Here is a 72,089-nt window from a genome sequence, read left to right as displayed (position 1 = left end):
CTGAAAAAAAACTGCCAAGTGAATCTTGACTGATCTTTTCAATTCTAGCTGCTAGTTTAGGATGGTGGAAAGAGAAGAGTGGACAGGAGGAACATGTTGACGGGTACACCAGAGATGATATCCCCTCCATTTCTGAAGGCAAGTGTGACGCATGAACTGCTACAAAAATGCAAGAAGTGTTTCTAAACAGTAGAAAGAACAGGAAGATTCTGTCCCAGAGAACCAATAAGGCACAGTGCCTGATGCCACAGAATCTCCAGGTATCTGGAGTATCCAGGATGAAGTATCTGATCTGCTCCTGAGACAACAGACAGGCTGAGTGGAAGTTGCAGCAGAGGGCCGGAAGCAAGTGGAATGAGGTTATGATACCAAGCTTGTCTCAGGCAAGCTGATGCAATCAACACTACCTTGACTTGTCCTTCTTGATTTTTTTAATTTTTTTTTTAGAACTTTCAAGAGCAACAGTGTTGGTAGATAAGGATAAAGAAGATCCTTTGTCCATAAAAAAAAGGAAGATATCTCCCAGTGACTGAGGATCAAGCGTCCCTCTCAAATGGAACTTTTTGCTACCACAACCAATGGAAGATGCAAGAAGTTCCATTTTTGGAAGTCTCCAGATTAGAAATATGCTGTTGAAGACTCATGAATCCAGCTGCAACTTGTAACTCTGGGAGAAGTGTCTGCTGAGGTCATCAGCTGTGGTGTTCTGTGTACCCAGGGGATAAGAAGCTGAGATGACTATGGGTTGTCTATGCACCCCAACTCCAGAGTTTTATCATTTTGGCACAAAGTGAGGGGGAGTGCAATATGCCCTGACAATTGATGTAGAACATGGAGGCCATGTTTTCTGCCATGGTCTTGATGGACTTGGATGTCATCAGTGGGAGGAAATGGACGTATGCATTCCAGAGCCCTCAACTCCATAATGTTGATGTGCAGAAGACTTACGTGGAGAGACCATTTGACCCGGATGGTCTGAGGACCGAGACGCATCTGAAGTGATAATGGCGATTGAAGGAGTTTGAAAGAAGGGGACTCCTGTACAGACTTTGGAGGGTTTCTTCCACCGATTGAATGAGACCAGAACCTGATAGGGAATAGAGATCTGTTTGTCAAGATTGGGCTTGCTTGGTATGTAGACTCTGTGGTGGAAAAATTAACCACGCGTTGTTTGGATCAGAACAAAGCTTGAGGTCCTCTTTATTTAAGCATGTGCATACAGAGAGTCAGCAGGAGCTGCTCTGCCGTGAACAGAAAATACAGGAGCTTATATAGCCGAAAACAATGATCTGTTAAGCACACTTCCTTCAACAGCATTTTTCCTTATTTGGCATATAGAGGAAGCTTCAGTGGTAGCTTTGCCTTATTTGGAATATAGCAAAACAAGTTTTACCTGTTATTGACAGCTGCTTCCTTTGTGGTTAACAGTCTTTTCTAACTTCTAGCAGTTGTGGTTACATTTTTAAGCTGAGCTGTTGCTATTTGCCTCTTCGTGGAATTTTCCTCACCCTCTTCTTATGCTTTATACACACAGTTAGCTTGACCAAAGTTTTAGGCCTATTAGTTTAGGTCTACTAGATTTTTCTTTCACATGCCGCCTCTTTGGTGCCTTTTTTTGGCACCACTATTTGGGCCTAAACTTCCATAGCCATGAGCCTGTTAATTTCCTCCTTTTCGTTTTCCTGTTCTTTTGCCCAAACTGTGTCATACATCTCATTTACAATCATTAGTGCCCCCTGCTTCCTTGCACTGACTACAAGGCTGGCAGGTTTAGGGCTGGATAGGCAATAGTAAATACATCTTTTATAGCAACAATAACACAATCCTACGCTAAACAGCAATAAAAGCATCAACATTCCCATGGCAATAATATGATGTGGTTGGGATTGTCGAATAGCTTTAGTCACAAAACACAATACATCAGTTTTGGTACACAAAGTAGATATTCTATAGGCAGTATAAAAGGCTTTTGGGGGGGGCTTGACATATATTTTGGAGCATGGTAATTTGTCCCTGTAATTTGGAAATTTTCTGAACCTCAGGTAGGATTGAAAGCAAATTTTGGAATCGGTCAGATACTAAAGCAGTCCAGTTAAAAGGTATCTGGAACCTGAGGGCTAATTGTAGAGTTTTATCTGCAGGCCAATAAATGATATGGTTGCCTGCGGCTGTGGTGAGATTAAAATGTACATCATTCAAGGTAGTGGTTTCAACATGCACACAGCTATTATTAGCTTGGAAAAGTAAGCGTCCTGTCAGGGTAGTCCCGTGTCCCATAACCTCCCAACAAATGTTGTCAGGAACAGTGACAACCTCTTCTGATTTTAGTTTACGTACACACTGAAGTTGAGGGGGTTCTAACAGCCAAAGTGTCCATTGGCTTCCAACACCTAGCCAAATGTTGGGCGTTACTCCAGGAGCTCTGACTACGAATTGGTTGGGCAGACCAGGTAGTTTAAGTTTCCAAATATCTCAGTGAATTATCCAATCCCACAAGCATCCTCCCCATGGACCCGGCAGGATTTGGTAGGTGGGAGACCATACCCCTCTTACCGGCCCATATGCTTGGAAGGAGCACTGTGAATGTCTGCATCTCCACTCAGAAAATCTCCAAGTATGTCTCCACGGCCACAGATTAGATGGAACTCCTGAGGTATTTGTAAGGGCAGTAGGCCATGCCTGATGTTCAAGATCCCTTTGAATGGCCATAAGCTGGTCATTCAGAAAATCCTCAACCTCCGAACAAGCCAGATTCCACTGCAATACCTTTCCAGCGTTGGTGATACCCAGTACCATTTCTGTTAACAGCTTTTGGGTCATTGAACTAAGGGTGGAGATAAGGTGTAATTTACCAACACCAGCCTGAACCGGGCTAGCTGTGCTCCAGTAATAAGGCCCGTGGCTTTTTCCAACTATCCCAATTTTTCCTCATGTTGCTGACCTTTATAGATATACCAGATTGAAGCTATGCTATTTGCCCCATCTCACAGGTGTCCAGTTAAGTCCCTCTTCTTTTTAGCGGAAATTCAGGTTTGTTGCTGTGCCAACCGAATGGCAGCTCCTTTGAACAATTAGGATATATAGAGGTAATCTGAAAACTAAATAAGGGTACTGTAAATTTTACAGTCCCTAGTGTAGCATTAATTACAGTCCATTGAAACTCCAACCCATCTGTTTTTGATGAAGTATTATACCGCATTTGATGGCTGAACACCCTTATATACTTTTGAGAGGCCTCAGCATCAATATCATAGGATGGGGTGTACTGCAATATGGTGCAATTTAAATTATTAGTTATTGGGACATTTTCAGTACAGGAAATTTTTTCAGCAGCAGAGCAAACTTTTTGGGTATTTGTTTGGCTATTTACTAGTTGGGTAACCAAATAACAATAAGGGCCTTTTTGATTTATCATGCTACAAACTTCAGGAACGGCCATCATATCTGTCCCGCCATGGGACCCACCAATTTCAATTTCCAACTTTGGGGGCTCAGTGGCAGTGGTATTATATATTTCTATTTTCACCACCCCATTTGCTCTCCACTTAATCATTCGCTCATATGAACGGTTCTGAACCTTAAAAAATAATTTATCTGAGCAAAATTTCCATAATTTACTTAAATGTGAAGGTTTTGGCCATTGGGCTTCATTTGAATATACGGTATCGTCTACATTTGGGTAGGTTGAGGGGGCGGTGGTGAGGTTAATGGAGGAAGGGATGGTGGATTTGGTGATTGTGGTAGCAAGGCGTTTTTGATATTCATTGTCTGGAAGCCAATTAGGGAGGGCAGTGCAAGGTGAAGGCACTTGTCCAAAAACACAGGGCGCAGCCTGTGAAATAAACCCTGATACCCAATCAATACCACATTCCCAAGAATGGGACCCACAAGTTCCTTCTTGCCAGTTTACAACATCCCGTCTTTTCCACCAGGGCCAGTTCTTAATGTCTTTTGTGGTCAGAAATTCTTGTACCTTGGCTTCAGCAGAGCGGATGTTCCTTTTCCTTTCTGGGAACGTCCCTGGTTTAACATTAGACAAGGGAGAGGTTAGTGGCACTGCATCCAGTTCCTCAAAGGGGTTTTTTATTGGCGAACTGCTGGTGGCTTTGTGCATCCAAAAGAACATAACAGTATCATGAAAATTCAGCAATAGTAGCAAGAACATAGTTACTCATACGAACCAAATAGAAGGTATCAGCCATTTTTGCACCATGGCTGACTCCTTTATTCTGACTGCAGGGTTGGTCACGGCAGTCGGGTGCCAGTGGATGCTAGGCTTTCCACTGGACTTCTAAAGGCTTTATTCTGGCCTTTGATCTTTGGTGTCCCCTTTACCAGCAGGCCTGAAGCCTTAGCTGCCTATAAGGGCAAATCACTGGAGGTATCACTGTCTCTTCCTGAGGTTGTACCTAGGTTCCCTTTTGGGGCCTGAAGCGGGGTTGTCGTTATGACCACTTTGGTTACTTTCGGGAACTGGATGTGGCGGTTGGAAATCGTCAGCGTCTGGGTTCAAGGGTGGTGTTGTTTTCTTGCAGTGGGAGGCATGGATCCAGCTGATGAGTCCCTTGCACTTGACTGCTGTATGGGTGGTCAGTAAGATCTGGTAGGGGCCTTTTCCGTGCGGTTCCAAAGAAGTCTTTCTTTGGTATACCTTAATATAAACCCAATCTCCAGGCTGAAGTGGGTGGCACAGTGTGTTAGCTGGTTCCACCAGGGCACTTTGGACCTGTGAATGGATAGACCTAATGCAACAAATTAGCATCTGACAGTATGTCATAACAGTATCATCATTTAGTTGCAGGTCCAATTGGCAAGGGAGTGGGGGAGGGGATGCTGGCATACACATGGGTGTGGCCATAAGGATTTCATATGGGGACAGGCCATGTTTGCGTGCAGGTGTGCTTCTCATACACATGAGAGCAAGGGGTAGGGCATCAGGCCATTTAAGGTTGGTTTCGGCACAGATCTTAGAGATTTTGTTCTTTAGTTCCCCATTTTTGCGCTCAACTGCCCCTGCACTCTGGGGGTGAGGAGCACAATACACGTGTTGTGAGATGTTAAGAGCCTTGCAAATCTGTTGCATGATTTGGCCTGTGAAATGGTACCTCAGTCACTGTTAATAGAGAGAGGTAGACCAAACCGAGGAATAAAATCCCTTAACAATTTTTTTGCTACGGTGAGGGAATTGGCCTTGGCGCAAGGGTAGGCTTCTATCCAACCAGAATACATACAGACACAAACAAGAATATATTCATAAGAACAACATTGCGATATTTTGATAAAATCAATTTGGATATTTACAAAAGGTCCCCACGGAGTGGGGTGCGCAGCGGGTTTTTGTCCGAACTGGTCTGCCGCTATTGTGGGCTAGGCAGATTGGACAAGAATTGCAGTACTGCTGTGCTATAATGGAGAAATTTGGGGCATACCAATGACGCAATACTGAAGCAATCATCCCCCCTTTGCTCACATGCGCCAATCCATGGGACACCCGAGCAAGATAGGGGAGCACAGCCTTGGGCGCCATCAAGCGGCCGTCTGGGGAGCACCACAAGGCATCCGCGTACAAAGTACATCCATCCTGCCTCCATCTGTCCTTCTCTGGTTCTGGGGACGAATCTTGCAAAATCATGGACAGAGGCAGGCATGGGGGGAACTGTGAACTGAGGAAAATAAAACCAAATGGAGCAGGAGACCCGGAAAGGGCCGTCCGTCTGGCAGTAGCATCTGCCAGTGCATTTCCTCTGGTAACATCATCATAAGGTTTCCGGTGAGCAGTACATTTTACAATGGCAGTGGCAGAAGGGAGTTGAAGGGCAGAGAGAAGGGCATCAACAAAGGCCCCATTACTAATTTTTGCCCCCCCCCCAAGTGAGAAATCCTCGGTGTTTCCATAGTTGCCCATAATCATGAACCACCCCGAAGGCATATCGAGAGTCTGTGTAGATGGTAACAGACTTGTCCCTGGCTAAAGTACAAGCACGGGTAAGGGCAACAAGTTCTGCGACTTGGGCTGAGTGTGCTCCTGGAAGGGAGTGGGCCTCCACAGGCTCGTGTTGGGAACAAACAGCATTGCCAGCCAAGAACAGGCCCTCAGGATTTCTGAGGCAGGACCATCTACATAGAATAGTAGATCAGGATTATGAAGTGGAGTATCCTTCAAATCAATTCTAGGAATGGAAAGTTCTGCTGTCTTGGCTAAACAGTCATGAGGTTCTCCCTCAGCTGCTGTGGGAAGTAGGGAAGCAGGGTTAAGAACAGGGCAGCGAGTAAGAGTTACATTTCAGGCATTTAAAAGCAGCATTTATACTTAGCTAGACTGGAGTTAGAGAGATGCTGGGTTTTGCTTTTTAGAAGCAGGGTGGTCACAGCATGTGTGATGACAACACATAAGGGGGAACCCAAAACGAGAGTAGCAGAAGCCTCCACAAGGGAAGCGGCTGCAGCTACTGCCCGAAGACAAGGAGGGATTTCAGCTGCTACAGGGTCCAAAGGTGAGCTATAATACTCTACAGGGCGTCGTTTGTCACCATGAGTTTGAGTAATGAACCCCAAGGCTATTCCCTCCTTCTCATGGCAGTAGAGGGTGAAGGGATTCTGGTAGTCAGGTAAACCCAAAGCGGGGGACCAGGTAAGAGCCTCCTTAATTTCAGTAAATGCTTCCTTGGCTTTTGGGGTCCATGGAAGGGGTTCAAGGACCTTTTCAAGGGTTAATTCTTGCAGGGGCCTAACAATAGCTGTATACCCAAGAATCCACTGTCAGTAATACCCAGCCATACCTAGGAAGCCGCGCATTTGTTTCTTAGTGGTTGGTTTAGGGACCTGGAGGATGGCTTGTATTCGCGCAGAGGATAAGTGTCTCTCTCCAGCTGAAATATCATGTCCCATATAATGGGCCTTGGGCAGACAGAGCTGCAGTTTAGACTTGGAGGCTTTATGACCCTTCTCGGAGAAAGCTTGCAATAGTGTAAGGAAATCAGTTTTAGAGGCCTCTAAAGATGGCGATACCAACAGCAGGTCATCTACGTACTGGACTAGAGTGACCCCATTTTCAATTCAATATCATCCAGATTCCTTTTGAGGATCTGTGAGAACAAGGTGGTCGATTCGGTGTAACCCTAGGGTAACCTGGTCCAAGTGTACTGACACCCTTGGTAGGTGAAAGCGAACAGATATTGACTATCTTTTTGGAGAGGGATAGAGAAGAAAGAAGAGCAGAGGTCAACAACCTTGAAATAAACAGCAGAGGGAGGAATATAGGAGAGAATAATAGCAGGGTTTGGGACGACTGGGTAGGTAGGGAGAACAGCAGTGTTGAAAGCATGGAGATCCTGGACAAAGCACCAAGTCTGCTTGCCGGGTTTCCTTACAGGTAGAATGGGGGTGTTACATTCACTGACTATAGGAATAATAACTCCTTGTTGAATTAGGGAGGTAATTACTGGGCGGATTCCCTCCTCGGCATCTCTTGATAGAGGGTATTGCTGAACTCTAAGAAGGGGCTTTGTCGGGTCTAGGTGAATTTGAACTGGTCGGGCAGTCCTGATGCACCCTACCTGGTTGGTGTGCTTGGCCCACAAACAGGGAGGAACCTTGGCCAGCAATTCCTGTTGCAACAAGGAAGGGCTGGGGTCAGTCTCCTCTTCTGGAGCGCCCAATTGCAGGACTTCTAGGACCTCATTTTGACTGGGGTCAGGGACATCCAAATACACACCATCTGGGGTGCAATAAATTGTACAATTTAATTTGCACAGCAAGTATCTTCCCAAAAGGTTAACAGGTGAGCAGGGGCTGACGAGGAAAGTGTGGTGCTCAGACAGAGGACCGATAGAGACAGTCAGAGGTGAGGAGATGGGATGGGGAATAGGAGTGTTGCTCACTCCTACTGCATTTACTATTTCTGAGGTTACTGGAAGGGAAGTCGCCCATGCGGAGGGTGGACTGCGAGGCACCGGTACCTAGCAGGCAAGAGGTAGGGATATCATTAATTATACAAAAAGAAAAGGAGTATTTGTGGCACCTTAGAGACTAACAAATTTATTTGAGCATAAGCTTTCGTGAGCTACAGCTCACTTCATCGGATGCATTCATCCGTTGAAGTGAGCTGTAGCTCACGAAACCTTATGCTCAAATAAATTTGTTAGTCTCTAAGGTGCCACAAATACTCCTTTTCTTTTTGCGAATACAGGCTAACATGGCTGCTACTCTGAAACCTGTCATTAATTATACAGTTTACATATGGTCCTGTTTGGTTTAAAGGGACACGTGGAGCAATGAAGTTACCCATCTCCTGGCTATCCTAACGGTTTTGGGGGCACAAAGGAACAGGGGAAGAATATTGCGGTGCAAGGGCAGGCTCGATTGGTCGGTTAAAGCGATTGGGACAATTACTTTTCCAATGGCCCACCTGTCCACAACAGTAACAGGCATCATTGCCTTGCCCCTGAGTAGGGAAATGGTGGGGACCTCTGTTGGGTCTCCCTCCTCTTCCCCTTAATGGTTGGTTACTGTGGGGTTTCTGTATATTCTGGATCTGGAGGGTCATTAATTTAGTTTCGATGTCATCCTTTTTCTTTTCTAACTGACGGTAGTAATGCTGGGTGACTGCCAGAATTTCGTCTGGGTTTTTTTCTTCCCAATCCACGGTACCAATTTTTAATTGGTCCCCCAATCGTGGATTGAGTCCTTGGACAAAGGCGGCCACTATGGCTTGTTTAGCATCTTCCTCTGCATTATTTATGCCAGCATATGTCTTGAAAACCTGCTTAATGTGCTGCACATAATCAGCAGGGTTTTCTCCTTTATTTTGTTTACAAGCACTAATTTTAGTCTTCTATCAGGACCCAGTCAGAGGTGATGGACCTGGACCCCAGGCCAATGTCTGCAACAGCAGTAGTGGATCCAGTCCCAGAGACCCAGATGGAATCAGTCCCAGAACCGGAACCAGCGGAACAACCAGCACCAGACCATTTGCCAGCACTGAATCCAGTACTTGCAACCTCAACTCCAGAGGGCCCCACCGAACCTGAACCGGCAGCAGCCCATAACCCTACACAAGAGGCTCAGCCAGAGCCTGAATCCCAACATAGTGCACCAGCGGAAAGCGGTTCACAGTCAACGGAAACAGCCCCATCCCCTACATCGCTTCCAGAGGGACCAAGCATAGGTCTACAATCCAATGAGGAACTGATGTCTCCAGCATCAAGGGAACAATTCCAGACCGAACAGGAAGCAGATGAAAGCCTCCAGAGAGCTTGGATGGCGGCACAGAGCAAGCTACCGCCTCTCAGATCTTCTAATCGATCCAGGTTTGTTGTAGAAAGAGGACTTTTATACAAGGAAACTCTTTCTGGTGGACACCAGGAAGACTGGCATCCTCAGAGACAGTTGGTAGTTCCAACTAAATACCGGGCCAAGCTCTTGAGCTTAGCCCATGATCACCCTAGTGGCCATGCTGGGGTGAACAGGACCAAAGACCGTTTGGGGGGGTCATTCCACTGGGAGGGAATGGGCAAGGATGTTTCTACCTATGTCCGGTCTTGTGAAGTATGCCAAAGAGTGGGAAAACCCCAAGACCAGGTCAAAGCCTCTCTCCAGCCACTCCCCATCATTGAAGTTCCATTTCAGTGAGTAGCTGTGGATATTCTGGGTCCTTTTCCGAAAAAGACACCCAGAGGAAAGCAGTACATACTGACTTCCATGGATTTTGCCACCCGATGGCCGGAAGCAGTAGCTCTAAGCAACACCAGGGCTAAAAGTGTGTGCCAGGCACTAGCAGACATTTTTGCCACGGTAGGTTGGCCCTCCGACATCCTCACAGATTCAGGAACTAATTTTCTGGCAGGAACTATGGAAAACCTTTGGGAAGCTCATGGGGTAAATCACTTGGTTGCCACTCCTTACCACCATCAGACAAATGGCATGGTGGAGAAGTTTAATGGAACTTTGGGGGCCATGATACGTAAATTCGTAAATGAGCACTCCAATGATTGGGACCTAGTGTTGCAGCAGTTGCTCTTTGCCTACAGAGCTGTACCACACCTCAGTTTAGGGTTTTCCCCATTTGAACTTGTATATGGCCATGAGGTTAAGGGGCCATTACAGTTGGTGAAGCAGCAGTGGGAGGGATTTACACCTTCTCCAGGAACTAACATTCTGGACTTTGTAACCAACCTACAAAACACCCTCCGAACTTCTTTAGCCCTTGCTAAAGAAAACTTACAGGATGCTCAAAAAGAGCAAAAAGCCTGGTATGATAAACATGCCAGAGAGCATTCCTTCAAAGTAGGGGACCAGGTCATGGTCTTAAAGGCGCTCCAGGCCCATAAAATGGAAGCACCGTGGGAAGGGCCATTCACGGTCCAGGAGCGCCTGGGAGCTGTTAATTATCTCATAGCATTCCCCACCTCCAACCGAAAGCCTAAGGTGTACCATATTAATTCTCTAAAGCCCTTTTATTCCAGAGAATTAAAGGTTTGTCAGTTTACAGCCCAGGGAGGAGACGACGCTGAGTGGCCTGAAGGTGTCTACTACGAAGGGAAAAGTGCTGGTGGTGTGGAAGAGGTGAACCTCTCCATGACCCTTGGGCGTATGCAGCGACAGCAGATCCAGGAGCTGTGCACTAGCTACGCGCCAACGTTCTCAGCCACCCCAGGGCTGACTGAACGGGCATACCACTCCATTGACACAGGTAATGCTCGCCCAATTAAAGTCCAACCTTACCGGGTGTCTCCTCAAGCTAAAACTGCTATAGAACGGGAGATCCAGGATATGTTACAGATGGGTGTAATCTGCCCCTCTGGAAATGCATGGGCATCTCCAGTGGTTCTAGTTCCCAAACCAGATGGGGAAATATGTTTTTGCGTGGACTACCGTAAGCTAAATGCTGTAACTCGCCCAGACAACTATCCAATGCCACGCACAGATGAACTATTAGAGAAACTGGGACGGGCCCAGTTCATCTCTACCTTGGACTTAACCAAGGGGTACTAGCAGGTACCGCTAGATGAATCTGCCAAGGAAAGGTCAGCCTTCACCACACATCTCGGGCTGTATGAATTTAATGTACTCCCTTTCAGGCTGCGAAATGCACCCGCCACCTTCCAAAGACTTGTAGATGGTCTCCTAGCGGGATTAGGAGAATATGCAGTCGCCTACCTTGACGATGTGGCCATATTTTCGGATTCCTGGGCAGAACACCTGGAACATCTACAAAAAGTCCTTGAGAGCATAAGGGAGGCAGGACTAACTGTTAAGGCTAAGAAGTGTCAAATAGGCCTAAACAGAGCGACTTACCTTGGACACCAGGTGGGTCAAGGAACTATCAGCCCCCTACAGGCCAAAGTGGATGCTATCCAAAAGTGGCCTGTCCCAAAGTCAAAGAAACAGGTTCAATCCTTCTTAGGCTTGGCCGGTTATTATAGATGATTTGTACCGCAATACAGCCAAATTGCCGCCCCACTGACAGACCTAACCAAAAAGAAACAGCCAAATGCAGTTCAATGGACCGAAAAGTGTCAGAAGGCCTTTAACAAGCTTAAAGCGACACTCATGTCTGACCCTGTACTAAGGGCCCCAGACTTTGACAAACCGTTCCTAGAAACCACAGATGTGTCTGAGCGTGGTGTGGGAGCAGTTTCAATGCAAGAATCAAGAATTCCACCCTGTAGTGTTTCTCAGCAAAAAACTGTCTGAGAGGGAAAGCAACTGGTCAGTCAGTGAAAAAGAATGTTACGCCATTGTCTACGCTCTGGAAAAGCTACGCCCATATGTTTGGGGACGGCGTTTCCACCTGCAAACCGACCATGCTGCACTGAAGTGGCTTCACACCGTCAAAGAAAATAACAAAAAACTTCTTCGGTGGAGTTTAGCTCTCCAAGATTATGATTTTGACATCCAACACATCTCAGGAGCTTCTAACAAAGTGGCTGATGCACTCTCCCGTGAAAGTTTCCCAGAATCAACTGGTTAAAATCGTCCTTGAGATGTGGAAAATATTGTTAGTCTTTATGTACTTGGTAGTATATTTAGAGATGCATGTGTCTTATTAACTCTGTTTTTCCTAGAGCTCCAGGAAGAAATCCCAGCCAGTGTGTCACCCTAGCTGAGATTTGGGGGGCGTGTCATAAATATAAAGGGAAGGGTAAACCCCTTTAAAATCCCTCCTGGCCAGAGGAAAAATCCTCTCACCTGTAAAGGGTTAAGAAGCTAAAGGTAACCTCGCTGGCACCTGACCAAAATGACCAATGAGGAGACAAGATATTTTCAAAAGCTGGGAGGAGGGAGAGAAACAGGGGGTCTGTGTCTGTCGGTATGCTGCTTTTGCCAGGGATAGACCAGGAATGGAGTCTTAGAACTTTTAGTAATTAATCTAGCTAGGTATGTGTTAGATTATGATTTCTTTAAATGGCTGAGAAAAGAACTGTGCTGAATAGAATGACTATTTCTGTCTGTGTGTCTTTTTAGTAACTTAAGGTTTTGCCTAGAGGGATTCTCTATGTTTTGAATCTAATTACCCTGTAAGGTATCTACCATCCTGATTTTACAGAGGTGATTCCTTTACTTCTATTTACTTCTATTTCTATTAAAAAAGTCTTCTTGTAAGAAAACTGAATGCTTTTTCATTGTTCTCAGGGTTTGGGTCTGTGGTCACCTATGCAACTTGGTGAGGATTTTTACCAAACCTTTCCCAGGAAGTGGGGTGCAAGGATTGGGAGGATTTTGGGGGGAAAGACGTGTCCAAACTACGTTTCCCAGTAAACCCAGTTAGAGTTTGGTGGTGGCAGTGGATATTCCAAGGGCAAAGGATAAAATTAATTTGTACCTTGGGGAAGTTTTAACCTAAGCTGGTAAAAGTAAGCTTAGGAGGTTTTCATGCAGGTCCCCACATCTGTACCCTAGCATTCAGAGTGGGGGAGGAACCTTGACAGGAGTTGATTTAAATCTGCCCAGTTAGGGTTGTAACAGCTTATGACTGTTCTTAATTCTTTAAATTTGACAGGGTCTTCCCTTATTTTACAACATTTTTCAATCAAATTATACAAATCCGTGGGAGACCAAGGGGCGTGTACAGTCACCAGGGTCGCCTGACCTGGATCATCAACACTTGGGCCTGGAGTTGGTGCAAGGGGAACATTGTTTCATGATGGGGAGACAGGGGCTAAGGGCTGAATGTGAGGGGCCCCTGGGATCGTAACTTCTGTTGTCTAGTATTCCATGCCGGTGGTCCAGATGAATTTTCCGGCAGTCCATCTAATCAGTCATATAGGTATTGGACCAAGTCTGCTAGGGTAGCGATTGGTCTTTTGGGGGGATTTGAGCATGACTTAGGGGAAGAGGGTGAAGTAGATGCTGACATTGGTGTTACTGCTTGGAGCGGGGGTCCCTGGATAGTGGAGTCAGCCTCCAGACTCTAGCCTGGTGGAGGCGTGTAGTCTGGTGGAGATGGGTGGGGTCCACTGCCCTCTCTATTTGTTCCGCCCTATGTGGACGGACCTGCACTCACCTGTCTAGGTGATGTAGGAGCAGTTAGCTGTCTGCATTCCAAGTATAAAACTATAAGATCTGCGGATGGGGCCAAGGGGGTTTTTTGAAGAGGCCTTGAAGGGTAAAGGAGTATTTGCTGGCCAGCCGGCGTTTAGGGAAGAGTTAATTTCGCCTTTGCCTCTTTTAATTGTGTTTTAAGTTTCTCCTGGGAGTCCTTGAGACTCCTCATTTGAGATTCATGGTGCCATTTTTCTGTTTCCCCATACCAATCGAAATATGCATCAAACTGACCTGGTCCAACATTACTGGCAAGAAGTGCGCCTCTGAGGTGCACAATCTTGTCAAGGTCGAAACTTCCCTCTAAGGGAAACTGTAATTTCAGATCATCCCTGGTATACCAATTCCATTTGTCTAAAAACTCGCAAGTGAAAGGACTATAATTTGCGTACATGTAGTACGCCGGTGTGTCTTTTGTCGGGACGGTGATCCTTTTTGACTCACCGACCCCCATCTGTACCTAGCAAGAGGGGAATCCTCTTGGATCCTCCGGCCCCCAGTACTTCATCTGGCAAGAGGGGAATCCTTTTTGGATTTCCCGGCCCCCAGTACTTAACCTGGCGAGAGGGGAATCCTTTTTGGATTCCCCGGCCCCCAGTACTTAACTCAATTCACTCGTCACACTAACACAGGGAAGGTTTAGTTTAGGATCTCCACGACTGTCTTACAGCCTCCCTTCAGCAAAGAGCGTCAGCTGGCGCCGCATACTCTGTCACTTCAGGCGAGGTGATCAGACCGGTCAGTAGCTCATAACCAGAGGTAGGGGAGGAAAGAGGGTACGGAAACAAACCATCCGAGGACACAAGGGATGGGATCACACACTCCTAGACCAAGAGAGGCCCCTCGCTGGTCATGTCATGCAGAGGGAAACTGCCAAGGTCAGGGCATTTATCACGATGCCTGCTAGATGGAGTAACAGGGCTTGCTTTAGAGACAGCTCTGACTTTGCAAGGCGCTCTGGGCGTCTTCCTGTGACTTACACTCACACTGGTCTACCGACCTTCACTTTCACACAGGCACACGGACCCAGGTCTATCCACAACCTGCCCAGCCACACCCAGTGGCTCCTCTCGGGGAAACCAAACCTGGATGGGACTCTAACCCACCCCAAGGGCATCAGGCATGTCTGGCAGCAAAAAGTCCAGATAGAGCGTACAACTCACCCAAGCCCAGAGCCTACGGGCAGTCCTCCACCAGAAACCCAATATAGAGATTTCGAAAGGTCTCTTACCTTTCTGATGGGCCCGGAGTCTGGTGGGGAACAGCTCGCGGTCCTCCGGCTCTCGGGGGTCGCCGTCTATCCGAGTCACCGGCACCAAGAAATTGTGGTAGAAAAATTAACCACACGTATTTGGATCAGAACAAAGCTTGAGGTCCTCTTTATTTAAGCATGCGCATACAGAGAGTCAGCAAGAGCTACTCTGCCATGAACAGAAAATACAGGAGCTTATATAGCTGAAAACAACAATCTGTTAAGCACACTTCCTTCAACAGCATTTTTCCTTATTTGGCATATAGTGCAAGCTTCAATGATAGCTTTGCCTTATTTGGAATATAGCAAAACAAGTTGTACCTGTTATTGACAGGGGCTTCCTTTGTGATTAACGGTCTTTTCTAACTTCTAGCGGTTGTGGTTACATTTTTAAGCTAAACTGTTGCTATTTGCTTCTTAATGGAATTTTCCTCCCCCTCTTCTTATGCTTTATACACACAGTTAGCTTGACCAAAGTTTTAGGCCTATTAGTTTAGGCCTACTAGATTTTTTCTTTCACAACTCCCTAAGCCATCTGTGGAAACACCATTGATGCAATCTGACTGCTGGATCACGAAGATGCACACCACCATATAGCCGAACAGCTTAAGACCATTCATTTCCAAGTCTGAAGGCTTACCTGAATCTTTGCAATAAGATTCTGAAGATTTGTAACTTGTCACAGGTAGGTAAGCCTGGGCTGTCATGGCATCTACAGAGGTTCCTATAAAATCTATTCATTGAATCTTGATCAAAACAGACATCAAGATGGATCTGGAGGACTAAAATGTGACTCAAGGACCTCATCATTTGTACTCCCAATAGGACCTCCTGATCAGATCGGCCCCTGAGTGACCAATCATTGAGATAAGGGATGACAATTATGCCTAGATGATGTAGATGAGCAGCTATGACTGCTGTTATCTTCAAGAATACCCTTGGGGCAGAGAGGCCAAAAGAAAGCACTTCATATTGCAAGTTGTCGTGGCTGGGAAAAAGGTATTGAGTTTGGGGGAAAGTTGGACACAGTCTGGGGCCTACTTCTCTAGCAAATTGTGAACTTGCCTGAGAGGTAAGAGAACTTATAGGGTAATGTGACTAAAGACTTCAGGTTAGATGATCATAAACTAAATACTGATGCACCCCTTTTATAAGTTCTCCTACATTCTCTCTGGTAACCTTTTAATCCTCTACACTTTCTGGGGTGGTCAGGTCATCCTGCACCACCAGGCAATGGCTTGGTCACAACTGGAGCTCTGGGATTTGGGGCTTAGCTGGAACACCAAGTCATGCTAGGGATCAATCGTCTGCTGATCTCCCGGGAACTGGTGAGAATCCACAGGTTCACACATTTATTGCCACAAGATGTTGATGTGACTAAGAATTAGAGCAATTTAAAGAATGGTTGGATGTCTATATGGATAAATGAATGGACTGGATATGGACCTTGATTATCACTACAAAAGGTTCCCCCCCCCCGGGCTCTCCTGCTGGTAATAGCTCACCTTAAGTGATCACTCTTGTTACAGTGTGTATGGTAACACCCATTTTTTCATGTTCTCTATGTATATAAATCTCCCCACTGTATTTTCCACTGAATGCATCCGATGAAGTGAGCTGTAGCTCTCGAAAGCTTATGCTCAAATAAATTTGTTAGTCTCTAAGGTGCCACAAGTACTCCTTTTCTTTTTTCAGAGTTATAAAAGTAATACTAAAAAGAATACTAGAAGGGATACAAAGCCTGATGCTTCAGGGTTCAAGTCAATCTCTAATTAACAGAGAGAAGAATGAGATCTTCATGGGAGGCATATTATGCCACATCTTGAACCTTCCTCTGCAGCATCTGTTGTTTGCTACTATTGGAGAGAAAATACTGGACTAGATGGACCATGAGTGTCATCCAACATTGCAATTCCTATATTCCTATACTATCACACACCTGGTTATTAATATTCTGATCTTACAGAATACATAGGAAATGACAGAATTCAAATGCAATATTCCAGTACCTCCAAATTTAAGTATTATGCTATACATAATGGTCAAGGGGTGCACACTTTGGGAGATCCCCCTCAGGACATTGACACTTAATTTTTTGGAGAAGGCTCTTTGCTGTGTAATGTTAAAAAATTCGGACAACCTTTTCTTTGGGAAGTTCTAATGCCCTTGTGCACTGGAGCAGGCACTTGAAATTTGGCAGGGGTGGTTTTTCTGTCAGAATTTTTTTTCTATTTCTGTAAAAATCTGTCCAAATTTGATCAAGTTTTAAGCTTTTGAAAATCTGTAATTCTCACATGCTCAGTAGAGATTTCATAAAGTTTACCAGCTGGAGTCTCGAAAGATTCCATCCTCAGTGAATGTGCTCCAGCCCCTCACAGCTTCTATATGTGACTACACTGTAGATATGTCATTCCCACAATGTGACTGAATATGTTCAAACTTTCCTTGTAATTGCTGGCCCCAGCCAGTGGGAGGGCAGGCACCAGAAATGAGAACAGGGAGCCTGTGTCCAGCTCTCTGTTACCCCCTACTGGCTTCCAGGGAGTATACAGGAGGAAGCTGCCTGACTCAAATGTAGAGAGAACAAGAGCTGGACCAAGTGGGAGGGGAAAGATTAGATTGAAACAAGGAGCCTAATGAGACTAGATCTAGAGGTGGGGCCAAGGACTATGAGCCAGGAGAATAGTTACACTTGGACAGGGAAGCCCCAAGTGGAAGACTAGGAAAGGCTGCGCAAGGAGACTGGGAGTGGGATGAGAAGTTTCAACAGTGGAGATTGGGTCTAGGTAGACAAGGAGAATGAGATGGATTCAAGAAGCCAAGAGTGGGGAAGAGACAGGACTAGGACAAAATAGGTTGGAGGAGATGGGGAAGAAAGGGTAAAGATTGTGAGGGAACAGACAAAAGGGTCTATGACCACTATAGCATACTCCCTTACAGAGCCTGGAATGGAACCCAAGGTTCCTGAGTCTCACTATTCCTCTGCTGTCAGCAAACATCACCGATTGAAATCTACCAGCAAACTGTGTGTCTCATCCTCCTCTGATACTGGTCCACATAGAAGATGACATCCAACTATTGATATCAGTTATTTCATTAGCTCAAGTGACAGAGGTCTGTGTGATAAAACTAAAAGTTCCAGCCCTGCTGATGAAACATCTGGTTGTCACTATAATGCCACATGGTGGAAAGTCTATATTTTCTATTTGCTTTTTTAAAAACTTAAGGAATAGCACACAAAAACATTAACAGAACGTTAAGGTCACAAAGTCAAGCACTCAACAGTTAGGAAATGCCAGAATTAAGATTGCCTGTGCAACCTTAATGTGCACCCCCTTCCCAGACACATATATAAAAGCTACGATTATGTCACGGAGGTCACGGATCCCGTGACTTTCAGAGACCTCGGTGATATTTTCCACTTCAACCCTGGGGCAGCAGAGTTGGAGCTGTAATTTGGAGCCCCCACTCTGCAGCTCCTTGCTGCTGGGCAGCAGGGGGACCCCAGAGCTCCCAGCCCTCATAGGAGGTAGGGTCCCCCAGAGCTCCCAGCTGCTGGGCATGGTGTGGGGGACCCCAGAGCTCCCAGCTGCCACGGGTGACAGGGCTGCTGCGGGCAGCGGGGGAATCCCCAGCAGCTGCCCAGCCAACATGGGCAGTGGGGGGACCTCACAGCTACCCAGCCACCGTGGGTGGGGAACGACCCTGGAGCCCCAGCAACTGTGGGTGCTGGATCCAACTTCCTCCCCATTTTGTCAGGGATATTTTCAGTAAAAGTCAGGGAGAGGTCACAGGCTTCCATGAATTTTTTTTTCTTGCTCTTGACCTGTCCCTAACTTTTACTAAAAATATCCATGACAAAATATTAACTTTATACACATACCATGATTTTAATTTTCGATCACATGATCATGTACTATTTTTTCCACAGGACTTCTGCCTTGTTTAGCACACAGGATGGACCTGCTCTGGGGATGAATCATGGTTGCATGCTACTGGAGGCTATTATCTGCAGGATCCCTACCTCATTTCTTGCTGTTGGAAGGTGTGTTATGAGTGAGGCAGCGAATTACAGGAAGAGAAAGGTCAGTCTCATGCTTAAGGCAGTTGAATGCTGCCCTGGAGAACTGGTTTCTATCCCTGTCCCTGCCACAGAGTTCCTATCTGATGCTAGGGAAGTCATTTAAACCGAACTTTTCACAGGTGGTCACTAATTGTGTGTTCCTTGTTTTGTGGGTGTTCAACTTGAGACCCTGGGGTCTGATATTCAGAAGCACTGAGCAATTGCAGCTGCAACTGAAGCTCTACTTTGAATACAAATTGCTGCATAATGCTAAGTTCTCTGAAAAATCAGGTCATAGTCATCTCAAACTGGGCACCCAAAAGTAATGGACTGGTCTTAAACTCTTTGTCTCTGCTCCCATCTGTAAAATAGGAATAATATCACCTTAGCACCTCACAGAGCTGTTGTGAAGATAATAAATGTTTGTGAAGTACTCAAATATTATAGTGATGAACGACATAAAAAGCTCATGAGGAAACTAATAATTCTGTATTTAGCGAAGGGTTTGAATGGAGTGCAGTGAATAAGGCTTAGGATCACACACTGAACTGTGACGATAAAAGAAAATATTGAATAGCTGTTCATTAACTGAGCACTATCCATCCTATGCACCGCACAAGGCAGGGGTCATGTGCGAAAAAATTATGTGATTCTGTAATTAAAGACTTTCATAATGCATACGCACAAAGGATCAAATTAAGGCTGCACAGGCAACCTTAATTCTGGAATTTCTTAACATTTGAGTGCTTGATTTCAGAACCTTGATGTTCTTTTAATGTAGTTCTGTGTGTGTAATATTCATAGATTCATAGATATTTAGGTCAGAAGGGACCATTATGATCATCTAGTCTGACCTCCTGCACAATGCAGGCCACAGAATTTCACCCACAACTCCTGCAAAAAACCTCTCACCTATGTCTGTGCTATTGAAGTCCTCAAATCGTGGTTTAAAGACTTCAAGGAACAGAGAATCCTCCAGCAAGTGACCCGTGCCCCATGCTACAGAGGAAGGCGAAAACCTCCAGGGCCTCTTCCAATCTGCCCTGGAGGAAAATTCCTTCCCGACCCCAAATATGGCGATCAGCTAAACCCTGAGCATATGGGCAAGATTCATCAGCCAGATATTACAGAAAATTCCTTCCTAGGTAACTCGGATCTCACCCCATCTAATAGCCCATCACAGGCCATTGGGCCTATTTACCATGAATATTTAATTACCAAAACCATGTTATCCCATCATACCATCTCCTCCATAAACTTATCGAGTTTAATCTTAAAGCCAGATAGATCTTTTGCCCCCACTGCTTCCCTTGGAAGGCTATTCCAAAACTTCACTCCTCTGATGGTTAAAAACCTTCGTCTAATTTCTAGTCTAAATTTCCTAGTGGCCAGTTTATATCCATTTGTTCTTGTGTCCACATTGGTACTGAGCTTAAATAATTCCTCTCCCTCTCTGGTATTTATCCCTCTGATATATTTATAGAGAGCAATCATATCTCCCCTCAGCCTTCTTTTAGTTAGGCTAAACAAGCCAAGCTCCTTGAGTCTCCTTTCATAAGACAAGTCTTCCATTCCTCAGATCATCCTAGTAGCCCTTCTTTGTACCTGTTCCAGTTTGAATTCATCCTTCTTAAACATGGGAGGCCAGAACTGCACACAGTATTCCAGGTGAGGTCTCACCAGTGCCTTGTATAACGGTACTAAAACCTCCTTATCCCTACTGGAAATACCTCTCCTAATGCATCCCAAGACCGCATTAGCTTTTTTCACAGCCATATCACATTGGCAGCTCATAGTCATCCTATGATCAACCAATACTCCAAGGTCCTTCTCCTCCTCTGTTACTTCTAATTGATGCGTTCCCAGCTTATAACTAAAATTCTTGTTATTAATCCCTAAATGCATGACCTTACACTTCTCACTATTAAATTTCATCCTATTACTATTACTCCAGTTTACAAGGTCATCCAGATCCTCCTGTAGGATATCCCTGTCCTTCTCTAAATTGGCAATACCTCCCAGCTTTGTATCATCCGCAAACTTTATTAGCACACTCCCACTTTTTGTGCCAAGGTCAGTAATAAAAAGATTAAATAAGATTGGTCCCAAAACTGATCCTTGAGGAACTCCACTGGTAACCTCCCTCCAGCCTGACAGTTCACCTTTCAGTAGGACCCGTTGTAATCTCCCCTTTAACCAATTCCTTATCCATCTTTCAATTTTCCTATTGATCCCCATCTTATCCAATTTAACTAATAATTCCCCATGTGGCATGGTATCAAACGCCTTACTGAAATCTAGGTAAATTAGATCCACTACGTTTCCTTTGTCTAAGAAATCTGTTACTTTCTCAAAGAAGGAGATCAGGTTGGCTTGGCACGATCTACCTTTTGTAAAACCATGTTGTATTTTGTCCCATTTACCATTGACTTCAATGTCCTTAACTACCTTCTCCTTCAAAATTTTTTCCAAGACCTTGCATACTACAGATGTCAAACTAACAGGCCTATAATTACCCGGATCACTTTTTTTCCCTTTCTTAAAAATAGGAACTATGTTCGCAATTCTCCAATCATACGGTACAACCCCTGAGTTTACAGATTCATTAAAAATTCTGGCTAATGGGCTTGCAATTTCATGTGCCAATTCCTTTAATATTCTTGGATGAAGATTATCTGGGCCCCCCGATTTAGTCCCATTAAGCTGTTTGAGTTTCTCTTCTACTTCAGATATGGTAATATCTACCTCCATATCCTCATTCCCATTTGTCATGCTACCATTATCCCTCAGATCTTCTTTAGTCTTATTAAAGACTGAGGCAAAGTGTTTGTTTAGATATTGGGCCATGCCTAGATTATCCTTGACCTCCACTCCATCCTCAGTGTTTAGCGGTCCCACTTCTTCTTTCTTTGTTTTCTTCTTATTTATATGGCTATAGAACCTTTTACTATTGGTTTTAATTCCCTTTGCAAGGTCCAACTCTACTTGACTTTTAGCCTGTCTCACTTTATCCCTACATGTTCTGACCTCAATAAGGTAGCTTTCCTTGCTGATCCCTCCCTTTTTCCACTTTGCTTTCTGTTTTTCTTAATCACCTCTCTGAGATGCTTGCTCATCCAGCTTGGTCTACAACTCCTGCCTATGAATTTTTTCCCCTTTCTTGGGATGCAGGCTTCTGATAGCTTCTACAGCTTTGATTTAAAATAATCCCAAGCCTCCTCTACCTTTAGATCCATAAATTCTTCAGTCCAATCCACTTCCCTAACTAATTTCTTTGATTTTTGAAAGTCAGCCCTTTTGAAATCAAAAACCCTAGTTGCAGATTTATTTTTGTTAATCCTTCCGTTCAGTTTGAACTGAATTAGCTCATGATCACTTGAGCCAAGATTATCCCCTACAACCATTTCTTCTATGAGGTCCTCACTACTCACCAAAACCAAATCTAAAATGGCATCCCCTCTAGTCAGTTCAGCAACTACTGGAGGAAGGAATCCATCAGCTATCGCATCTAGGAAAATCTGAGCCCTATTATTATTACTAGCACTCGTCCTCCAGTCTATATCTGGGAAGTTAAAGTCTCCCATGATCACACAGTTTCCATTAGTATTTACTTTATTAAAAACATTAAAAAGGACTCTATCTATATCCAGATTAGATCCCGGCGGTCTATAGCACACCCCAAGCACTATCCCAGGGGAGGCTCTAATAGTTTTCTTCCCCAATGTAATTTTTGCCCAGACGGACTCTGTCTTATCCATTTCATCGCTTCTTATTTCTTTACATTCTACCTCATCATTGATATACAATGCTACCCCACCACCTTTACCTTTATTTCGGTCTTTCCTAAACAGCACATACCCTTCAATACCTGTAGTCCAGTCATGACTACTATTGCACCATGTTTCTGTTATCCCTATAATATCTGGTTTCACTTCCTGCACCAGTAGCTCTAGTTCCTCCATTTTGTTACCTAGGCTCCTCACATTGGTGTATAAACATCTTAATTTTTGCTGTTTGGCCTCACTCACATTCTGTACCCTATTAGGCACGGTCATTCTACAGCCAGCATAACCTATTAGACTGGTATCTACACTGCCCTTCCTCCTACCCATGGCTGTATCCTCTCTTACTTCGTTTTCTTCCCTCTCAATGCTAAAATCCAGCATGGCGATTACCTGGACATCTCCCAACCATCTCCCCCAAATTCCTAGTTTAAAGTTCTCTTAATCAGTTGTGCCAGCCTCCATCCTAGAAGTCTATTTCCTTCCCTACTCAGATGAAGTCCATCCCGAGAGAACTGTCTTCTGTCCATGAATGCCTCCCAGTGGCCATACATCCCAAAGCCCTCCTTATAGCACCACTGCCTAAGCCATCTGTTGATAGTCATAATCTTGACACACCTTTGTTGCCCTTCTCTAGGAACAGGCAGAATCCCACTAAAGATCACTTGAGCCTCGATTTCCTTAAGCGTCTTCCCCAGCCTAGCATAGTCTCCCTTAATACTTTCCAGCGAGAATCTAGCCGTATCATTTGTTCCCACATGAAGGATAATTAGGGGATTCTTTCCTGCTCCCTTTAGAATCCTTTTCAACCTCAGGTCTACATCCTGTATCTTAGCACCTGGAAGACAGCACACCTTCCTATTCTCTGGATCAGCTCTGGTTACAGGCCTGTCTATTCTTCTCAGTAAAGAGTCCCCGATCACATAGACCTGCCTTTTCCTGGTGACGGCGCTATTCTCCAGTCTATCCGCTGTTCCCTCTGGCTGCAAGTTCTTTCCATTCCTATTCTCCCTTGTAATCCTCTTCAACCCATCCTGTATCCTCCTGGGGCTCATATTTGGTGTAGTCTCCATTAACTCTTCCCCTTTTCCTATAGGACTAGCCGCTCTTCTCTTCTTCCTTGCCCTTCCACCTTCAGTGATTACCTGCTGAGCCCCTTCTTCATTTTCCAACTCTGCAAACCTATTCTTGAGCTCTATTTCTCCTTCACTAGCCCATCTTTTCCTCTGCCTGGTTCTTTTAGTCACATGCTTCCACTGACCACTTTCCTCACCCAGTCTCCCCTCAGAATTCCCCAGTCCTGCTTCCATCTGCAAGTCTGAGCTTTTCCCTTCAGATACCTCATGTCTTTGCTCCATAATCTGCTCAAACCCCTTCCTAAACTCAACCAGACTTTGCCCCTGCATCTCCAAACCTCAGATCTTTTCCTCCATCAGCTCTATCAGACGGTATTTCATACAGACAAAACTCTTACCAGGTACCCCCTCCAGGATCATGTACATACCACAGCTTCCACATCCAGTCATCTTCTTTGTGTCTTCCACGACATGAGTCACTCCCACTGCTGCCTCTGTATCTGTCATAGCCTTCCCACCTAACTCCTAAATTTAATTATTTGTATCTTCTTTTCCTCTTATATTTTGGGTGTTTGCGTGGCAGGGCATCATTCCCTCCCCAGTCTGGGTTTCCCTCCTCCTGTACCTCAGAAGTACACACACCACACAAGTGATTCAATTAATATTCCGCTTCTTGGGGTCTGTGCTATTTAGCCATAACAGTTTACTTGATTCACCCAACGCACCATCAGTTCCTTTCTGGATCAGCAGGGCTTCGCAAATTATCCCATCCACTTTTCCCAGGGCTCAAACATACTCTCCAACCCTCAGAGTATCCCAGGAATGAAATTTCTTCCCTCCTACACTCCTCCCCACAGACCTATTTTGTAGGTCCTTTCCTCCTTCCCCATCCCAGAAGTTTCTGCCCCTTCCTGAGTGCCTCTGTAATCTTTGCAAACAAATGTGACCATTAATAGGCAAGAGGTTTAACTCCTTCCTTCCCTACCCAGGACCAAGATCTACATATCCTCTCACCATTGTGTTCCTTTTCATTATTAATACTACATGTGTGTCAACTGAATACTAACTTTGGAAATTAAATGCTTAATGCTTTCCTTTGTTCAATTTTTTGTGGGAGACATCTCTATCGTGTGACAAAGCCAGAATTGGCAGCTGGTGCTGAAGGTAGGTATATCAGCCTTAGAATGGTTAAAGCCCTTTTTCCTATAAGCTGAAAAGAAGTTTATTAGGGATACCGGAGACCAATTAAGGCCCTCCTATGACCTTTAAAATCCTCTTCCAGTGAGAGAGAGGGGAAGGAAGGAAGGTAGGAGAGAGAAGAAATAGCTATAGAAGAGTTAGATGCAGCAGGGAAGGAAAGAGCTATTCTCTTCACTACAGGGGAAATATTGAGTTTACCACTGTGTGGGGATGGGCTGGCAACCAGGAGCCAGCATATTATGGGTCAGTGCCCTGGTGAAAGCAAGGAAATTTATGTGTGTGTGTTGGGGGTTTGGCTGAAGAAAAGCACTTGGGACAACCCTGAAGCCTACTTTGTGAAATGGTAAATAAAACACTGTTAAGAACTATAAACCTCTGGAGACTGACTGACTTGCCCCTCTGTCATAAATATAAAGGGAAGGGTAACCACCTTTCTGTCTACAGTGCTATAAAATCCCTCCTGGCCAGAGGCAAAATCCTTTCACCTGTAAAGGGTTAAGAAGCTCAGGTAACCTGGCTGGCACCTGACCCAAAATGGCCAATAAGGGGACAAGATACTTTCAAATCTGGAGTGGGGGAAAGGTTTTTGTCTGTCTGTGTGATACCTGTGCCGGGAACAGATCAAGGATGCAAGCCTTCCAACTCCTATAAAGTTAGTAAGTAATCTAGCTTGAAAATGCATTGGATTTTCTTTTGGTTTTTGGCTTGTGAAATTCGCTGTCCTGGAGGGAATGTGTCTTCCTGTTTTTGTGTCTTTTTGTAACTTAAGGTTTTGCCTAGAGGGATTCTCTATGTTTTGGATCTGACTGCCTGTAAGATTATCGTCCATTCTGATCTTACAGAGTTGTTCTCTTATCTTTTTCTGTTCTTATAATAAAGTTCTGTTTTTTAAGAATGTGATTGGGTTTTTTGGTTCTTAAAAATCCAAGGCTGGTCTGTGCTCATCTTGTTTATTCTCAAGTCTCCCCAGGAAAGGGGGTGTAAGGGCTTGGGGGGATATTTTGGGGAAATAGGAACTCCAGTGGTCCTTTCCCTGATTGTTTGTTAAATCACTTGGTGGTGGCAGCATACCTAATCCAAGGGCAAAAAAAATGCCTTGGAGAAGTTTTAACCTAAGATGGTAAAAAGATGGTAAAAATAAGCTTAGCGGGTCTTTCATGTGGGTCCCCACATCTGTACCCTAGATTTCAGAGTGGGGAAGGAACCCTGACACCCTCCAATCCAGAGAAAGAACTGCTGCAGCTGATGTGGCTATAGAGATGTTACCACAATAGATAATTCTGTAGACAATTTTGTATAACTAAAGTCATTTTTTTCCTCCTGTAAGAATTATTTATAATCTTATTTTGGGAAGCAAAATAGGTTTACATTAGTTAGAATTTAAAATGTTTATCTGTTGGAAATTTTTAATATGGGTAATAATTTTACTTTCTTTCGGGGGGGAGGGTTGTTTTTGTTTTGTTTTTTTAAGAATCCATGCAAATGATCTACATGATCACATTTTTCATAATACATTATAATGAAAATTAATTTTAAGTGAGTTGATGTTCTGTGTTACTGATTTCAAAAGAGGCAATTCCTTTCGGGCCATATTCTGAAGGGCTTCTGTAGGTATTAGGTTTTCCTGGCAAACATTATGATAGCTTTTATATAGCCAGACTGATTAGGCTACAGAGCCAGACAGGTCATTTTTGTATCTGTGTTTTAATCAAGACCCTATGTATGCTGTGCATGTTGAATGTAAGTTCTGTGGTAGGCACGCCAGTCTGGCAGAGTAGATATACTGTGCAGCTTCATTTAACTTTTTTTAAATTGAGATTTCTATTTAGTTGTATGAAAATCAATAATAGAAACAGAATATTCCCAGTGTTACTGATTTTTCATATTGAATTTTACACCATTGCCCTATTTTCAGTTTTCCATTTCTCATTTGTTTAAAAAAAATCCATAATTGTGGTATCAAAAAGAAAGGTGGAGGTTTTGGCAGCTGGGCAGGGCAAAAGTGGGGCTTTTGGCACCTGAGAAAGCATGGGAGATAATCTGCACATAAGCACATTACTTAGGTTGCAAGTTTCTGCTCAAATCATCAGCAATTACATAACTAACAATGTTAACATTTAAATTGTCATCTTTCAGAGTTAATAGTCCCTCAAGATAAACAGGGGAAGTAAAACCTACAGGGCCCTCTGTAAATTAAGAAAATGTGCACCTCTGTAACAACATTAACTAATTGCACTAGTGCACCTTGTCTTAATATAGACAGGACCTTAGTATGTCATTTTTTTGTTGGGTTTTTTTCCCCCCCAGACTCTCTGAGAGCTCAGGAAGACAATGTATCCTCTACATTTTTAAAGTTTTCTTCAAAATCATGGCTACAAGTTTATTTTTAATTGAATATTAGATTCTGGAGCACAATTATTTTTATTATGGTAGACCCTAGAGGACCCATGACACCAGTGTGCTAGCTACTGTGCAAACAGAGTAAAAGATAGCTCCCTGTCTTAAAGAGCTTTCATCTAAATATCCAAAGGAGGGGGAGTAGAGACATACAAATAGAGTAAATAACATAATGGTTTGCCAGCATCATGTTTGTTTGGGGATTTTTTAATAATTTTGGATGGGTTTTTCTCCATTAAATGAATTATAGGACAGGGGTATGTAAGGGAAAGAAGGAGAGAAAAACATAGGACACATGGAGTAAGACTCAGGTGAAAAGACTGCAGGAGCTAGCAGCTAGTTAGCAATGGAGAAGGAATGTTCAGAGAAAAATCTGTAGAAAGCAATCTGATGGCATCTATGTGGCCTGTTGAGGCTGTTTCTTGTGTTTATTCCTGATGGGTAGAGTTTCTCCTATATCTTGTGCTGGATCCTCACTGGAGTTTTTCTTCTCCAAGCCAATTAGGCAAGGTGTGCCTCATGGATCCTATTGCCGCTGGAAAGGCTATAGTCTCACCTGCAAAGTTCTGGGTGTAGCAACACTGTTAGAGAGAAGTAGCCCCAGCTGAGTCTCACCTTTTCCCTTGATGATATGCTGCTGAAATACCTGAAGAGGCTATTTTTTGTTAGTCATAAAGGTAAATTTGGCAAATTCTGTGGCCACAGAATCTCACAATATATCAGGCCCTGATTTTAAATGAATGTATAAGTGTCCAGAGCTGGGGACACTGTTTAGTATTAAAAGTAAATAAAAGGCCTAGAGGAGGTACAAGATAGCTGAGACAAGGATGCCATTAGGTGAATAGTTCTCCAAACACAAATTCAGAGGAACCCTTCCCATGCACATTCCCCAAAATCAAATCACCCTCAGTCTTCTTCTGTTGGTGCCTGCTTCATCTCCTCCACCTTGTCCACCTCTCTGGAAGAGCAGAAAGGCTCATTTCTTCTCCCCCCGTCCCACACTTCACCCCCAACTTCACCACTCTCTGTGTCCATTAATGGCTCTGTGGAGCAGAGGAGAACCTAATCAAGTAGCCTGGCATTACAGTGACATTTATTTTTGTTTCAGAGTAACAGCCGTGTTAGTCTGTATTCGCAAAAAGAAAAGGAGTACTTGTGGCACCTTAGAGACTAACCAATTTATCTGAGCATGAGCTACAGCTCACTTCATCGTACGCATACTGTGGAAGGTGTATAAAAAGATCTTCTACACTTTCCACAGTATGCATCCGATGAAGTGAGCTGTAGCTCATGAAAGCTTATGCTCAAATAAATTGGTTAGTCTCTAAGGTGCCACAAGTACTCATTTATTTTTGTGGCACTAGGAAAGTAGGCAACTCTGTATTCGGGTGTGTTTTTATTTGAGAAGAAGGGCAACCAAATAAACAGGATTTAAAAGAGCCACTAAATTTTTTCCCACCTCCATAGTAGCACTTCAGCAAGGGGGGTTGGAGATCTCAGGTTTTCCCATCCCCTTCTCTGCTACCTCTGTCTATAGGACTATCAGATCCAAGGAGTACAACCATGCTGGAAGCCAAATTTCTACTTCTCTCATCATTGGTAGAAGTAAAAGCTCCCTGCAGGGTTTCCTGTGCTTATACATCTCTCAAATACCAAGGGGCAGAGCAACACAATGGCAAGGTTTTCTGTGAGCCCATCCAGTTAGATGTTAGAACCCTGCATGAAACTGCTGAATAACTTCAGACTCCTTATGACAGGTGTGGCTTTTAACTCCCTAAAGCTACAAGGGAGGTGAAAGACTTTCTGGACAAAGGGAACTAGGGTCTGGTGTAGAAAGGTTTCTGCAGGGAAATTTTAGAAACAGCCAAGTTTGGGGGAAGAAGCTCAGAGTGAGGTCTACATTTGCTAGTGTTGTTTCAACTATCAGCAACAGCCAATTCCCAGGGAGAGAGAAATTTTGAATTATATATAACGTTCAGAGTAGGATGGGCACACCACTTGTTCACAAGAAGACATTACACTACTGAATGAGGATAGTTGTTTTTTTTTTTAAACAGTGAATCAGGTCAGATTGTGAGTATAACCAGACTTAGCTTCATATAAAGTTCACCAGATTTTGTATTATAACAAGTACTTTTCTTATTCTGTTCACTCTTACCTTGCTGCCTGAACTCCTGATAGGGAAGATACTTCAGCATTCTCAACAGGTTGTTTTCTCTCCAGTTTTGATAAAAATCTCTTTCTGGACTCTGGTATTTTTTCTTTCTGTAAAATTTTACACAGTAAAATTAAAATAATCGGAAATGTTCTGCAGCAAAGAACAGTATCAGGGCTTGTGTACAGGGCCTATTGCAGGCAGGCAGACAGTAGCAAGCTAACAAAACTGAAAACGGGAGTTTGAGTGGGATGTTGAAGGGGAATTTGTGTGTCTTTTTTTTTCTTCTTCTTCTTGACAGAAGCTTGCGGGGGAGGCTATGATAGCTATAGAGGTAGTGACACAAAGAATGGAAGAGAAACTGAAGATAACTGGATGTGGAAGCTGCAGGATGTATATTATTGGAGATGCAGCTAGAAACTATGACTGAGTTTGAGGGGGACTTGAGAGGGTGGTGGAGAAAAGGGGAGAGAAGGCTGAAGGGAAAACTCAAGACTTGCATGTATGCTGGACTAGAAAATTGTGAGGGTAGCAAGCTGGATGAAGAAAGAAGTCTGTGGAAGCATGTGACTACAAGAACAAGGCAGAGGAAAAGACCAGCTAGCAAAGGAGAAAGAGCTCAGGACAGGTTTGCTGAGTTGGAAAATAAAGAGGACAGGCAGGCAGTAACAGAAGATGAGAGCAAGGAAGAAAAGAGCAGCCAGTCCTACAACAAAGCCAGATTTTGTAGCCCCAGGAAAATAGAAGATTACCTGCAGAAGTCTGAAACTGAGAACAGAAGACAAGAAGACTTGCAGCCAGAAAGAACAGAAGGAGGAAGGTCTGAGAGTTGCACCAATACCAGAAACAGGCAGATCTATGTGATTGGGGATTCCCTACCAAGAACAGTCAGGCCTGTCAGCTGAGCTGATCTGGAGAAGAGAAGATTGTGTTGTCTGCCTGGGGCTAAGATATTGGATATGGCTGAAAAGAATCCTAATGGGAGCGGAAAAGAATCAACTGATTGGCCTCCACATGGGAACAAATCATAGTGTTAGATCCTTGCAGGGATGCAACAAGGAACACTACATCAGGCTGGGGAAGTTGCTCAAACGAAGGGAAACTGAGGTTATCTTCAGTGGGATTCTACCTGTCCCTTCAGGATGACAGCAAAGGCATGACAAGATTATGATGATCAACTGATGGCTAAAGTAATGGTGGTATAAGGAGGGCTTTGGAATGTTCAACCACTGGGAGGCATTCACAGACAGAGGATTGTTCTCGTGGGATGGACTCCTGGGATGGAGGCTGGCACAACTGATTAAAAAAGCTTACAACTAAGAATTCAGCGGAGATGGTTGGGAGATACTCATGTAATCTCCACACCCAATTCTAATATTGAGTGGGAGGCAAGTCAAGTAAGAGTATACAGGAATGGGGAAAGGAACAACCGAGGGTAGGAGAATGGACAACAAGAAGAAAAACCATGCCACTGCCAAGGACAGTAACAATCAGGTAGGTAATACTGGCAATAAATGACTATATCTAATCTGGAGAGGAAGCTAGGTGAGGCTAAGCAGAAACAGCTAAAATGTCTGTACACCAAAGCACAGAGCCCATGTAACAAAATGGAAGAATTAGAGCTACTGGTGCAGGAAGTGAAATCAAATATTATAGGGATATTAGAAACAGGGTTGAATAGTAGTCATAACTGGAATACAGCTAGTGAAGGGTATGTGCTGTTGAAGGAAGAGAGAAATAAAGGTAAAGGTCGTGGTGTTGCATTGTATATTAATGATGAGGTAGACCAGAAAGAAATTAGAAGTGATGGAATAGAGAAAACTGAATCTGTTTGGGTTAAAATCACTTTAGGGGAAAATAGTAACAGAGATTCCACGGGGATAGTGGTTGGGGAGGTCTGCTACAGACCTGCAGAATCCAATTTGAATAGGGTAAAGACCACTTTAATATTTCTAATTAAATAAATACTACTGGGAAGTGTGCAATTATGGATTGTGCATAACTTCCCAGATATAGATTGGAGGACAAATTCTACTAATAATGGTAGGGCCCACATAATCCTGGATGTGATAGCAGTCAGATTTCTTCACCAAACAGTCATCCAACATACAAGAAGTGATGCCATTTTAGATTTAGTATTGGTAAGTAGTAGGGACATCACAGAAGAACTGATTATGGATAACCTTGATTCAAGTGATCATGAGTTAATTCAGTTTAAACTAAATGGAAAGATAAACAAAAATAAGTCTGCAACTAGGGACCTTGATTTCAAAAGGGCAAACCTTAAAAATTTAAGGGAATTAGTGAGGGAAGTGGACTGGATTGATGAACTCAAGGATCTGAATGTGGAGGAGGCTTAGAATTAGTTTCTGAAACTTTGATTTAAAGTATCTGGAGCCTGCATCCCAAGCAAGAGGGGAAATTTTGTAGAGAAGAATTGCAGACAAAACTGGGTGAACAAGCATCTCAAACAGGTTATTAAGAGAGACAGAAAGCCTATAAGGAATGGTGGAAGGGATAGATCAGCAAGGAAAGCTACCTCTTTAATGTCAAAGGGTAGGGGGAAAGCAAGAACTTGCAAAAGCCAAGCAGAGCTGTACCGTGCAAAAGAAATTAAAACCGATAATAAAAGGTTGTTTGAACGTATAAATAAAAAGGAAACTAGGAAAGAACAAGTGGGACTACTAAATACTGAGGACAAAGTTGAGATTAAAGATAATCTACATATGGCACAACGCCTAAATGAATATTTTGCCTCAATTTTCAGTAAGTGTAATGAGGAACTGGGGATAGTTGCAGGGTGGCTAAAGGGAACAAGGATACGGAAATAGAAATGATCATATCCGAGGTAAATGCTGAACTAAAACAGCTTAATGGAACCAAATCGGGGGCCCAGATAATCTCCATCCAACAATATTAAAGTAAGAGGAGGTTACTCACCCTGTGCAGTAACTGATGTTCTTTGAGATGAGTGTCCCTGTGGGTGCTCCACTTCAGGAGTAGGGGTCAAGGTCTGTCCCAGCACCTTTGATCAGAGATTTCTACAGCAGTACCCCTACGGGCCATGCACGCACTGTGCCTGCCTCATGAGCTGTCAGTGTTTGAATAGCGTGTGCACAGCCTGGGCTCCTCAGTTCCTCCTCTACAACGGATTGCGTTCCAGATTCTGAAGTAGAGGGGAGGAGTGCGGGTAGTGGAGCACCCACAGGGACACTCATCTCGAAGAACGTCAGTTACTGCACAGGGTGAGTAACCGCCTCTTCGAGAGAGAGAGATGTCCCTGTGGGTGCTCCACTTCAGGTGACTGAAAAGCAGTATCCCTTAGGAGGGTTGGGACTTCAGATCAGGTAAGAAGGCTGTTGAGAAGACAACTCTACCCATCCTGGTGTCAGATGCTGCTGTGTGCATGGGAGCATAGTGATTGGCGAAGGTAAGGTCCGATGCCCAGGTAGCTGCCTTGCATATGTCAGAAAGCGGGACATTATGAAAAAAGGCAGTGGAAGTGGGAGACAGCTGTAGCAGAGTGTGTCCTAATTGATGTAGGGGGTTGTATGTGCTTCAGTTGGTAGCAGAGACGTATGCAGTCTGCAATCCATTTGGAGAGTCTCTGGGTAGAGATAGCTTTTCCCTGTGATCGCTGAGTGGTAGAGACGAAAAGTTCAGGGGTTTTCCTAAACGGTTTTGTTCTATCCAGGTAAAAGGATAGTGCTCTGTGCACATCAAGAGTGTGCATTGCTGTTTCAAAAGCAATAGCATGGGGTTTTGGGGAAAATGTTGGTAGGTGTATTGGCTCATTGAGGTGAAAGGAAGAGTGCATCTTAGGCAGGAACTTCGGGCATGTGCGGAGTGTGACCTTATCACGGAAGAATGTGGTATATGGAGGTTCCGCCATGAGTGCTCCCATTTCTCCTACTCGTCTGGCAGATGTGACTGCTATCAGGAAGGTGGTCTTCATGGATAGGTGGCGAAGGGAGCAGGTAGCCATTGGCTTAAAGGGTTTATCCATCAGGGGTTTGAGGACTAGATGGAGGTCCCAAGGCACAGCAGGTGGTTTTACGTCTGGATATAATGTTTGGATGCCCTTCAGGAACCTTTTGGTTACTGGATGGGCAAAGACCGTAGTGGTGTCGATCTTATGGTGAAATGTGGTGATTGCCATGAGGTGGACCTTGAGGGAACTCGTGGAGAGACCTGGTGTTTTAAGGTCTAGCGGGTAATCCAGTATCAGTGGAAGTGGGGTGGAAACTGGGGAGGTTTGTTTGGCTGTACACCAAGATGTGAACCTCTTCCATTTATGTAAGTAAGTAGTGCACGTGGTACGTGTCCTCACTTGTTCTGAACATGCTAAATCCTCATTAGAGAACCATTGATTAGCAGGCCCTCAGGTGGAGTCGCTGTTTGTCGGGGTGAAATAGCTGGCCCCTGCATTGTGATAGGAGGTTGCTGAGGGGGGGAAGGGGAATTGGTGGCTTGACCAACATCTGCATGAGGAAGGGATACCATGGTTGTCTGGGCCAGGATGGGGCTATTAGAATGATGTTGGATCTGTCTGTTCTTATCTTCTGTATTACTCTGTTCAACAGAGGTACTGGTGGAAATGCATACACAAGTGTCCGTCCATGGGCGCATGAAGGAATCTGCTCAAGAGAGTTTCCCCAGGACGGCTCTGGAGCAGAATGTCGGGCACCTTTTGTTTATTGCCATGGCAAATAGATCTAGTTGAGGATAACCCCAGGTCTGGAAAATGTTGGATAGGATGGTGTCGTTGAGTTCTCACTCGTGCTGTATGGGGAAGGATCAACTGAGCTAGTCTGCGGTGGTGTTCTGAGAACCGGGCAGTTATGAGGCTGAGATCTGGATGTTGTGTTGAAGGCACCAATTCTATAGTTTTACCACCTCTGTGCAGAGGGAGTGTGACCGGGCTCCCCCTCATCTGTTCACATAGAACATGCATGCAACATTGTCTGTCATGATCCGAATTCTGTGGTTTTGGATAATGGGAAGAAAATGGATGCAGGCATTACGTACGGCTCAGAGCTCTAGCAGATTTATATGAAGCTTGGTTTCCATAGAGAACCAGAGGCCCTGAGTGGTGAGGTGATCCATGTGCGCTCCCCATCCTGTGAGGGATGCATCTGTAATGATGGTCCTTGAAGGGGGTTCTTGTCAGAAGGGAATCCCGGCACAGATGTTGATAGGAGAGGTCCACCAGAGGAGCGAGTCCTTGACTTTCGGAGGCATAGTTAGCAATTTGTTTAATCTGTGGATATTTGGTTTGTATACCGTGGCTAGCCACTCCTGAAGGCATCGCATGTACAGGCAGGCATTTGGGACCACGAATGTGGAAGCGGCCATGTGCCCTAACAGCTGCAGGAAATCTCGGACTGTAACCCACGGGCTGGCACGTATCTGGGTAATTAGGGTACCCATTGTGTGGAATCTGTCCTGGGGAAGAGAGGCAAGACCCATGGTGGAGTCGAGGTGTGCCCCGATGAAGTCAATTTTTTGGGTAGGTCATAAGGTAGATTTCTTTCTGTTTATTTGCAGACCCAGGATGTGGAAGCAGTGCACAGTTCAGAAGTCACTCGGATCGCCTCCAAGTGAGTGGGAGACTTGAGGAGACCATCGTCCAGGTAAGGAAAAATTAGGATCCCTTTCTTTCCAAGATGTGCTATTACGGCTGCTAGCACTTTTGAGGGGAGACTTGGGGCAGTGGAAAGGCCAAATATCAGGACCCTGTGTTGGCAGTGTTCCATTCCCATGGCAAATCTGAGAAAACGTTGATGGGCAGGGTGGATAGTGACATGGAAATATGCGTCTTGGAGGTCAAGGGTTGAAAACCAATCTCCCTGCTCCAGCGTCAGAATTTTTGTCGGTAGAGTAACCATCCGGAATTTCTATTTCTTGCCTAACTTGTTTAGATGTCGAAGGTCGAGGATAGGGCACTCTCCATTGTTTTTCTTTTCTGTCAAGAAGAAGTGGGAGTAAAACCCTTTCCCTCTGTGTTGAGCTGGTACCCTCTCTATTGCTCTTAGTTGTATGAGATGTTGTACCTCTTGACGCAGCAACTGTTCGTGAGAGGGGCCCTGAAGAGGGATGGGGTGGAAGGGTGGGATGGGGGGGTATGGAGAGGAAGGGGATGGCATAACCCAATCCGATAATTTCCAGGACCCATCTGTCCATAGTGATAGCTTCCCAATTGGCAAGGAAAGGGCACAGACGGTGTCCAAAGAAATGGATGGTTGAAATCAACAATGAAGAGGGTGGGAGGTTTTCTATACCCTCGACCAAGACTTCAAATTTGTTTGTTTCAGGCAGGAGGGTGGGTCGCCGTCGTTTGTGGAGGGGGACATCGTTGGGTTCTGGGTCTATGGCGTTGTTGTTGTTGCTTATCATATTGTCTGAAATGCTGATTTTGTGCAAAAGCATAGTAGTGTGGCCATTGGTATGGCTGATATCTGTACTGCCTCTTTTTTGTGGCAGGTGGCTGGATGCCTAAAGATCTGAGTGTGGCACATGATTCTTTCATGGAATGGAGGACCTCATTGGTTGTAGAGGCAAAGAACTTGTCCCCATCGAAGGGAAGATCCTCGACAGTGCTCTGTATCTCCTTGGGAAAGGAGGAAGAAGTAAACCATGAGGCATGGCCGTGGATCTGGTGGCTGCATCGAGGGCGGCTTGAAGAGCTGTGTGGGAGATAAATTGGCCCTCGGACACCACCGCTTTGAATTGTTGTCATTTGTCTTCCAACACATTATTAATAAATTGCATTACTTTAGCATAATTTTTGTGGTCATATTTTGCTAAGAGCACTGCATAATTCGCTACTTGAAATTCTAAAGTGGAAGATGAATACACTTTGTGACCAAAGGAGTCTAGTCTCTTGTTCTCCTTGTCAGACAGGGTAAATCGGAAAGGGTGGTGCTTATTTTTCTGGTTGGCTGCCTCAACCACTAGCGAATTGGGTGATGGGTGAGCAAACAGAAACTCCAGACCCTTGGACGGGACAAAATATTTGCGGCCCAGTCTCTTGCTAGTGGGGGTTATCATGGCTGGGGTCTGCCAGATAATTTTAGCTGGTTCCATGATGGCCACATTAATTGGTAGGGCTATTTTGGATGAGGTGCTAGCTTGTAATATGTCTGTGAGTTCATGGTGGGTTTCTGGTACCTCCTCCAGGGTAATCTTGAGTTCATCAGCTACCCTTTTAAATAATTCCTGAAAGTGAATGAGCTCATCAGTCATGGGAGGTGGTGGGGCACCATGGTCTCCTGCGGTGCTATCACTGTAGGATGGGGAGCGATGTCCTGTGCAGGTGGAGCAGCTACTTCAGGTCTTATCTGCCTATCCATGTAAGAAAGCATCGGGGAGCACCTGACAGCTTTTCTATGGGTGGCACAGTGAACACTCAATTGCGCCGTGGTATAGTTCCATGGTGTGATGGATTGGATCACAGAAACCCCCTGGGGGTTGCCACCTGATGTGCCAAGACTACTTCTGCTCCCGCTTTTTTGCCCTGTCAGCTTAGGATTTCAGTGCCCTGCCTGGTTTGAGCCAGACCCGTGAGCCTGCTGCAAACCCAGACCCAGGTCTGAACCACGTCCCCCAACAGCTGTAGGCTTAATTGAAAGCAACTTAAGAAGTATTCCTGCCTTTAACACTCAGATGCCCAACTCTCAATGGGGTCCAAACCTTAAATAAATTCATTTTACCCTGTATAAAGCTTATACAGGGTAAACTCATAAATTGTTTGCCCTCTATAACACTGATAGAGAGAGATGCACAGCTGTTTGCCCCCCCCCCCCACCCCCAAGTATTAATACATACTCTGGATTAATAAGTAAAAAGTGATTTTATTAAATACAGAAAGTAGGATTTAAGTGGTTCCAAGTAGTGAGTGACAGAGCGAATTACCAAGCAAAATAAAATAAAACACGCAAGTCTGTGTCTAATCAAACTGAATACAGATAAAACCTCACCAGTTCCAGTAAGCTTTCTTTTACAGGCTAGCCTCCTTCTAGTCTGGGTCCAGCAATCACTCATACCCCCTGTAGTTACTGTCCTTTGTTCCAGTTTCTTTCAGGTATCCTTGGGGGTGGAGAGGCTCTCTCTTTAGCCAGCTGAAGACAAAATGGAGGGGTCTCCCAGGGGTTCAAATAGACTTTCTCTTGTGGGTGGAGACCCCCTCCTCTCTCCTATGCAAAGTCCAGCTACAAAATGGAGTTTTGGAGTCACCTGGGCAAGTCACATGTCCATACATGACTGAGTTCCTTACCAGCCAAGCCACATTTCTGGGAAAGCCCAGATGTGGATTGGCATCTCCAAGTTCATCGTTGGCTTAAGGGCTTTTTGATTAGGCGCTTACTGAGAATAGTCTTTTCTCAGGACGCCGACCAACTGCTTCATTAAAACCTACTCAGAATCAAACAAGTATGCAGCCAGTATTCATAATTTCGAATACAAAAAATGACACATGCATACAAATAGGATTAATAGATTCAGTAGATCATAACCTTTACAGAGATGTGTTACATGGCACACGTAGCATAAAACTTATTCCAGTTATGTCATATTACCATAAAGCATTATGGGGTACAACGTCACACATGGACCCCAGTGTGGCATTGCCCAGGAAAGGGGGTAGGTGGTCCCATCCAGAGGTTGCCATACCAGTGTGGGTAGCCACTAGGATAGAAGGAGCACAGTATAGGGCACCTCCCACTTCTAGGTAAGTTAACCTGGGAGGAATATTGTAAGGAAAACATACGGTCATTGTCCTCTTCCTCCTCCTCCTCTTCTCCACTTGAGAGGCTTGGAGTGGGAGGGGAGTCCTGCAGATAGGGTGCTGAAGGTCCCGGTGATAGATCGGTGCTGAGAAGTGGAGATTGAGGGGTATGTGACACTCTTAAGTCTCCTGGATGTAAAAACTGAGCCGGTGCAGTGACTCCAGGTGCCGAATCATAAGGCAGGAGAGGAGTAAGGCGTTAACTGAAGTGGAGCTGGTGCCACTGCCATTGGTGCAGGCAGAGTCTGCGGAGGCATCTGCTGCACCGAAGTTTGCACTGGGGGTGCATACTGTGCCTCAGGAGTAGGTGTCCCAGACGAGGGCACTGTCAGGCAGGCAACATGAAGCAGCTCAGTGCCAGGAGCATCAGCTGTGGCGGGTGAGAAAGCAGCTCCGCAGGATCAAACGGCAGTGCCATGATCTCTGCTTGTGCTCTCGGCACCATGACAGCTCTTGGCGCCATGCTGTCAAAGGTTGCTGAGGGAAAGCTGTAGGAGGCGGGCAGCTGAAAGCCCTGAACCTCGGCATCAGGTAGCTGAGCAGCTGACCTGAGGTGCCTGCAGAGTTAAAAGTGCTGAGCCATGGAGCAGTGGGCACTTGTGAGGTGGAAGTCATTTAAGACTTCTTTGCTGTGGAGCAGCCCCTGAGGGGGGAGGAAGCTGGCCGTTTCTTTGTTTTACCTTTCTCCCTTGAGGGTTTTAAAGAGCTTTGCTGGTCAGGATCAGACATGGGAGTTTTCTAAGGGGAGCAGTTTCAGTCTTAGCTCCCTGTCCTTGCAGGTTCACGCTTTACGTTTATTACAGTGGACGCATTTTTGGGGTACATGAGACTTCCCCAAACAGCGTACATGCTGTGAATGACCATCCGAGATAAGGATGGCCTCGTTGCAGGAGGCACTTCTCTTGAAGCTAGGGGGAGCCGGGCATGTCCATAGCTGAGGGTTTTTTTGTTTTGTTTTGTTTTTTTTAAGTAGCTCTAAAAACTAAACTATTTTTTCTTAGTTTAGTCACAGTTACTATTTATCTAAATTAAACCGAGAAACAGAACTATCTGAGTAAATCTGAGAGGACTGCTGAAATCCGTCTCAAGCTAGGGATGGTAAAGAAGGAACTGAGGAGCCCGGGTTGTGCACGCACTATTCAAACACTGACAGCTCGTGAGGCAGGCACAGCACATGCATGGCCCATAGGGGTACGGCTGTAGAAATCTCCAATCAAAGGCACTGGGACACACCTTGACCCCTACGCCTGAAGTGGAGCACCCACAGGGACATCTCTCGAAGAAGAACTGGCAGATTAAATTGCAAGGACAATAGCAAGGATTTTTAATGAATCTGTAAGCTTGGGGGTCGTATCCTATAACTGGAGAATTGCAAATATAGTAACTATCTTTTAAAAAAAGGGGGAAAAGTGATCTGGGAAACTACATTAGTGTGACCTCAGTTGTATGCAAGGACTTACAACAAATTTTGAAAGAGTGAGTAATTAAATACAGAGGTAAACAGTAACAGGGATAATACATAACATGGTTTTGCAAAAGGCAAACCGTACCAGATCAACCTGATTGCTTTCTTTGAGAAGATAACTGATTTTATAGACAAAGGAAATGCTGTAGATCTAATCTAGCAGTATTTCAGTAAAGCATTTGATATAGTTCCACATGAGACATTATTAGTTAAATTGGAAAATATGAGAATTAATACAAGAATAAAAAGGTAGGTAAGGAACTGGTTAAGGGGGAGATTATAACAGATCATGCTGAAAGGTGAACTGTCAGGCCTGAGGTAGGTTACTGGTGGAGTTCATCAGCAATCATCTTGGGACCAATCTAATTTGTTTTCATTAATGACCTTGGCACAAAAAGTGGGAGTGTGCTAATAAAATATACAGATGACACAAAATTGGGAAATACTGCCAATATGGAGGAGGACTGGAATATCATAAAAGGAGATTTAGATGACCTTGAAAACTGGAGTAATAGAAATGGGATTAAATTTAATAATGCCAAGTGCAACCTCATGCATTTAGGGACTAACAAGAAGAATTTGTGCTATACACTGGAGACTTATCAGTAGGAAGCAACAGAGGAGGAGAAATACCTGGGATATTGGTCCATCATGGGATGACTATGAGCTGCCAATGTGGTGCAGCTGTGGAAAAGGCAAATACAATCCAGCAGCGATAATGAAGTGTTGTTACAATTGTACAAGGCACTGGTGAGACCTAACCAAGAATACTGTGTGCAATTCTGGTCTCCCATGTTTAGGGAAGATGATTCAAACTGGAACAGGTGCAGAGAAAGGCTGCTAATATGAGCAGAGTGTGACAGGGTCAGGCCAGATGGCTACAGGAGAGTGATTTTTTTGAAGCAGATGTATTAGCCCCACGTTAAGTAGGTCCCTTTTCCCTGGGTAAGGTAACAGGGAAGATTCCAGAACAATCGGGAACTTTCTGGAAGCAATTAAGGCAGACAGGCTGATTAGAACACCTGCAGCCAGTCAAGAAGCTGCCAGAATCAATTAAGACAGGCAGGCTAATCAGGGCACCTGGGTTTAAAAAAGAGCTCACTTCAGTTTGTGGTGTGCGTGCGAGGAGCTGGGAGCAAGAGGCACAAGAAGCTGAGAGTGAGAAGGCATACTACTGGAAGATTGAGAAGTACAAGCATTATCAGACATCAGGAGGAAGGTCCTGTGGTGAGAATAAAGAAGGTGTTGGGAGGAGGCCATGGGGAAGTAGCCCAGGGAGTTGTAGCTGTCACGCAGCTGTTACAGGAGCCACTGTAGACAGCTGCAATCCACAGGGCCCTGGGCTGGAACCAGGAGTAGAGGGCGGCCTGGGTTCCCCCCATCCCTCCATTCCCCCAACTCCCTACTTGGTACCGGAGGAGTTGACCTGGACTGTGGGTTCCACCAGAGGGGAAGAACTCTGGACTGTTCCCCGATCCACTAGGTGGATCAGCAGAGACTGCGGGGATTGTTCTTCTTCCTTTTCCCCATGCTGGCCAGTGATGAGGCTAACTGAGTGAACGGCAGATTTGAGCCACGAAAGTGACCAAACTGAGGGCTGCTGTGAACCTCTGAAGCGAGCAAATCCGCCAATAAGTGCAGGACCCACCAAGGCAGAGGAGGAACTTTGTCACAAGAGGAATTGAGAACCTGCCTTCCAAGAGGAGACCTAAGGAGCTTGGCTTGTTTGGTCTTAAAAAATGAAGGCTGAGGGAAGATATGATTACTCTTTATAAATACATCAGAGGGATAAACACCAGAGAGGAAGAAGAGTTATTTAAAGGCCAACGTTGGCACAAGAACAAATGGATATAAACTGTCTATCAACAAGTTTAGGCTTGAAATCAGATGAAGAGGACTGAAGTTCTAGAACAGCCTTCCACCAGGAGTGGGGGTAAAAACCGAACTTGTTTCAGGACTGAGGTTGGTAAGTTTATGGAGGGGCTGGTATGATGAGGTTGCCTACAATGGCATAGGGCCCATCCGCAATTGCTATTAGCAAATATCTCCCATGGTTGGAGATGGGACACTAGATGAGGAGGCCTCTGAATTACTACAGAGACTCCTTTCCCAGGTGTCTGGGTGGTGACTCTTACCCACGTGCTCAGTGTCTAAGTGACTGCCATATTTAGGATCAGGAAGTATTTTCCCTCCAGGTCATACTAGCAGAGACATTGGGCTGGGGGGGCTTACCTTCCTCTGCAGCATGTGGCCTGGGTCACTGGATGGTTTGAACTCGAATAAATGATGGATTCTCTGTAACTTTAAGCCTTTAAATCAAGATTTGAGAACTTCAGGAGTGGGTAGATGACTTTCTGTTGCCTGCAATGTGCAGTAGGTCAGAGTAGACCAGGGTGGGCAAACTTTTTTGCCCGAGGGTCACATCTGGGTATGGAAATTGTATGGCGGGCCATGAATGCTCATGAAATTGGGGTTGGGGTGTGGGAGGGGGTGAGGGCTCTGGCTTGGGGTGTGGGCTCCGGTGTGTGGCCAGAAATGAGGAGTTCAGAGTGCAGAAGGGTGCTCCAGACTGGGGCAGAGGGGGTGGGGTGTGGGGTGGGGGCTCCAGCTAGTGTCCAGGCTCTGGGGTGGGGCTGGGGATGAGGGGTTTCGGGTGTAGGAGAGTGCTGTGGGCTGAGACCGAGGGGTTCAGAGGGTGGGAGAGGAATCAGGGATGGGGTTGGGGCATGGGGTGAGGGTGAGGGCTCCGGCTGGGGTGCAGGCACTGAGGTGGGGATGGGAATGAGGGATTTGGGGTGCAGGAGGGTGCTCTAGGCTGGGATTGGGGGGGTTGGAGGGTGGGAAGGGGCTCAGGGCAGGGGCAGGGGTTGGGGCATGGGCTCAGGCAGCACTTACCTCAAGCAGCTACCAGAAACAGCAGCATGTCCCCCCTCTGGCTCCTACACAAAGGCGCAGCCAGGAGGCTTTGCTGTGCGCTGCCCCATCTGCAGGTGACTCCCCTGCAGCTCTCATTGGCCGGGAACCATGGCCAATGGGAGCTGTGGGGGCAGTGCCTGGGGTGGGGGCAGCATGCGGAGTGGAACCCCCTGGCTTCCCCTACATATAGGAGCCAAGGGGGGACATGCTGCTGCTTCCGGAAGGATGGGGAGAGGTTCCCAACCCTGCTACCTGGCTGGAGCACCGGAGCAGGGCAAGCCCCAGACCCTGCTCCCCAGTGGGAGCTTGAGTGCCGTATTAAAATGGCTGGATGCAGCCTGCAGGCCGTTGTTTGCCCACCCCGGAGTAGATGATCACGATGGTGCCTTCTGGACTTAGTCTATTAACTTATACTGCAATTTGGAGTGTGGCAAGCCAGGATGTAAATCTACAGTGCATCAGCCTGCTGCGCAGACCCTGCTGCCACACAGTAAGGATTATGTAATACAGAAAATTTAGTGAACAATAGCAGGGTCTACAGCAGGGAGGTGTGTAGATTCACACCCCAGCTTGCCAGCACTAAATCGCCATGAAGACCAGCTCTCAGTTGCATTGAAAATCTGTCAGGTAGGCAGTCAGAAAACTGCCTTCTGAAGTGGGTTTTATTTTTTTTTAAACTCTTGTGGTATAAGAACACTTACTTTACAGTCTGGAAGACCAGGAGTGAGGCTTCTAAAGGGTAACACACACACAAAAACAATGTGTCTCTTTGTCCTCCTCTAGTAGCTAGAGCCCAGAGGTTTATCTACTTGTTACTGCTTATGAGCTAGTGGATCTGGTCCTTTCACTCAAACTGAAGAGACTTATGCTTTTTGATCTACAGGTTTGAAGTACAAACCCTGCAGAAGGCTCCTCCAGGATGCCCTTCCACAAGGCTTCTTTGGTGAAGAAGGTAAAAAGCCTGCACTGCCTATTACAGAGGGTTTGAGGTGTGAAGTCCTTACACATCACATAGCAATCCAGGGTCTGGGCTTCCTCCAGGAAGAACAAACAACAGGGATGTAGGTAGGTTTCCAGGGAAAGGAGAAGTCCTGGCAAAAACTAAGGGCTAGATTATGGATGAGGCTATGGGGCAAAGTAAGATCCACTAATTTGTGACACCTCCCTTGACCTTGGATCCAGGGATGTAAAGAGGTAAATGGGCACTGTACTCCTAGTACTCACCCCTCCAAGCAGGTGGACACGGAGTAGGAAGGGAAGGTTGGAGACTGGGAAGAGCCTTGTTTCTATCTAACGATGAGTAGCCAGTACAGAGAGGGAGAAGTAATCTGTTACTGGTCTGGTCCTGATCTGAAGCAAGCGAGGGAGCAGAGAAAGATCTGTATTTCAAAGGCATGATTCCTTCTGCAAAGCATATGGAAGATTTTGGCATTTTTAAAGAAAATGTAACTCAGTTTACCTACCCACTTTTGTATTGTTGGCTCCTTGGACTCAAAGGGCTAACTCCTGTCCAGAGCTACCCCATGCAGGAGACCAGGAAGAGAGAGAGATCTGAATTAACTCTATCACCCATCATGCTTCACCAGTCATACAACTGTAAAATATTGTCTCCCACCTAGTTGGGCAGACTAGGCAGACACTCTTGGCTTAGGATAAAGGAGGGGATGACCCTTGAGGAGGAAAAGCTAAACAAAGGGCATTTGGTTCTGTTAAAAAGCAGCCCTGAGAAACTGTAAGAGGAGAGATGATGGAAGGGAGCCAGAAGCAGGGGCTGCAGGCATCTGGGCTCTGTTCCCAACCCAAGGCTGCATGGGCTGAGCAGAACCTCCTTAACTAGCAAGGAGAAGCTAAAAGGTAAAGTAAGATTCAGTGTATAGGCCTTCTTTGTGATTTTAACCCGTACCTCTGACTACTGTGTTTCTGTTAACCATAAAATAATACTGTTTTACAAATACTGACCTGTGTTGCTGTTTACTTTTTATTTTTTGTTTGTTTGTTACAAAGCTCCCAAGAAAGGTGACTCCTGCAGTGTGCTACCTAAATTGGCCCCTCTAATGGAACAATCTCAGACAGGGGTGCTGAAGCCTAGGAACCTTGTCTGAGAGTGGCAGTGTTGCAGGATTCTCCTGGAGTGAAGTGAAGCCACAGAGTCTATCACTGGAAAGGATGCACTCACAAGAGATTGCAGAAGGGTTTCAAAGCATACCATACTCTGAAATCCATGACACCTTCTCTGCACTGCTGCTGGGGTGACACACCAATGTACTATTCCTTAAATAGGGCGAGACTGTGCTATTACAATCTAGCTCTAGGTGTGCAACAGCATGCACACGATAGAACAAAAAAAGTTAGGGAAGTTTTAAATTAAAAAAAACAACACTCCAGGCACATAGAGAAGGTCCCTACATCTTCAGCTTGTCATGCAAAGGGATGAAGTGAGACTACAGGCATCCATGGGGCCTTTTTTTTAACAGCCTTGGCTCAAAATTTTCAATGAGGTAAAAAGGCTATGCTTTCCAGAAGGGTCCTAAAGTTCAGCACCACTGAGGGTGAGGATGCACCCCGAAGTGGCACTATATACCAGTACCTCAAAAAAGAAGTGTTTAAAAAAAAACAGGAGAGAAGATGCTATATTTTCTTGTATTTACTTACACTAGATAAACACAAGACATTCTGAAGACATTTTTCTGGTATCAATCAAGAGTTGCTATTTTGAACAACGGACTTATTTTTGCCACTTTGTATGTTTATACTAACCCCTAGCTTTTCTTCCTCTCTCATCTTTTGAAGTTCGTTCTCCATTATCAGTTTTTCTTCTGCTAGCAACTGATACTCATTTTGAATCTTCTGGTATTTCTAAGCACAGACATATTATGTTAGTTAATTACAAGAACAAGATATCCTGATTTCAGTTTGCGTCTTATAATTGAGACTACGAGCTTGTCATGGAGATCACGGAAGTCACAGAGATTGGGGCACGGGAGGGAGTGAGGGCTCTGGGTGGCACTTACCTCGGGGAGCGTCCCCAAAGCAGAGATGTGTACCTGCCTCAGCTCTTAGGCAGAGAGGCAGCCAAGCAGCTCTGCGTGCTGCCCCCTCCTGCAGGCACTGCCCCTGCAGCTCCCATTGGCCTCGGTTCCCAGCCAATTGGAGCTGCTGAGACAGTGCTTAGGGCGGAAGCAACGTGCTGAGCCCCCTGGCCACATCTCCACCTATTAGTCGAGCAAGGGACATGTCGCTGCTTCCAGAGAGCCACGTGGAGCCAGGTAGGGAGCCTCCCAGTCCCTTTAACCCTCTGCAGCACCACCAGGGGTCCCAACGTGGAGCCAGGTAGGGAGACTCCCAACCCTGCCATCCCCCAGCACCGGGCTGCTTCCCCAGAGCACCCGCAGCGCCCCAGGCCATCTTTCCCCCCGCCCCCCAGCACCCAAGATTTAGGGTAAAGTATACAAGTCATGGACAGGTCACAGGCCGTGAATTTTTGTTTACTGCCCGTGACCTGTCCATGATTTTTACTAAAAATACCTGTGACTAAAACGTAGCCTTACTTATAGTTATTTCTGTTATATAAGAAAGAATTGAAATGTCTAAATGTAGAGGGAGAAATACTCCAGGACTCAATCCTGGAAAGTGCTGGGCGCTCTTTGAAATCGGTGGAGGGTACTCAGTACTAGAGCTTGCTAAAACTTGGATATTTTGGTTTTGGTATTTTTGAATCTGCTTTCATCCCAATTTGAAACTAAAGCAAATTTGCCAAAATTTCCTGGAAAACTGGAGATCCCTGAATATTATTTCAGAAACATGAAAATATGGTCTTCCTGAAACAAAATGTGAAATTGACATTTTTGCACAACTTGCATGAAGATTGACAGGCATGCCTATATCACTTAGCTGCTCCAGGAGGCAGATTCCACCAATGCTGGAGCTTGGATTCTTGGGGCTGCTAGGCTCCCTTCTCCAGCTGGGGTTCAGGGAGGGGCAGGGGAGAGGGCAGGCAGATTTGCTGCTGTGGAGCGGTGAGCCTATCAGCCCCTGAGAGTCACAGCTCCAGGCAGGTGTCCCAAGGCTGCTGCCAGGGTGTCAACCCTCAGAGTCCTGGTTCCAGCATGGGCTCTGGCTGACTCCCTATTATGGAGCCTAGCAACCCAAAAGGTCCTGGCTCCAGCCGGGGCTGTTGTCAATGGATCGGGGAGCCTGCCCGCCCCCACGACCCTGGCTCCAGCTTAATGTCCATGGACTGATAGGCAACCTGCCACCGTGAGGGTTTCCAATGGAAAGTTGCCTGTGTTTCAATGAAATTTTCATTGAATCTGTAATAGTAATTGTGAAACATTTCACTATAAGGAATCAGTGTTTTCCAATAAAACTATGTTCTGTTGGAAAAATTCTGACCAGCTCTACTCAGCACTGCTAAGGGAGATATTCAGCACTGTGCAGGTTCAAGCCCTTAATTTTTCCCAGACTTTATTTATTTGAAGTCTTCTATTTCTTGGACTTGTGAATTTACTGTCTAGGCATTCCTGTCAATTTTCAGGGTTTTTTCCCCTTACAGTGGAAGCAAAATAGTTCTGGATTAAATTAGTTCTCTTTTTATAGTAGGCATATAAATATCGTTTAAAATGATTAAAAAATATTTTGTTTAAACAGTTAACCAATTAAAGGGCTGACCAGCCAGCACATCTGGGGCTGATCCGGTCTGCCGGCGTGGCTGGGGCCTGGGCCAATCTGGCTGGCCGGTGTGGCTGGGGCTGAGGCCACTCTGGCTGGTGCAGGGCTGCTAGGATCATTCGGCTGGCTGGCTGGCACAGGGCCGCTGGGGCCAGCTGGCTGGCCCTGGGGTTAACGATTAAGGCGGGTTAACCGGTAAGACTAATGCTTAACTAATGGTTTACATTTTTCATCCCTATTTTATAGTACATTCCTGAAAGTGTAAATGTTAGTCTGAGTCCATTTCTCTTGCAGTTATATCTGATATAGCTGGGTATATGTGACTTTTCTGGTCTTTATTTTGACTCTTTAAAAACCTTTTCCCTTTGCTGAAGCGATGAGGATAAACAGTAATAATTTAATCACTGTCTTCCATAAAACAATGGGGTTTCCATCAAACTATGCTCTAGGAAACTCACAATTTTAACTTTAAAATACAGCATACTTACACCTTCTAGGACATCTTGTTCATTTGAAATTCTGAAAAATAAAGGACAACATCCTTCTGGTTTATATTTTCCATCAGTAAATCTTATTTGAAGACAAGCTGCATGGAATCCAAACCATTATATAATGACGTATCATGAAATACTTAGTCATCTTTGGTTCAAATGAACAAAATGCAATGTAGTATTTGTGGTTAAAGATTGTTTCATGTTTTTAAACCCAGGGTGAATAATGGATTTTAAATCAATATCACTATAACCCCGTATCTCATGTACATAAAGAGTTTCTGTATTTGTTAGAGTTTTCATTGTAAATTATAGATTATTTTTCTAACCCTCTACTTTAGAATAAAAGCAGAGTAGTGCTTTCTCTGATGTCATTAGATATGAGAAGATTACTCATCTTGCGAGTAACTTGTGAGGTTCTTTGAGATGTGTGTCCCTGTGGGTGCTCCACTTCAGGTATTGGGGCATCCCGGCATCTCCAATCAGAGATTTTCAGTAGCAGTGTCTGGTCAGGATGCATGTGCACAGTAGCTGTCTCGCAGTGCCATTGACACTTCATCTCGCACTCATGAGGCCCGACCCCCTTGGGTCCTTCTCTACTGTAGAGTCCTTCCTGTGAACTCCAAAGTAGAGGGTAGTGGAGCACCCACAGGGATAAAAATCTCGAAGAACCTCAGTTACTGCACAAGGTGAGTAACCTTCTCTTCTTCTTCAAGTGCGGTCTCTGTTAGTGCTCCACACCAGGTGACTGTAGAGCAGTGCCCCATTATGGAAGAATGGGTTTTAGAGTTGTCTGTACAGTTGAGGCTAGTACCGTAAGGCTAAGGATTGCATCAGCCTCTGAGCTCTGTGTTATTGCGTAGTCGTTTGTGAAAGTGTGTATAGAAGCCCAAGTGGCAGCGTGACATAGTTCTCTGATTGGAACATTATGTAAAAATGCTGTCGAGGTCGAAACTGATCTCGTTGAATGGGCTCTGATCCCTGTCTATATTTTGGTGTTGGTAACATAAATGGATGCAATTCAAGATCCGTTTCAGTAGTCTTTGTTTCAAAATGGCTGCGCCCTTCGATCGTTCAGTGGTGGAAACGAAGAGTCTCGGCAACTTTTGGTAAGATTTCGTTCTATCTAGGTAGAATGCTAGTACTCTTCTAACATCAAGAGTGTGGAGGGTAGCCTCCTGTGTAGACCCATGCAGCTTAGGGTGAAACGCGGAAGGAGTCGGAATAGGGGCAGGAAGGGGGTGAAACTTTGGGGAAGGGGTTGGAATGGGCACGGGAGGGGGCGGGGCAGGGGTGGAGTCGGGGCAGAGCCGGGTGCAGAGGGGGGCCGAGCATCCACTGGCACCAGTAGAAGTCAGCACCTATGCTCTGAGGACCAGATTTAGGTCCCATGGTGGTGTAGGGTTGTGAACTTCAGGATACATGTTCTGAATGCCTGTGAGAAAGTGCTTCGTAATCAGGTGAGTGAAGGATGAAACACCATCGATCGTGTTATGGAAAGCGGTTATGACTGCGAGGTGTACCCTAAGTGAACAAATGGATAGACTGATTGTTTCAATTGTAATATACTCCAGAATTGAATGAATCAGTGCTGTAAGTGCTGGTATATGGTTGTTATGACACCACATGTAGAACCTCTTCCATTTTGGGAAGTAAGTGGTACGCATGTTAATTTCCTGCTGTTTGGCAACTCCTTTTTAATCAGAGAATCATAGAAGAATTAGTAGGGGAAGCAAAAGTGGGTAGGAACCTGGGAAGCAGTGACCATGAGATGGTCGAGTTCAGGATCCTGACACAAGGAAGAAAGGAGAGCAGCAGAATACGGACCCTGGACTTCAGAAAAGCAGACTTCGACACCCTCAGGGAACTGATGGGCAGGATCTCCTGGGAAAATAACATGAGGAGGAAAGGAGTCCAAGAGAGCTGGCTGTATTTTAAAGAACCCTTATTGAGGTTGCAGGAACAAACCATCCCAATGTGTAAAAAGAATAGTAAATATGGCAGGCAACCAGATTGGCTTAACAGTGAAATCCTTGATGATCTAAAACACAAAAAAGAAGCTTACAAGAAGTGGAAGATTGGACAAATGACCAGGGGAGGAGTATAAAAATATTGCCGGGCATGCAGGAGTGAAATCAGGAAGGCCAAATCACACTTGGAGTCGCAGCTAGCAAGGGATATTAAGAGTAACAAGAAGGGTTTCTTCAGGTATGTTAGCAACAAGAAAAAGCTCAAGGAAAGTGTGGGGCCCTTACTGAATGGGGGCGGCAACCTAGTGACAGAGGATGTGGAAAAAGCTAAAGTACTCAATGCTTTTTTTGCCTCTGTCTTCACGAACAAGGTCAACTCCCAGACTACTGCACTGGGCAGCACAGTATGGGGAGGAGGTGACCAGCCTTCTGTGGAGGAAAAAAAAGTGGTTCGGGACTATTTAGAAAATCTGGATGAGCACAAGTCCATGGGGACGGATGCACTGCATCCAAGGGTGCTAAAGGAGTTGGCGGATATGATTGCAGAGCCATTGGCCATTATCTCTGAAAACTCATGGCGATCGGGGGAGGTCCCGGACGACTGGAAAAAGGCTAATGTAGTGCCCATCTTTAAAAAAAGGGAAGGAGGAGGATCCGGAGAACTACAGGCCAGTCAGCCTCACCGCAGTCCCTGGAAAAATCATGGAGCAGGTCCTCAAGGAATCAATTCTGAAGCACTTAGAAGAGAGGAAAGTGATCAGGAACAGTCAGCATGGATTCACTAAGGGCAAGTCATGCCTGACTAATCTAATTGCCTTCTATGATGAGATAACTGACTCTGTGGATGAGGGGAAAGCGGTGGACGTGTTGTTCCTTGACTTTAGCAAAGCTTTTGACACCTTATCCCACAGTATTCTTGCCAGCAAGTTAAAGAAGTATGGGCTGGATGAATGGACGATAAGGTGGACAGAAAACTGGCTAGATCGTCAGGCTCAACGGGTAGTGATCAATGGCTCCATGTTTAGTTGGCAGCCGGTATCAAGTGGAGTGCCCCAAGGGTTGGTCCTGGGGCCGGTTTTGTTCAATATCTTCATTACTGATCTGGAGGATGGCGTGGATTGCACCCTCAGCAAGTTTGCAGATGACACTAAACTGGGAGGAGAGGTAGATACGCTGGACGGTAGAGATAGGATACAGAGGGACCTAGACAAATTAGAGGATTGGGCCAAAAGAAATCTGATGAGGTTCAACAAGGACAAATGCAGAGTCCTGCACTTAGGACGGAAGAATCCCATGCACTGCTACAGATTAGGGACCGAATGGCTAGGCAGCAGTTCTGCAGAAAAGGACCCAGTGGTTACAGTGGATGAGAAGCTGGATATGAGTCAACAGTGTGCCGTTGTTGCCAAGAAGGCCATTGGCATTTTGGGATGTATAAGTAGGGGCACTGCCAGCAGATCGAGGGACGTGATCGTTCCCCTCTATTCGATATTGGTAAGGCCTCATCTGGAGTACTGTGTCCAGTTTTGGGCTCCACACTACAAGAAGGATGTGGAAAAATTGGAAAGAGTCCAGCGGAGGGCAACAAAAATGATTAGGGGACTGGAACACATGACTTATGAGGAGAGGCTGAGGGAACTGGGAGAGTTTAGTCTGCGGAAGAGAAGAATGAGGGGAGATTTGATAGCTGCTTTCAACTACCTGAAAGGGGGTTCCAAAGAGGATGGATCTAGACTGTTCTCAGTGGTAGCAGATGACAGAACAAGGAGTAATGGTCTCAAGTTGCAGTGGGGGAGGTTTAGGTTGGATATTAGGAAAAACTTTTTCACTAGGAGGGTGGTAAAGCGCTGCAATGGGTTGCCTAGGGAGGTGGTGGAATCTCCTTCTGTCATAAATATAAAGGGAAGGGTAAACACCTTTAAATCTCTCCTGGCCAGAGGAAAAACCCTTTCACCTGTAAAGGGTTAAGAAGCTAAGATAACCTCACTGGCACCTGACCAAAATGACCAATGAGAAGACAAGATACTTTCAAAGCTGGATGGGGGGAACAAAGGGTTCTCTCTCTCTGTGTGATGCTTTTGCCAGGACCAGAGCAGGAATGCAGGTCAGAACTCCTGTAAAGAGTTAGTAAGCAATCTAGTTAGATATGCGTTAGATTTCTGTTTTGTTTAAATGGCTGATAAAATAAGTTGTGCTGAATGGGATGTATATTCCTGTTTTTGTGTCTTTTTGTAACTTAAGGTTTTGCCTAGAGGGATTCTCTGTTTTGAATCTGATTACCCTGTAAGGTATTTACCATCCTGATTTTACAGAGGTGATTCTTCTACTTTTTCTTTAATTAAAATTCTTCTTTTAAGAACCTGATTGCTTTTTCATTGTTCTTAAGATCCAAGGGTTTGAGTCTGTGTTCACCTATGCAAATTGGTGAGGATTTTTATCAAGCCTTCCCCAGGAAAGGGGGTGTAGTGCTTGGGGGGATATTTGGTGGGGGGGAGACGTTTCCAAGTGGGCACTTCCCCTGTTCTTTGTGTAACACTTTGGTGGTGGCAGCATTTAACCTAAGCTGGTAAGAATAAGCTTAGGGGGTCTTTCATGCAGGTCCCCACATCTGTACCCTAGAGTTCAGAGTGGGGAAGGAACCTTGACACCTTCCTTTGAGGTTTTTAAGGTCAGGCTTGACAAAGCCCTGGCTGGGATGATTTAGTTGGGAATTAGTACTACTTTGAGCAGGGGGTTGGACTAGATGACCTCCTGAGGTCCCTTCCAACCTTGATATTCTATGAATACCACGTCTGTCTGGGCCATGTCAGAGCTATCAGTATGACCAGGTCTCTGTTGTTCCATATCTTGTGTATCACTCTGAATATTAATGTGTGGTAAACTCCGGACAAACAGCTACAAAACGTGGGGGGGAGGGGTAGTAATTAGTCCCAGGGGATTAAAAGGCCCCTCCCTATCCACTGAGGAGAGAGAACCACGGGGCAATAAGGTTCAGCTGGAAAAGGGGTTGCTAGGGAACCTATTCGGTTTAGCTGACTCCAACTACTTGGGACCTTTTTAAACCCTCCCCTGGGTGGAAGGAGGGGGAGAGTGAGGGAGCGAGAGGAGCGGGGAAGCTGCCAGTAGGCTGTTTGCAGCAAGACACCAAACCTTCCCTGTAGCGAGGCTGCACTCGCTCCCCAGAAGGGAAGGAAAATAAGCACAAGGGACTGACTGAGGAGAGGAGTAGCAGGACCCTGTGCCACCTATAAGGATTTGCCTTGCCCCAAACCTGCGTCTCCAAGGCTAAAAAGGACTGAGCCTGCTGAGGTGAACAAGGTATTTTGCCACAAATGTTATCAGTGGAAACATGTACAGGAGGAACGAGTTCCATCAGATGAGAAAGGCATCCCCTTGGGATCGTGGTTCTAGTCCTGCTCGCAAGCAAAACCTTGGACATTTGTGGGTTTGTGACGTTGCAACAGATGGATGTGTAATGACCCCCACATGCAGAATATTTGTTGTGTGAGGTCATCGTTCAGTTCCCATTAGTATTGTTGTGAAAACTGTTTGCTCAATTTGTCTGCCGTCGTGTTCTGTTGGCCCAGGAGGTACAACGCGGTATTGTGGGTAATGCATCAGTTCCATAATTTTATGGCTTCTGTGCATAGGGAATGAAATCAAGCTCTTCTCTGCCTGTTTATTTAGAACAAACAAGCTATGTTTTCTGTCCTTCTTACCGATTCACTTCTTATCATTGGTAGGAAATGTTGGCAGATGTATCGAACTTCTCATAATTCAAGTAGATGCATGTATAATAGTGTCTCCACAGGAGACCATTTTCCTTGGATTGTGTGTTGATCTGTGTGTGTGCCCATCCGATCAGTGAAGCACCTGTGATCAGGATGGATGTTGGGTCTTGTTGAAACAGGATCCCTGCACACACATAGCCTGAGTTTCTCCACCATTGTAATGATTGCAGGACTTTTGGTGGTATTGTCAGGATTCTGTTTAGGGTGTGCTTGTATGGTATGTATACTGTGCTCAGCCATCCCTGGAGACAGCGCATGTGCAGTCATGCATGGAGGCTGCAAAGTGTCCTAATAGTTGTAGGCAGGTGTGTACAAAGACCTTTGGGCTCTTTGTGACAACCGATATGAAAGTGGTCATTGTTAGTGATGCTTTGGCTTCTATTGAGTCTAGCTAAGCTCTGATAAATTCTAGTTGTTGAACCAGAACTAGAGTAGATTTCTTCTTGCTTATTTGTAACCCTAGGGTATGGAAAGGTGTCATAGTTAAGGCTATGATTTTTTCATGGAGGTCGCAGAAGTCACAGAATCCGTGACTTCCAGCAACCTCCATGAATTCAGCCCTGTCGGCCAGAAACTGCAGGGTCCCATGCCCACGGGTGCCCCCCACAGTGCTCCCTGCAGCCATGGACAGTGGGGGGCCCCCCACAGCTCCCAGCCACCGCAGGCGATGGGGCCACAGCTGCTGGCCGAAGTGGGGGCTCCCTCCCCGCAGATCCCGGCTGATGCAGATGGCAGGGGGCCCCCCGGAGCTCCCAGTTGCTGCGGGGGGTGGGGACCTGGAAGCTAAAAGCTGACACAGGTGGCAGGGGTACCCCGGACTCTGAGCCACCAAGGGCAGCGGGTCCTCCAGAGTTCTGAGCTGCCATGGGCGCCAGGGGTCCTTCAAAGCTCCCAGCCACTGCATGTGGCAGGGGTACCCCAGAGCTCTGAGCCAGGGAACCCTGGAGCTCCAAGCCCACACAGGCAGTGGGGGCCACCAGAGCTTGGAGCAGTCCCCACAGTTGCTCAACCTCTGCAGGCAGTGTGGGACCCCACAGCTGGGCTCCCCATTTTGTCAGGGATATTTTTAGTAAAAGTTAGGAACAGGTCACAGGCTTATGTGAATTTTTCTTTATTGCCCGTAACCTGTCCGTGACTTTTACTAAAAATATCCATGATAAAATCTTAGCCTTAGTTATAGTCCTCTGTGTGAAGTTTATTGTTTCTGCTTGAGTGCGACCCTTCAGTAGACAATTGTCCAAGTATGGAAATATCATTAATCCCGATCTGCATAGCTGTGCTGCTATTATGGCCAGTGTTCTGGTAAAGACGCTTTGAAACATCGAGAGTCCGAATGGTAACACCCTGTATTGGAAGTGGTCTCTCCCTACTGTGAACCGTACGAATTGTCTGTGTGCGGGGTGTATAGTGATATGAAAATATGCATCTTGGACGACAACGGCTGAAAACCAGTCCCCTTATTACAGCACTGAAATTACTGATGTCAGCATGACCATTCTGAATTTGTGGGTATGTGTAAATTTTTTGAGTGTTCTGAGATCTAGAATGGGTCTCCATCCTCCATTTTTCTTTTGAGTTAAGAAATCATGGGAGTAGAACCCCTTCCCCCGTGTTGTACTGGAACATGTTCCATGGCACCTAGCTGTACAAGATGGTTTACTTCTTGTCATAGAAGATGCTTGTGAGAGTTTCCCTGAAGAGGGACAGGGAAGGGGGATGGGTAGGTGGGATGGAGGTGAATGGGATGGTATAGCTCAATCTTATTATCTCCAGTACCCAGTGAAGGCTCATGCTGGGTAGAATGGTCATAAATCGATGACCAAACATTTGGATATTTTGTAAATGTTGCGCTTGATGTTGGGGGAGGTTGGTTAGACTCTCGACCAAAGCTTCAAAATTGTGTCTTGGTGGATGGTGCCTGCGACACTGTTGATTGAGACTGAGGTGGTTGACATCTCTGGGATCGGTGTCAAGGTCTCGATTTGTCGAAAGGTCTCTGTGGGCGCTGTGCTGTGTTGTCCCATTTACGAAGGTATGGTTGATACCTCCTACTTCTGTTAGGGGACATATAGATGTCCAGAGTTCGGAGTGTCACTTGAGAGTCCTTCATTTAGTGTAGGACTTTGTCCATCTTAGTGGAGAATAATTTTTCTCTGTTAAAGGGGAGGTCCTCAACTTTAGTTTGGAGGTCCCTTGGAATTCCAGAGGATTGTAACCACAAGGCCCTCCATATGACTATAGCCGTAGCCGTCATACAAGCAGCCATGTCCGTGACGTCAAGGGACACTTGTAACGCTGTCCTTGTTACAAGTTGTCCTTCAGTCAAGATAGATTGGAATTGCTCCCTTTTGTCTTCTGGGATGTTTGTGGGGAATTCGTTGAGTTTCTGGTAATCATCATGGTTGTACTTTGCAAGTACGGCAGTATAGTTGGCTATGCGAAACTGGAGGGTTTGCTCATGAATAGACTTTGTGACCAAACAAATCTAGTCTCTTAGGGCTTGTCTACACTGCAATTTACAGTGCTGTAACTTTCTCACTCAGCACTGGTAGCTATGCCCCTCGTGGAGGTGGGGTTTTATTAGAGTCGTGACCACACAAGGCACATTAAAGCGCTTTAGCATTGCTAGTGTAGACTTAGAGTCTTTGTCATGTGGTGTGGTTTTATACTGGGGTTGTTTCCCTCATTGGTTCATTGCATCCACCACCAAGGAGTTCGGTTGTGGATGCAAGAAGAGGAAGTCCATGCCTTTATTGAGCACATATTATTTTCTGTCAGCTCTTTTGCATGTTGGAGGTATGGTGGCTGGTGTTTGCCATACTGTTTCTGCCAGCTCCATCATGGCGTCATTTACTGGCAGTGCTATCTTTGTCGTGGAAGCCAGCTGTAGGATTTTCAAGAACTGATGTTGGTTTTCAGCCACCTCTTTGAGAGGGATATTCTGGCTTTGTGCCACTTGTTTGAATAAGTCTTGGAATTGTTTTGAATCATCTGCAACGGTGGGCAGAGGGGGCATTACCACCTCATCTGGAGATGAAGATGAGTTGTGGGCTGGTGAGAAGTCATGAGTATTGGAACCATCCAATTCCTCTACGGAATCCTCAGGTGCCTCCGAGGGCTCTGTTGTTGTTGCTGCAGGAGGGCATACCTGTCGCCTTTGTGAGGTGTGAGGTCTGTGGATCTGAGACTTGTAGACCGCCATAGGTCCCAATGTGCCCACTGCATTGAGAATGGCATGGGGGGGGGGCACATCCATGGGTTATCTAGCCATGGGGGTATGTCTCTGTTAAGATGGTCCTGGCACTCGCATGCAATGCCAGTGGCCCGGTGCCTGATGGGGAGGAATGCCTGGAGCAGAAGACTGCCGCCTCCAGGTCGTCTTCCTCGTCTCTGGAAAACTGTAGAGCAGTCAGTGAATCTGGCTGTTCTGGTGCCGTCGGTACCAAGGAACCATCGGTGACAAGTATAGGAGAATCTGGAGTGGAAGATACTGCCTTGTCTGTTGGTTGAGTGAAGATGCATGGTGCTGTGGGTGCTGGTGCTGTGCTTTTCTGTGCCGACGCCTGGGAAGTCAGTCCTGTCGGCGCCACTCTTTTGTGTGCGTTTTAGGTCGTTCGGGCAACAGCTCCATAGTAGTTGGCACTAGTGGAGGTGGCATTGCAATCGGCGATGCTTTTGGCATCGTGTCCTTCCTGGAAGCATTCAGTGTCTGGGAGAAGGAGGCTGGTTTGTGCCTACTACTCAACTCCTTGTCTCTGCCGGCAGAGGTCGCTGTATGGACGGTGCCGGATGTGCCTGGAGCAGCAAATGTGCTCACCCTGCTGGCCAACAGCATCAAGGATAGCAATCTCACCAGAGACCGTTTTCTCTTTAATGGTTCTCCATGTGCTGCAGATGTCTCCGTCCTCCTGGATTTTCTGGAGGAAAGGGTACTCACTCTGTCCAGGGAGGAGGCACCTGGAGAGTCCCCCGGAGAGTCCCCCAATGGGGTTTTTCCTGGATCAGAAGGTGGCATTAGGGATTTCTCATTAAGAATCATTTTGAGTCAGAAATCTCTATCCCTTCTCACTCTGGCTTTGAGGTTGCTGCAGTAGGCACATTTTTGAGGAATGTGTGCCTCCCCTAAGTAACGGACACACTGTGAGTGCCCATCAGAGATAGGTATAGTGTCCTTACACAAAGTGCATCTTTTAAAACCAGGAGAGCCTGGCATTTCCATTTTCTATCTCTCTCTCTCTTTTTTCTTTTTTTTAAGTGGTTCAACTTAAGAGGAAAAACTGAGGGGTTTATCCCTGAGGTTTTTTTGGTTTTTGTTTTTTTTTTTTTAGAGAAAAGTCTAATTAATTTAAAATGGAAACCTAAGACTAATGATGAACAGTCTAAGTACTAATAACTAAAACTTAACAAACAACTATTTCTAACTCTTTTCTAGGTTTTTCCAACACTGCCATTGGAGCTCCGTCTGCAGCCAAGGACGGCTGAGAAGGAACTGACGGGGTCAGGTCGCACGAGCACTAGATGAAGCGCCAATGGCGCTGCGAGACAGCTATTGTGCACACGCATCCTGACCAGGCACTGCTACCGAAAATCTCCGATCAGCGGCACTGGGACGCACCAACACCTGAAGTGGAGCACCCATAGGGACAGCACTCGAAGAAGAAACAGAAAATTGCATTTTAATTTTTTTAGAATTTGATTCAAATCAGAAAATACTATCAGAATAATTTTTCTTTTAGTTGCTGGGATTAACTATTCTTTACGCTCATCTTTTTGTAAAACTAGATTTTAAAAATTGAGAATGCAGCTCTTTTAAACTTAAAAGTTTGAACAATTGAACTTGACTGGATTAATTGAAAAGTATATTCAACAGCAAATAACAAAGTGAAAGATACAATAATGTTTGCAAGTAGCAAACACTATAGTTAAGGTAGTTTAAATTGATTTCCTACACTCAATTTTCTGAAAATCTTCTTCTTCCAGACTGATGTCTGAGCATGCATTCACAGTATAGTATACAGGTACTTTTAAAAACAGGTGAAACAGAAGCCAGGTTTTGTCTACTTGCTGCATCTTTATCTGGACTGCTCACCTTTACAACCCCTTATTCTACTCCAACTCACCTCTCCCAATAGTGTTTTCTAAAATTAAATGGGATCATTAGATCAGACATTTATTGTTCATTCACACTTCTGTACTCTAAGAATCAGCACCTCAGAACACATTCCAGGTCATATTTTTGAAATAACAGCCAGGTTTTGCAAGTATAGAAGCCAAATACTCCCACTCTCATTCCGGGCCTTTCTATGCCAGATGTAGGCAGGAAATAAAGTTTTATTCAAGATGCCCTGGAGGAGTGAACTCCCAAGGAATAATACAATAGGCTTGAAAGTCTAATATAGTCTGAATACAGTCTCTAGCCCTACATACAGTTCAACCCCAGGTCCTTTAGATCAAGGTCCTGTTGGCTTGGAGTGCAGACCAAATACATTTCTCGCTGGAAGCAAGGGCCCTTCCCAAAGCCCCAGTACTGCCTATATTAAAGCCTGCTTTCCTAAACAGGCCCAGCTGTTAATTACTCACTATAGGAGTGACCGCTTGTTACATTCCCTTTCAGATAAGATTAGAGGAAACTTGAATTAAAGCTTATAAAAAATTAATTTATAATTTTTTCAGTCAAAAAGGGACAATTTTTTCAGTGTCCCTTTTTCTAACCAGTTCTATCCATAACCACCTCCTCCCCTTAAAGGAGAACAGGGTTCATAAATTCACCACTACCTTTTAAATATAGTTTTTCCAACTGACTTAAAACTCTAACTTCCTATTGACCTATGACCCTATCTTATTTCTAAAATCTGATATTTAAATCTTTTTGCTCAGCAAGATATTAGTAATATTACATGGTACAATACTTGACAAAGTTGTAATGCTTATTAGATTGAAATATGCTAGAGGGCAAGTAGGAGAGCACAAATAATGGGGTTATTAGGTGTTGTTATAAGGAAAGGCCTGTTTTATACGTGTGAGGACTAGTGTGAATGGCTTATGCTAAGGCTTGATTTTAAAATGAACCAAATAAGGCCCAAGGGTTTAACCCAGCACTCTCAAGTTGAGAGTTAGACAAGTGACTGCAGAAGAATAGGTGAACAACATAATTGCAGAAGTAATTAGGAAATAAGGGCAGGGGGGCGGGTTCCAGCAATATTGTAACTTAGCAGTTAGACTGCACTGACTTATAAGATTTATTAAGAAATTGATTGATGCAAATTGCTTCAATCATGATCAGAAGCAAAGTTATGGACATCCAGAATGCCACATATTGATAATGGGCAAGTACAAATTTTATTCTGGTCATGGATAATGGACAAGAATTTATTCATCTTGTGCAGTAACGGTTCTTTGAGATGGGTCCCCCTGTGAGTGATCTGTTTGGATATAGATATTTAGGCCTGTCTGTAAAGGCCTATACTCTAATTTAGGTGTATTCTTATCACTTAGCTAGTAATAGAGTATAAAAGAAAGAATCAGAATCACTGTCTGCCGGTGTAAGGGCCTTCTCTTAGGTCACGTCTACACTACCCGCCGGAGGAGTGGTGGGTGAAATTCTGTGGCCTGCGTTGTGCAGGAGGTCAGACTAGATGATCATAATGGTCCCTTCTGACGTAAATATCTATGAATCTATGAATCAGTGGGTAGTGATCAACCTATTGGGGATCAATTTATTGCGTCTAGTGTAGATGCGATAAATCGATCCCCGATCATTCTGCCGTCGACTCCGGAACTCCACCAGGGCAAGAAGTTGAAGCAGAGTCGACAGGGGAGCGGCGGCCACCGATCCCGCGCCGCGAGGATGCGAAGTAAGTGATTCTAAGTCAATCTAAGATATGTCAACTTCAGCTATGCTATTCTCGTAGCTGAAGTTCAGTATCTTAGATCGATCCCCTACCCAGTGTAGACCAGGCCTTACTGTGACAGTCTGAGGCCCTGTTCTTAGACTAAGGCCTTTGGCTAAGCAGCAGAGGCAACCATAAGCTGGGAAGCGAACGGTCACATCCTTACATTCCAAGCTAGTCACATTGAAATAAGGTGCTATTGGGCTGTTAGGAATACAATCCTGTCCTGATAATGCCTATCACCTCCAGAGAAAGGGAAGTCCTCGAAAATGTAAAAGGAAACTTAGTTTGATAGCATCCTGTCTGGCAAGAACTCACTTATCAATAGCTGGGATGTGAAATCCTCATTTCTGTGTTTTTCTGTCATTGTAGTCCCCATTTCCCTATTGTTGGTCTGAATAATCTCTGTCTGGTTCTGTGATTGTTTCTGTCTGCTGTATAATTAATTTTGCTGGGTGTAAACTAATTAAGGTGGTGAAATAAAATTGATTAAATAATCATGTTACAATATGTTACGATTGGTTTGTTAAATTTCAGTAAAATATTTGGTTAAGGTATAGCTAAGCAAAACTCAAGTTTTACTATATAGTCTGCAGACAATCAGGAAGTTGGGGGTGGGGTGGGGAAATTGGAATCATGTTTTGCTAAGGGGGGGAATGGGAACAGGGACACAGGTAAGGCTCTGGTGTCAGAGCTGGGAAGGGGGACACCAAGGAAAGAAACTGGAATCATGCTTGCTGGAAGTTCACCCCAATAAACATCCAATTGTTTGCACCTTTGGACTTCGGGTATTGTTGCTATCTGTTCATGCGAGAAGGACCAGGTAAGTAAGCGGGTGAAGGAATAAGCCCTCTAACATGATCCACTCTAGGTGTGCTTGCATCCCTGCACCACTGATCAGAGAACTTTGGTAGCAGTGTCCATTAGACCCGCATATGTGCTGTCTCTCCTTGTGGCCCCCACAAGACTAAGCAGCACATGCAGGCTAACCCACTTCAGTTCCTTCTCTACCACAGAGTCATTGACAAGAATTCTGAAGTAGAGGGGAGGAAGGTGGATTGTGGGACGCATAGGGACACACATGTTGAAGAACTATTGTTACTGCACAAGGTAAGTGTAGTGGGGCAGTTGCCCCCCTTTGGCAGACAAAGGGTTAACAGCAGCCCTTGGAGAGCAGCCAATCAGAGAAGACTTAGAAGCAGCCAATCAGGGCCAGGCTGGGCCCTACATAAAGGCTGCAAAGCAGAAGAGACAGGGGTCTCTCCCTGACAAGCAAGGGAAGAGGACTGGCTCCCAGGGATAGCACCTTAAATAAAGCAGCATTGGGCAGGCTCAGGGGAGCAGAGGAAAAGCTCCAGGCTGATACCTGCCAGTCTGAGACCCCTGAAAGAAAGGGCCAAGAAGGTGCAAGGCCAAAAGGAAGTGGCCCAGGGAGTGCAAGCAGTAGAGGGGAGAGAAGGAGAGCAGGACATGGCTGCCATCAGAGGGTCCCTGGGTCAGAACTCAGACTAGTGGGTGGGCCTGGGTCCCGCCCTTGCTCCTTACACTGCACCTGGCCATGGAGGAGTATGGCCCGATACAGACTGTGGCTTGCCCCTGAGGCAAGGGGCTAGACTTTGGGGCTGCAGTTGGCCTTGAGGGCAGGTGCAGACTGAGGACTGCTGACACCCCCGGAATGGGGGAGAACAGAGCAGGGGCACAGCTGGAGGGCTGTGTCCAGAAGAGGACACCACAAGCCAGGGAGCAGTGCGGGTCCCAGACACACAGCAGAGCAGACAATGGTTGAGACACCACCTGCAGAGGGCACACCACAGCGGGACAGAGATAATTCCCGGAGCAACCAGTGGGAGTGCTGCAGTAGTGAGTCTGCAACCCATTATAGTGAGTAACTTCTTCTTCAAGTAATGTCCCTATGGGTGTTCTACTGTAGGTGACTCCTAAGCAGTATCCCTGCTGGAGGGCTGGGGCTTTGGACTCAGGTCAGTTACAGATGACAGTACTGGGGAGCCAAAGATGGCATCAGAGGTGGAGTCCCCAGTAATCGCATAGTGTTTTGCGAAGGTATGGACTGACACCATGTTGCTGGTCTACAGATTCTGAGATAGTGTCATTCTTGAAGAAGGCAACGGATGAGGAGATCAACATCCATGACTCTTCCAAAAGATCCTAGACTATGTACTGACTAAAAAAAAAAAATGGGGACTATCTCTCAGTTCACTCAGGGTCCACCTACCTGCTATAGCAGCCTTCCACCAGCAATTAGAAGGGTACTCAGTGCTATCACACCCAACCACAAAACAATTCCTTGGGCATATAGTAAACATTTTTCCACAACCTCGACATCCCACCCATACATGGGATCTAAACCTGGCATTGAAAGGCCTGACTAGACTTCCTTCGAATCCATGGCGACCTGTTTGCTTACATATCTGGCCGTTAAAATGGCCTTCCTGGTAGCAATCACCTCGGCTGGGAAAATAAGAGAAATAGCGGCTTTGATGGCACATCCCCACTACACAAAAGTATTCTTTTGGGACAAGGTTACACTCAGGCCACACCTAAAATTCATCCCTAAGGTAACCTCCCCTGAAGGTCGAGGGCCAAAAATCAGTTGTCTTGTTCCAATGCTGGAATAATCATTGCTAGGGTGACAATCTTGAATTTTTGAGCTTTGACAAACTTGTTGAGCACTCTGATGTCTAGTATAGATTTCCAACATCCCTTCCTCTTGGGTATTACGAAGTAGCAAGAATATAAATCTTTGCCTCATAGATGTTGAAGTACTGGTTCTATGGCTCCTAACTAAAGGAAAAAAGAAAAGGAGTACTAGTGGCATCTTAGAGACTAACCAATTTATTTGAGCATAAGCTTTCATGAGCTACAGCTCACTTCATCGGATGCATTCAGTGGAAAATACAGTGAGGAGATTTATATACACACAGAACATGAAAAAATGGGTGTTATCATACACACTGTAAGGAGAGTGATCACTTAAGATGAGCTACTACCAGCAGAAGAGCGGGGGTGAGGGGGAAGAAAACCTTTTGTAGTGATAATCAAGGTGGGCCATTTCCAGCAGGAAACGTCCGAGGAGCAGTGGGGGGGAATAAACATGGGGAAATAGTTTTACTTTGTGTAATGACACATCCACTCCCAGTCTCTATTCAAGCCTAAGTTAATTGTATCCAGTTTGCAAATTAATTCCAATTCAGCAGTCTCTCGTTGGAGTCTGTTTCTGAAGTCTTTTTGTTCTAATATTGCGACCTTTAGGTATGAAATAGAGTGACCAGAGAGAACCTCTGAAGAACCTGTGATAATCAATAAACTTTACAAGAGAGAACCTCTGAAGAACCTGTGATAATCAATAAACTTTACAACTGTGATAAATCTACACTTTCATTATTTGACCAGGCTATACTCCACATCCTGCATGGGAGTTCTAATGAATGAATAAATGAAAACCTTAAAACTGAACTCAATAGATTGAAATGTGTGTAAAATAAAAATCGTAGAAGTAAAACAACACACATTCATCCACTTTTTGTGGCTGCCCATTCACTTTTTGATTGTTCTAAATTATCTGTTTAGAACAGACAAGTATGAAGACTGTGTTCCTGTGTTAAATAGCTCCTACCAAACTGTAAGCTCTATATAAATAATAAAAACACAGTAAATTGAGAAGGATTTGCATGACATTAATTCTACAGCTGGTCTAAAATTTTCTGATGGAACAGTTTTGCAGGAACATAATTTTTGTCAATATTTGATGAGAAATTATCAAAGCATTATTTTATATTTTAATATAAAAGTCAACGAAAACTTTCAGCCTTACTGAAACAAAACATTTTGATAATGTCAAAATGAGATTTCAATATATTTCATTTTGTAAAAAATTCTGAGATTTTGACCTTTTGTCCCAATTCAGGATGAAATAAAATCTTGAAGTCCTAAAATTTCCAGTGGGACAGAAAGAAACAGTTATTAACCTTTTTCTGGTTTCAGAGTAGCAGCAGTGTTAGTCTGTATCTGCAAAAAGAAAAGGAGTACTTGTGGCACCTTAGCGACTAACAAATTTATTTGAGCATAAGCCTTCGTGAGCTACAGCTCACTTCATCGGATGCATTCAGTATAATGCAATGGAATGCCCCACAGTATTTTCCACTGAATGCATCCGATGAAGTGAGCTGTAGCTCACGAAAGCTTATGCTCAAATAAATTTGTTAGCCTCTAAGGTGCCACAAGTACTCCTTTTCTTTTAACCTTTTTCTCTAACTGTTGTTTTTTGGGATATGTGGCACATACCCAGACACGTACTGCTAAGGGAAAAATCTCCAACTACTGTGTACAAGGTGTGCACACACTTACAGTGGAATGGATATGTGCCACATATCCCAAAAAACAACAGTTAGAGAAAAAGGTTAAAAGAAAAGGAGTACTTGTGGCACCTTAGAGACTAACAAATTTATTTGAGCATAAGCCTTCGTGAGCTACAGCTCACTTCATCGGATGCATTCAGTGTAATGCAATGGAATGCCCCACAGTATTTTCCACTGAATGCATCCGATGAAGTGAGCTGTAGCTCACGAAAGCTTATGCTCAAATAAATTTGTTAGTCTCTAAGGTGCCACAAGTACTCCTTTTCTTTTAACCTTTTTCTCTAACTGTTGTTTTTTGGGATATGTGGCACATATCCATTCCACTGTAAGTGTGTGCACACCTTGTACACAGTAGTTGGAGATTTTTCCCTTAGCAGTACGTGTCTGGGTATCATGAGCACCCTCTGCTGCCTTGCACCACTGCACACAGGTATAAAGAGCAGAGCCACCCTAGCTCCCCTCATTTCCTTCCTATCACAAAGTCTCCGATAAGAGAGGGGAAGGAGGGAGGGACATGCACAACACATCTTGAAGAACAACAGTTACAGAAAAAAGGTTGGTAACCGTTTCTTCTTCAAGTGATTGCATATGTCCATTCCACTATAGGTGAGTAACAAGCAGTTTGAACTGACATGGACTCGAAGTCTAGTTGAACAGAGACTCTAGGACCACCTGCCCAAATCTGACATTGTCTCTAGAGTGATGAGAGGTGGCACAGTGAGAGGTAAATGTATCAATCGATGACTAAGTTGGCTGCCTTGCAAATGTCCTGAATGGGCACATGAGCCAGAAAGGCTGTGGAAGCTGCCTATGATCTGGTCAAATGAGTCAGCATGCTTACTTGGGGAGTATGATTCTAGCCAATCTGTAGCATAAACAAATACAGCTGGAAATCCAGGAAGAGTTCCTTTGGGTGCCCTTATTCGGTCCAAAACCCCAACAAACAGTTGTGATGAAGATCTAAATGGCCTAGTCTGATCCAGGTAAAAAGCGAAATCTTTCTAATATCTAGAGCATGAAGCTTTTCTTCACTTTTACTCAAATGAGGCTTTGGAAAGAAAGTCAGTAAATAATTTGCTTGGTTAATGTGAACACTGGAAACCACCTTAGTCAGGAACTTTGGGTCAAGGTAAACCTTGTCTCTAAAGAAGATCATATAAGGAGCTTCTGATACTAACGCTTGAAATTCCCCTACTTTCCTGACTGAGGTAACAGCAACCAAAAAAGCCATATAAAGGTGTAACAGAAAACACATTGCCACTGGCTCAAAGGGGGGACCCATCAATTTTACTAGAACTAAATTTAATTTCCACGAGGAGAGCTGATTGGGTACCTGTGGATATAATCTGTCCAAACCCTTCAGAAACTTGATGGACACAGGGTTTGAAAAAAAGCAAGCAGTTATCCATGGGTGGGTAGAACGCTGAGATAGCTGCCAAGTGGACTCTGCTGAAACTAACAGCTAACACTTGTTGTTTCAGAAACAAGAAATAGTCCAATAATGGTAAATAAAATTTCAAGCTGGGGAAATGCCTTTCTGTGGTGGCCAACTAGAGAATCTTTTCAATTAAGCAAGGTAAATAGTCCTAGTTGAAAGCTTTCTACTATTTAGAAAAACTTCATGCACTCCCTTAGAACAACTTCCTTCCAAGGATGTCATCCATGAAGCAACCACGCTTTCATGTGGAGGGCCTGCAGGTTTCAATGAAGGAGGCAACCGTGGTCCTGAGAGATCAGATCTGCATCTTGTGGGAATAACAGTGGGAATCTGACCAATAGGGCTTGTAGATTTGAGAACCAATGTTGATGGGTCCATGCTGGGGCTATAAGCATAGGCGCAGACTCCGTGGGTGCTCCGCGGCTGGAGGATCCATGGGAAAAAATTAGTGGGTGTGCTGCACTCACCAGCAGCCAAGCTGCCCTCCCTGCCCTCCCCCCACCTCTTCCTCCGCCTCTGTCAAGGTTTCTTCCCCACTCTGAACTCTAGGGTACAGATGTGGGGACCTGCATAAAAGACCCCCTAAACTTATTCTTACCAGCTTAGGTTAAAAACTTCCTCAAGGTACAAACTTTGCCTTGTCCTTGAACCCTATGCTGCCACTACCAAGCGTGTTAAACAAAGAACAGGGAAAGAGCCCACTTGGAGATGTCTTCCCCCCAAAATATCCTCCCAAGCCCTACACTTCCTTTCCTGGGGAAGGCTTGATAAAAATCCTCACCAATTTGCATAGGTAAACACAGACCCAAACCCTTGGATCTTAAGAACAATGAAAAAGCAACCAGGTTCTTAAAAGAAGAATTTTAATTAAAGAAAAAGTAAAAGAATCACCTCTGTAAAATCAGGATGGTAAATACCTTACAGGGTAATCAGATTCAAAACATAGAGAATCCCTCTAGGCAAAACCTTAAGTTACAAAAAGACACAAAAACAGGAATATACATTCCATTCAGCACAGTTATTTTACCAGCCATTTAAACAAAACAGAAATCTAACGCATATCTAGCTAGATTACTTACTAAATTCTAAGTCTCCATTCCTTTTCTGTTCCCGGCAAAAGCATCACACACAGACCCTTTGTTCCCCCTCCCTTCCAGATCTTAAAGTATCTTGTCTCCTCATTGGTCATTTTGGTCAGGTGCCAGCGAGGTTATCTTAGCTCCTTAACCCTTTACAGGTAAAAGGACTTTGCCTCTGGCCAGGAGGAATTTTATAGCACTGTATGCAGAAAGGTGGTTACTTCCCTTTATATTTATGACAGTCTCCTCCCCTGAGCGTGCCACATCCCCGCTCCTCTGCCTACCTCCCAGTGTTTGCCACCACCAAACAGCTGTTTGGCAGCTTAGCAAGCTCTGGGAGAGAGGGGGGAAGAGCAGGAATGTGGCGAGCTCAGGGGAGGAGGCAGGGAAGGGGTTGGAATAGGGGCAGGGAGGGGGTGGAGTTGGGGCTGGAATGTGGGCGGGGAAGAGGCAGGAGGGGGCAGGGCAGGGGTGGAGTTGGAGCGTGGGCAGAGGAGGTTCGAGCACCCACCGGCGTGAGCAGAAGTCGGCACCTATGGCTATACGTATAAGGTGAGCACAATCTTGTTTGATATTGTACAAGACCGTGCGCAAGAGCAGAACTGAAGGGAAGGCATACAGTAGGCCCTTCGACCAGGGTAGGAGGAAGGCATCTGTCAATGAATCTGGGCTGTGGCCCACTCTGGAACAAAAATACATTTGAGTTGCTCTTATTGCAAATAAGTCCACTTGGGGAGTCCCCCAAACTGGAAAATGCACCTAGACACATCTGGATGAAGAGATCACTCATGGTGACTTGTGAATGACCTGCTTAGGTGATATACCAGAGTATTCTGAACTCCTGAAAGGTAAGCAACTTTCAGATTGATGGAACCGGAAATACAGAAATTCCAAAGCAGAATTGCCTTGGGATAACTTCATTGATCAGGCCCCCTGTTGCTTGTTTACACAGATTATGGCTCCTGGGTTGTTTCTGAGACCCAACAAATTCTGCCCTTGATTTGTGGAAGGAAAGCCAAGCAAGCTAAACATATAGCCCGAAGGGCCCTGATATTTATATGGATCTTTAGATCTTAGACCAAAGTCTTTGTGACTGGAAGGGACCTAAATGAACTCCCCAACCTCAATCTGATGCATCTGTGACTATGGTGAGTGCTGTGGAGCAGCAAAGGGAACTCGCATGCAAACATTCAAGGATTCTATCCACTAGTCCAGGGCGGAAAAGACCTGAGTAGGTACTTGAACCACCATGTCCATATGATGACAGGCCAGTGAATACACTGAGGCTAGCCAGCCTTGTAGCTCCCTGAAGCACTGCCTGGCATGCTGCACCACAAGTGTATGCTGTCATGTGCTCAAATGCAGTTTCATACTGTAGTGACAGGATGAGCCTTTGGATATAGAGTAATAACAGACATTGTTCGGAATCTCAGGCCCGGCAGGAAAGTCTTGACCTTCGTCGAGTCCAGGACCAACCAATACATTCTATTATCTGTACAGGAGTCAGGGTACATTTCTCCTTATTGATTAGAAGCCCCGATGTATCAAAGGTGGACTGTATCATGACCATGCTGTACAGTACTTGAGATCTGGACTGGCCTCTTACTAGACAGTTATTTAGGTAAGGGAATACGTGGACTCCTGATGTTCACAGGAGTGCCGCTACCACAGCCATGCACTTCATGAACATGCAAGGAGCTGCTGACAAGCCAAAGAGCAACACTGTAATTGGTAGTGTGATCCATTGACCACAAAGCTGAGGAATTTTTTATAGATCTGGAGAACTGCCACATGAAAATAAGAGTCTTAAATCGAGAGCAGCATACCAGTCCCCAGAATCTAAGGAAGGGATACTAGAAAGCTAGAGTGATCAACCAGAATTTTATTTTCTTTAGGAATTTGCTTAGCTGTCTTTGATCCAAAAAAAAGCCTGAGACATGACCCAACACCCACCCCTTTGCTTTCAGGATTAGGAAATATCAGGAATAAAATGCTTTCCCTTTGAGCAACATGGTAACTTTCTCTATGGCCCGCAAGAAACAAACTGAAGGGTGTATCCCCATTCCACTAGGCTTAGGACCCCCTGATCTATGGTAATGCAGGACCAAGAACTTAGGACGTGGGACAGGTGGTTGGCAAATATTGGGGTAGAGAAAAGTGGTACTCTGGGGAGTGCTAGATTGTTCTCTACCAATGGGTCAAAATGTTTGTTTAGAGGACCCAGTTTACTTAGGTGATCTGGCAGCTGCAGAAGAGCACGGAGGAGGAGGATGCCTCTTGTAACTTTTGCCCCTCTTTTTGTCATATACTAGTCCTGGATATGCGGCATGAAAGGAGGAAACTGTTGGGACTGCCACAGGCAGAACAGTTTGGTTTTTTGACGTTTTGAACTGCTGTATAAATCCCTGGAAACTTAAGGGTTCCCTTGAATCCTTCCTGAATGGTTTGTTGCACCTTTGAGGGAAGACCTGATGACTGCAGCCAGGAAGCAATGCACATAGCGATGGCAGTGAAAGGCAGGGAAGATAGTGCCTGACATAATGCCCTGACAGCTCCAAGATAGCCTCATTAACAGGGAGAGCTACCACGGAGGATCTCACCTAGACTGATGGACATTTTAGCCTGTGTGACTTTTCCTGTACCTCTTCTGGTTAGATATCCAGAGCTGCAGCAACCCTCCTCAATAAGTCCTGATAAACTTTACAATCATCACGAGCAGCAGAAGCAGACTCTTATCACTGCCTCATCATTCAATGAAGAAGAGGAGACTAAGGGTTGTTGATATGGAGTCTCATCCAACTCCTCCACAAGCAAATTCAGAGCACGAAGTTCCCTGTCCATGGTACCAGTCTCAGGGTGGGCAGATGCTCCCAATGCCTAGCTGATGTAGTAGGGTGGGAAGGGAGCAGAGATGTTCTAAACTGTGGAGTGTAGCCCCAAGGGTTCCAAAAGGGCCACAGATATGGAGATGGGCACCAGTTATGTCAGGCCATTGGTCCTTAGAATGCTGAGGAATACCATGGTGGACAGGCACCACATTGGGGCTGCTGACCATATCCCGCCCGAGACACATAAGAGCTGACTTCAGAGTCTGATAAAGAGTCCACTTTGTCAGACCACAGGGGAGCTGATCCGTTGGTACCGGGGAGGTTCTCAGCCTGGAGATGGAGGTACTAGCAAGATCATTTCTGGCTTCCCTCTAGATAGAATCCTCTTGAGAGGTGCACTAACTGTAGCAGACACCAGCACCAAACAGTTTGTCAGGTCTGGAGCCAGAACCATTGAATCATGTACACCAGACCCTGGTAACCAGGCAGGAGTCCTGAATAGCTGGGGAAATTGATACCGACGGGTTCAACTATTCCCAAGCTGCCTCATAAGACTCTGGCATAGACAACACCAGAGAAGGCTCCTAGTTCTGCAGTACCAAAATCTGTGTTGGTACTTCAGGGATTGGTTTCAAAGGACTTCCATGTCCTTGCCTCTATTCAGTGCATTCACTGAAGATTATGAAGACCCCGATATGAAGTCTTTAGAGGACTTACGTTGCCTCTTCTACAGTACTAATGACAAAGATCTGCCCTTCAACTCAGTCAGATCAGGGGGAGCACTCCTAACAGCTCTGGCTGTGCTCAGTATTCACTCTGAGCAGAAAAGGCTGTGATGGTAGGCAAGGCACAGACTCCATGAGCAGATACGTGAGTCTGGCTGCCTTGTCTTTCTTTGAGCAGGGTTTGAACCCCTAAAAATGTGACATTTGCCACTGTACTGAGGTGGTATGGCCTCCCTCTGAGTCAGAGAGGAAGGAACCACTCTCTGTGACTAGTGGGTGGAGTCAGGCTGGGCTTACCCCACCCACCAAAAGTTGAGAGGTGGGAGAGAAAGTACAAAAGGCAGAGCTTCCAGCTCAGTTGGAGCCCAGCCAGGGAAGGAGGCAGAGGTACCTTGCTCACAGCAGGCCTCTGACTCTGCTGCCAAGCTCAAGCAGTGCCCTGACCCCAGAGGAGACTGAGTCCACAGGGAAGCTGCTGGGACTGCTGTTGGCAATCCACCCGGTGGGACAGAGGACACCCACAGAGCCAAGATATCGAACAAGGAGATGGTAGGAAGTGGCCCAGGGAGACTATACTGTACTCCGGTTGGGTGGTTGCCTGAATCCAGGTCAGCATGTTGCAGCTGGATCCCTGCTGACCCAGTGGCAGAACACTCCGCCACAGTTAGGGCCCTGGGCAGGGACCCGGTGGAGTAGGGGGGACCAGAGTCCCCCTACCCACTTGCTGCCAACCCCACTCCTGGGGTGGTAGCCTCCCTGCCTATAGACCACTTGTTTGCTCCGCCCCTGCCCAAGGGCCGGAGCCCATAGTGTGCTTGTTTGCTCTGCCCTGACCGAGGGCCAAAGCCTATAGACTGCTTGTTTGCAGTGGCCCCTGCCTGAGGGCCAGAGCCCACAGATTGCTTGTTAGCTCTTCCCTGCTTGAGGGTCAGAGCCCACAGACTGTTTGGTGCTTTGCCCTGCTGAGAGGGTCAGGCTGCTCACACCTGATCTGCTAATTCCCCTGACATTAGGCTGTGACTGCAGTGACAAAGTGAGGCGGTGTGGCCTCCCACCAAACCAGAGGGGGAGAGACACCTTCCCCCACACTACATTCAGTCACATGCACCTTCCCTAGACACTTAAGACAGCTGGCATGAGTGACAGGACTTGAAGCCCAGAGAACAAGGTATGAAGCCGGTACGAGTACTAAACGGGAAC

General features: G+C 45.4%; 1 long non-coding RNA gene across 1 annotated transcript; it reads left to right on the top strand.

The window, feature by feature from the left end:
- The first annotated feature begins 41,266 nt into the window (after positions 1-41,266).
- LOC141981775 (uncharacterized) lies at positions 41,267-58,184 on the top strand. The gene is made up of 3 exons (XR_012637910.1): positions 41,267-41,683; positions 43,517-43,585; positions 57,986-58,184. It is a non-coding gene; the product is annotated as an uncharacterized LOC141981775 (long non-coding RNA).
- The last annotated feature ends 13,905 nt before the right edge of the window (positions 58,185-72,089 follow it).

This window comes from Natator depressus, chromosome 2, assembly GCF_965152275.1.
Source record: "Natator depressus isolate rNatDep1 chromosome 2, rNatDep2.hap1, whole genome shotgun sequence".
Taxonomy (NCBI): domain Eukaryota; kingdom Metazoa; phylum Chordata; order Testudines; family Cheloniidae; genus Natator; species Natator depressus.
Note: the sequence above shows the minus strand (reverse complement) of the source record. Positions and strands in the feature narration are given on the sequence as shown.